At 39.8% G+C, this 60,948-nt stretch overlaps 1 protein-coding gene across 6 annotated transcripts; it reads left to right on the plus strand.

Annotated features, from left to right (window-relative positions):
• The first annotated feature begins 18,245 nt into the window (after positions 1-18,245).
• LOC18433791 (Mitochondrial import inner membrane translocase subunit Tim17/Tim22/Tim23 family protein) lies at positions 18,246-60,563 on the plus strand. 6 transcript variants are annotated; one of them, XM_011624888.3, is made up of 5 exons: positions 18,246-18,451; positions 18,553-18,718; positions 19,118-19,308; positions 19,498-19,570; positions 60,136-60,563. In XM_011624888.3, the coding sequence occupies exons 2-5, from the start codon at positions 18,565-18,567 to the stop codon at positions 60,219-60,221; spliced, it is 504 nt and encodes a 167-aa protein (XP_011623190.1). In that variant the 5' UTR covers positions 18,246-18,451; positions 18,553-18,564; the 3' UTR covers positions 60,222-60,563. The 6 variants fall into 6 exon arrangements, 4 of the variants coding, with proteins under 4 accessions (XP_011623190.1, XP_088711595.1, XP_020522623.1 ...); XM_088855469.1 differs by having other exon boundaries at positions 18,258-18,451; positions 59,604-60,563; XR_016047307.1 differs by having other exon boundaries at positions 18,268-18,451; positions 19,444-19,570.
• Positions 60,564-60,948: the final 385 nt, after the last annotated feature.

A 60,948-nucleotide genomic window follows, 5' to 3' on the forward strand; every position in this document is an offset into this window, starting at 1 on the left:
GGCAATTCATATTTGCTGGCGATCATCACCTCCAAGAGGCTTCTTAGAGGAAACTCTTCATCCCCGAACTCTGAAGACCCTCCTAAGTGGGACCAGTATGACGAAGATGATACCCTAGAAATTGACATGATCAGAGCTAATGAGAGGAGGGTCATCTTCCAAACGAGGAGCCAACACCCCGAAGTCTCCCACTACGCGTCCAAATAATGGCCAACACCTCAAATGTTAAAAGAAGTCGAACCGTTGAAAATTCTAAGGGGCCCACCTGAGCCACCTTCACAAGATTTCTCGAGTGATCCACCAATCTGGGTTCAAGAATTGAATATTGAAAATCTGACCATGTTACCTCCTAAAGAGATAGGCTCTCTAAAATTCATTAACAACACGAGCACAACTTCGATAACCGGAGCACCACCATGTCAAGAGAATGCATCCTGTGAAGAGCAAGTTCCCAACGGAATGGAAAACCTTGCAGTGGCAACCCCATCAAAATATTCAATAAGGGCAAACTCCCCTCATGAAGAGGATACAATGGGGACAACTAACAAGAATGAACCCTTGTTTGTTGACTCTCAACACATCATAAGGCCGTTTAATACAACGGGGGCAACTAATGAGAATGAACCCTTCTTTGTTGAGTCCCAACATGTCGTAAGGCCATTTAGTACCAACTCAACCACTCCTCTTGTGCGATAGTCTCATCTAAGCATGAGCACTAAAAAGGAGTCTACTACGGAGTTAACCCCCGAGAAACAATTCGAAATTTACAATGAAAAAGAGGAATTGTTGATCACTCACCCCTTGCAAATAACCAAATGAGGCATTCATGCCTCACTCCAGAAGGCATTAACGCCTTATGTGTAACATAAAGTACTCCATTAACGGGAAGACCTTGATGAGCCTATCCGTCCATACTGAAGACTAGCAAACTCAGAGTGATTTTTAATCCAAAATCAAGGTTCAAGTGGAACAGTTTAATAGAAAAGTTCAACGAAGATTCAGAAACCATAGTTAAAACGTTTTTGGATGCCAACCCGGGTCAAGGAAAATCAGAGGAAGACCGTATTAGAACCTCCCTACCAATTGGAGGAGGGAAAGATGATCGACTATACGCGATCTTAAGGTAAATTGCTAAAAAGAAAAAAAGAGGCACCTTTGACTCTTCTTTCCCCTCCTCTTCCTTTGTCATTCTTTTCTTCTTCCTCTTGGAAAAAAGAAAAAAAGAGAAAAATAAAATAAAGAATAGAAAATCTCATCCACGGGGCTAAAATCCGAAAGGATTCCCAACCGTTCGAAAAAATTTCACCGGGCTGAAAATTTGAAAGGGACCCCGGGGTGATGAGAAAATAAATAAAAAATCTCATCCACAGGGCTAAAAATCCGAAAGGACTCCCTAGCGTTGGAAAAAATATCACCGGGCTGAAAATCTGAAAGGAACCCCTGGGCGATGAGCTAAAATAAAGAAGTTCTCTCCTTCTACTCTCCAAAGTCTCTTCTCTCTAAGCATCTTCTCTTCCTCCCCTGAGTCAAAGTGGTAAGCATTAGCCTGACGAAACATTGTTAAGGACTTAGATCGTCTGAAACTTCGAAAGGTAGGTGGTGGAGGAACGAAATCAGAAATCCAAAGCGATTATGAACACCTAAGGGCAGTATCCTTATTTTCAAGACTATGTTTTGCTCAAAACTCCAGAGAACTCTCCTTGAATTGCAACAAAAGAGCTGAGGTTGGAAGATAAAGAAATACTTGATAATTCCTCGTCCTGAAGATTCAAGCAAGGACCCGATGCACTCACATAGGGTCCACCAAAGGGGTCACAAGTGGTAAAACTGTAAGACCCACATTAAAAGAAAACTACCCCCCAACAGGGGCAGCAAAAAAAAAAAAAGAAAAACTCCAGGGTCAGTCATATGAGCATAACTGCCTACTACATCGTCCATCGTTGCATGACGCTAAACTGCTTAGAGGGCTTTATGGTTGCAGGACTTGAAATTGCTAACCAACATTGCTTTTCAAAATATCTTTCTCGTTTCAAAATTTTCACCATATGTCTTGTGTTTCCAAAAACTTTATGTTCTTTGTTAAAATCGTAGCCTGTCCCTGCTCTGGGTTCTGTTTCAAATCCCTTCCTACATTCAAATTTTTTTAAAAAGACTTGTAAAAATGAAAGAGCTTGGACAGCCATATATGATGAACACCACGTTGCCACAATTACCGTGTTGTTGCCTCGCCTCGCTATTCATAATTGGTCAGACAAGTCTCATCCTATAAAAATCCCTTTCCTATAGACAGCCTTAGAAAACTCCTAAGGAAATCAAAAAAATTGCCAGGGTTAAAAATTTCAAACCCTGAGGTCAAGTGGCATGGCTGTAAAATCCACCTCGAGTTTCAAGCATGTGTAACTTGCTGACACCTCGCCGAAAACCCTAGGATGAAAATGCCTTAGGTGGGTGAGCATGGGAGTGCAATGGCTTAGAAGAATAGTTGGTGTGCCATATGCCCACGTGACGTCGGATGGCATTCATCTTTGACATTCTCCTGTCCCTCGAAGGACAGGGAGCGTCAGAGAGTCTACTAGTGCTACTCACTTGACCCTCGAAGGATAGGGAGTGTATGGTCGCCTGCCCCTCGAAGGATAGGGAACGTCAGTGTGTCTACTTCTTTTTTACTCTCCTGTCCCTCGAAGGACATGGAGTGCCAAAGAGCGGCAACTGTAGACACCCCGCTTTAAATCTGGTAAGTTCGGTGGTTTTCTTGGACCCTTGGGATCACATTGACTTAGTGAACCCAAACTCTAAAGGTCACACAACTTACCTTTGGACCCAAAACCATTCTGCCAGCCCATAAACCCTATTACACCCTGTTTTGACCCAAAACCCTGAAAACATGCTGTTTTACAGAAAAAATCATTAAAAATAGTAAAAAAATGTATTTGGGCCCATATTTTTTCTGGGAGCTTCACAACAGGCTCAAGAACATGTGTGAAAAAGAATTTTTTATATCGAAGGTGTTTTGACTTAGGCGACAATAGGTGTGTCGCCCGTGCGACACAGGTTGTGTTGTTAGGGTCTGCGTGACACTACCCGTGTCGCACAAACGCATTTTAACTAAAACACATTTTTACGTGTTCTCACGCATTTCCCCTACTTTTTAGGTCATTTATCTTGGGCATGGGTCCTGGGGAAAGCTGTTCGTACCTCCCAAAATTCATTTTTAAAATTCGAATGGTGTTGACCGAGGATTTGTTTGTTGTGGGGATAACACTGCCCCAACAAATCCCTCATTCATAAATATCAGTGGTCATTTGAGGAGTGGAAACAAAAACTCTGGGAGACTTGCTAATCATCAACACCTGAATCACAAGGGCAAAGAGGAACTAGTTCTGATACAAGAGAGCCCTCTAGGGCTCGGAAGTCTCAGGCCATCCAGCCCGGTCAGGTACTCATTCTCCCTTCATTTCTTCTATATTTTATTTAATTTATTTTGTTTTGATCTGATTTTGATTTGTTTTGATTGAAAATCTTGATTTGAAATACTTCAGATCACGCTGGCTCCACCACAAATTTGAGAGCAGGTTTGCTCGTTTTCGGGCAGATATAATCTTAGATTTGAATTCGATTGTTCCCACTTTCTCTATCATATCTTTTCCTTTTCATTTTTATCAGTTTGAAGTGTCAAATCAGGGTGATCTACATCGTTAGATCGCTCAATTCTGTGCTGTAAATAGCACCGTGATAGCTTCTCATAAGTCCCACGATGATTACCTCTCGTGGAGTGCGCCGCGATAGGCGTGGGACACAAGGGAAGCTGGCACACGGCGATAGGCACAAAGAGGCACAAAAGGAGCCTGCACACGGCGATGGGTATTGCAGCGACCCTTCGTGGACGGCGATGGACATCGTCGTCTGCAATAGTCACGCGACAGGGTAAAGTCCCCCCCTCCCCCCTCTCGGACGGCAATAAGGTTCGCTGCTCACGTTCCTCACTGAGACTGCGAGGATACGTCTGCGGACGGCGATGAGCAGTGCCATCAGCAAGCCTCGCTGGGATATAGAGGTGAACAAGCAAAAAGAGAAAGAAGCTCACGCATGGCACTGTCATCACCATGCTACAGGAGAGGCATGCACGACACTTCCACTGTCGTGCATGGCCTCTGAGAGGAACTCAGGCGAAGAAGAGAAAGAAGAAAGAGAGGAAGAGATAGAAGAAAAGGAAAAGAAGAGAGAGAAGATTTACCATGAGTTTAAGGGTATCGGTCCAAAAGTTTCTCTCACATTACTCTCTCTCTCTCCCAACATGACCCAACAATGACAAGAAAGAGAAACTTTATTCCGTAAAAACTTTCTCTTTATAAAGGGTTGAGTCCTCTTTTGCCTACAATGATGGTACGAGGTATATATAGAATTTGTCCCAAACATTGGTGGATTGATCAAAATTAAACTTAATTGCTGGAAATTAAGATTTAATTGAATTCAAAGAAATTAGAAAATAGGGTGCAAAATGATAGATTGGCCCCTTCCTAACAATTTATGGAATTCCAAAACAGTCCATGTGTTGCCCTAGAACGTGCGTGCGTTTTCATGGATGATCAGGGGTCATTCTGATGCCCGGTTGATCGAAAGATGATTGTTTTCTTGTAAGGCTCGGCATGGCGATCAATTTGATACCAACTTCGAGCCATAGATCGTGTTTTTACGGTACGATCATGTGACTTGAAATTTGAATGAATCTTGAAACTTTGGATCGATAGTGTGCTAGTTCCTTGATGTTTTTTGTGATTTCTTTGCTGGATAACACTAAGCATGCAGTTATGATCGCGGGGCAACAAACGTAGCTCGATTCCGTGCTCATACGAAGATTTTGCAACTTTGGAGTATTAGCCGGAATTTGGAATTCTGGCAATGGAATTTGCAGTCACTTCATCGGCTTCATGTGCAGAATTTGACTGTTCATCTTGTACGGGGTTCGGGTTAGAGGTAGCTTGAGACTTTACGCAAGCAATGGAATTGGTCTCGTGTTGATCGGCCTCGCAAGTGATGTGATTTGGCCGCTCGAGCGAGGTACGATCCTACTGAATTTCCTGTACTTTCTTCACAGATTAGCAACTTCTCTCTAGCTTTTCTTCGCGCTCGGGCGTCGTTGCAGGGCGTGCCATATATCGAAACGTTCGTCTTGATAAGATGAAAGTGCTCACCAAATGTGAGCGCTATCCGACTTGGGATGGGCAAGATATGAGCATCAAAAGTCATTGTTTGTGACTGCCCCTTTAATAGTGTAGAGTTGCAGGGTGGCCGCACGGGAGTAACATGCAGCTCCTCCTGTTTCACTCTTTTGCCTATAACCTTTTCCTTGAGTGTCCGTTCAAGCTGAAATTTGACCCCTAGGGATTTTCAACCATGTCGGCTCCAATGGCTATGGTTCCACAGCAAAGTGAGACACAGAAAATATAACTCTAGTTATAGGATCCATTTTCGGGTGCTAGAGGCTGATTTATTGGAACTGTTTCTCATTCTGCACTACCTTAGACATGTCAAAATGCGACAAAACTTGATAGGAAACTTTTGAGAGTCTTAATTAAGATCTTGACCAGTTCTAGAGCCATTCTGAGACTGTTGAAATTTTCACTGTTTGTTAGGCTTTTAATTAAACGGGGGCCCCATGATGATGAAAAATGTCTTCCAACAAACATGTCAACAAGTGAAGGCTGAACATCATAAACCTGTCGGACTGTTATAGCCCTTACCTATGCTAGAGTGGAAATGGAAACACATTACTATGGACTTTGTGTCTGGCCTGCCTATATCAGGTACTTGGCATAATAGTGTTTGCATCATTATGGACCAATTAACTAAAACTGCTCATTTCTTACCAGTCCGCACAACCTATACCCTAGATAGACTGGCTCAGCTATACATCAAAGAGATAGTAAGAGCATTGAATCCAACAGGGACATTAGGTTTACCTATAGATTTTGGTATAGTCGACAATCAGCCTTGGGGACAAAACTCACCTTTAGTACTGCTTTTCACCCCCAAGCTGATGGGCAGTCAGAAAGGACTATTCATACCCTGGAGGATATGTTAAGGGCTTGTGTTACTGATTTTAAAGGAAGCTCGGATGATCATTTGCCTCTGGTAGAGTTTGCATATAACAACAGTTTCCAAGCTAACATTCAGATGGAAACTTTTGAAGCCTTGTATGGGAGGAAGTGCAAATCACCTATCTGTTGGGATGAGGTAGGTGAAAGGAGGCTATTAGGGCCAGAAATTATTCAAGCGACCTCAGAAAAGATTGCCTTGATTCGGGGGAGGCTCAAGATTGCTCAGAGTCGGCAGAAACATTATGCTGATAATCGAAGGAAAAACCTCGAATTCGAAGTGGGTGGTCGGGTCTTCTTGAAAGTATCACCCACTAAGGGCATTATAAGATTTGGTAAGAAGGGAAAGCTGAGCCTGCAATTTATTGGACCCTTTGAAATTTTAGAAAGAATTGGAGTTGTGGCATATCGATTGGCCCAACCATGCAATTTGGTTAACATTCATGATGTTTTTCATGTATCACTGTTGAGAAAATATCTGCCTGACATGTCCTATGTCTTGAAGTATGAACCAATCCTGATCAGAGAAGATTTGACTTATGTCGAGCAACCTATTGAAATACTAAACAAAAGGGTGCAGTATCATTCAAGAGAAGAATCAACTTGAGAACGGGAAGATGAGATCCGAGATAGATACGCCCATCTATTTGATTAACTAAAGATTTTGAGGACAAAATCCTTTTTAAAGGGGGGATGATGTAAGGACCAAATTTTTCCTACCTAATAGAGTGCACGGCGGGATAAGGGGGTAGGCACACAGCAGTGGAAAGCACATGGCAATGGAAGGCGCACGGCAGTGGAAAGCGCGTGGCAATGGAAGGCACGTGACAGTAGACGATGCCTGACAATGGAAGGCGTACAACAGTGGAAGGTGCGCGACAGTGGAAGGTGCGCAGCAGTGCAAGGGGCAAGACAGTAAGAAGTAGCAGTTATGGACTGCCATCGTGCATGATCATTACTACCATTTGTCAAATGCATGTTGCCACACACACACACCACTTGTTCGATTGCATGTGTGGGGCTTGCCACTTGTCAATCTTTGGGCTGCCACCTCTAGCCAGCATGGTACTTAAGTCTCTCTCTATCTCACATGCCTTTCACTCTCTCTCTCTCTCTCTCTCTCTCTCTCTCTCTCTCTCTCTCTCTCTCTCTCTCTCTCTCTCTCTCTCTCTCTCTCTCTCTCTCTCGAGCTTAACACTTAGAGCCCATTGTTACTCCATTGAAGAACCACTGTAAGAAGCTTGAAGTGAACTAAGAAAGGGAGATTTGGAGGCACCATTGCACACTAAGTAAGTGGATCAACCCACCATTGCATCTAAACTATTGAGGCATGAAACTAAAATAGTTCAAGCATGAAATGAGTAAAAGAAAGTGACTATGTAATAGTGGTTAGTGCATTGTTTTACATAACCGATATATGTGTTGCATGATTAATCTTGATATTGAGAATGACCCAATTGCTCACAAAAATATGTAGGAGAGTGTCCATGTATGTCTAAATCAAGATGGAAAAGACTTCATGATTGTAGACACCCAATTTTAAATCTCATAAATTCTATGGTTTTCTAAACCCTTAAGACCACATTATCCTAATAGATCCAATTTAATTACCCCAAAACTACCAAATCCTATCCCAATTTGAATTACAGCCCAAGATCTTTCCAACGGTCTAAGAATCGCCTGAATCGGACCAACGGAGAAAAAGATATAATAAATAACAATTTAGTCCCTGTGAGACCCAACTATTGGGCCGCGGGCCGAGCTGTAACATGCTTGACTAGCCCAGACGGAGGCTGATTATGCAGTCAACGCATTCGATGATGTAGTAAATGCGTTTTCTTTAATTAGATAAGGCTACAACTTCAAAATAACTTCAAAAAATTCCAAAACAACTCCAAAAAATTTAAGAAAAATCACCAATTGAATCTTATAAATACCACATCTTCCTAACCTAAAAAGAGAGAGAAAAAGAGACCAAAAAAGCCTTAGAAATTCCCAAAATTAGGAAATTTACCCAAAAATAGGAAAAACCCTTAAAAAATTCCTAAAAATTCAAGAAAAATCCCAAAAAATTAGAGAATATCTCATAATTCATATTCACCATCTGGAGATCACAAAACCCTTAGAAAACTAAGGAAATTCTCCTCTAAACCCCGAAAAAGACCGACAGTTTTAGAAAAATCTCCAGATTGAAAACGTTAGAGACGATAGAAACCCTAGCCTCCTGAAATCCTGACCCCAAATATTGAGAAAATCTAGACCTAGGGCACAAAAACCCTAGATCAAAACTACAATTAGAGCATAACAACCCTAGATCTAACCCTTTACACTAGAAATCTGCTAGTCAACATCTGAATCAGAGAGGCAAAGAGGACCGGTTCTGATACGAGCAAGCCCTCGAAGGCTCGGGAATCTCGGGCTATCCCTCCCGGTTTGGTATTATTTCTTCCTCTCTCTTTCTTTTTATTTTTACTGTTTCACTTATTTTATTTATTTTTGATCTATTAACTTGTCTTAAAAATCATATTTTAATGCGCTGGGTCATGTTGGCTCTGCCACAGATCTGAGAGTAGATCTGCTCGTTACCGGGTAAATCTACCATCAAATATAAATTCGATATGTCCCACTTTCTCTACCACTTCTTTTTAACTAGTTTAAGGTATTAACATTCGAGAGATCTTCATCGAAAGATCTGTCAGATTTTCATCGTAAACAATTTGGCACCCACCATGGGGGTATTTCGAGTTGATCCAAGCTTCAAAAAAAGCTTTTTATTTACTGTTTTTCACTTTTTTCAGTCACAAAAGGCCTGAAAAGTTGGTTGTGACCAGAATTCAGGGTTTCGGCTTGAAACCCTTCCTTTTCTAACTGACACTCCCAGTGTCGCCCAAATTTAAAGGTCTCAGAAACCTCTAGAACTTTGTAGATATGTTCTACGGACTCTTTTGTGATTACAAAAAAAAATTCGAATCAAAATAAAATTTTAAAAAATACCAAAAAAATATTTTTTAGTTCAATCTAGGCTTTTCTATTTTACTATTTTTATTTATTTAATCATAACTATTTTTATTTCCTGCTTCTTCCAAGTTTAAAGTAGTCTTATTTTATCAATATTAACAAGATAAAAATATAAAAAACAATAATTTTTTAGGCGACACCGACCATGTCGCGGCAAGGACGACACCACTAATGCTGCCTCAATGACCCCACCCGTGTCGCCCAACTACAAGTGTCCCAGAAAAATTTTGGGACGCCCACAGGACAATTTAAGGGACTTTTGGCTCCCTATTGACCAATTTTTTACCTAAAATAAAAATTTAAAAAATATAAAAAAATATTTTACTTTAGATAGATCTGTTATGTTTCTGCTCTTTTGATTTTATTTTAGTTTGTTAATTTTGACTGAAATCATATTTTCCCTGCTTTCACCATACTTAGTTTAACTGTGTTTCATCAAAATTAAAAATATAAAAAAAATTAGAAACAATACATTAGGGTTGCTTACCCCTCCAAACCTAGACCCACTCTTGGTCCGAGCCAAGACTCGTGCACCATCTAATCTAGATCTTAGTCTAGGTTATAACATAGGTATAAGCTTAAGAGTTGCCTCTAGAGCTAGACTAGGCTTACCTTAGTTCAGGGTCTTAACCAAAATTCATTGAGTCTAATAAGTCTAGGTTCCAGTCTAGTCATAGCCTAGGTCTTAGCTAAGGTTTTTGTAACTAGTGTCAGGCTAGGTTTGTCCTAAGTCGTCGAGTTTATATCTTACCTAAGTCTAGATTTTAGAACCTAGCCAAAACCAATCACCATGTCAGTCACTCAAGACGACCATGATGACTACTCCACGGCTGACTCTAAGCTTAACCTGCCCAAACCTAAGGACTAGGCTGCAATCCCTTGGGGTTATCGACAGACCTCATGACAATCCATTATCCAATGCCCAAGTCTTCAATTAGAGGCAGAGTCTCAAGCATCCACTCCTAATCATGAGATCTGTGTAGCTCAAAAAGCTGGCTCTGCCCAAAAAACCTTGAATAGTCAGGGAGTCCAACCAGGTGTCATCCTACAGGGGATTTTAGGCAACCAAAGTAGAAGTCGAGTGAGGGAAGAAATTCTTGCAACATCTAAAGACAATTCCCGTAACTTGAACCACGATATCTCTAAGGTGAAGCGATCTCAATACCAAGACCCACCTCGGTCTAGGGGAGCCAATCCAACCTCGAGCCACCATAGTACAGCTCATGATGTCTTGAACACTGTACGAAGCATAGGTGTCAACTCAAACAGACCCTTAGGCGAGATAAGCGTCCAAACTGCCCTCAAAAGTCTAATTGACCTAGGTTACATTGTTCATGCCCTAGCTTACAGGCCGATCCCAAACCAACTTAGTGGTATAGGTCAACCCTTAGCACAGCCAAGTTAGTCGATTCTTCAATCGGTCCCTTTAGCTCATCCGGTCCAACAAACCATGCAATTTCCGCAACCGGTGGCGATACCTATGGATCAGTACGCCCCTCAGGCACCAATGTATCAAACCGCTTCAGTGACTGCGGTTCATCAATCTCAGGCCCATGCAGATCAATATATACCCCAAGTTTCAACTTGTCAGTCTACGCTTGGGAACCCACCAACCAGTGGGCCTACTGCCATGCCAAATACTCAACAAGAAAACACCTTAAAAGCAATGCAGGATATGCTTGTAAGATTGAGCATGCATGAAATTCTACCCCCAAAGGCCTATGTTCATGAGACCCTTAAAGGCATAGAAGGCCTTCCCCTGGGATTTATCGTCACATAATTTAGAACGAGTTCAATGGGAAGAGCGATCCAGATACTCACGTCAACGCGTACCTCCTCTCCATTCAAGCTTTGCGAGACAAGCCTAACCAACTGAAGGCCATCTTTTCACAAACATTGATCGGTGAGCCCTTGAACTGGCATTGGATAACAATGTATGCTCAACCACACATCACTCTAGATGAATCGAGAGGGCATATCAAAGCAAAGTTGTTCCTCGACAGTTCAGGGAAGGGGACATGGTACTCAAGAAAATCTCTCACACTCCTGCAAACCCACACCCTTTAAGCAAGTTCAAACCTAATTGGGAGGAGTCATTTATGGTCACCGGAGTGCATGTAGGCAATTCTTACAAGATCAAGAATCAAGAGTGCGAGTTCAACGACCCCATCAATGCGATGTATCTCAAAAAATACTACCCGTAACGGGCTCAAAAGAGTGGTGAAAACTTGAAATGGCAATACAAAAAAGAAAAAATATGAACGTGGTGAAAACCTGAAAGAGCATCAGGGGTTAAAAAACAAAAAATCTCCAAGAAGGAGCTTTTGATTAAAAAACACTCAAGTACTTGCAAGTTCCAACAATACGGCACAAGCAAACCTTATGGATGAAGACTCCTCCTAAACCCTGCAGGTTCCCAACAGAACCAACTCAAAAAGATGCAGGAAAGTGATATGAATGGAAAATCGAAGTGACTTCGATGAATCCTGGAAGAACATTGGGACCTCTCCAAAATGGAAGCTCAATAAGAATCCAAAGAACTCCTCATGGACCAGAGAAGCACAGGATGAAAGCTCCAAAGGTAAAAAGACAATTTCGAGACTTTTGAATTCTCACAACCCACAAGGAAATCCTTTCATCATCTTTGAGTAAAATATAATAAAGAAAATGACCACCAAAGGGGCCACATGGGGAAAAACTGTAAGGCCCATCCCTTTTAAAAGCACTTTTTCAATCTGATGGTTTCCAAAACCATTTTAGAAAACATTTTCTTCATCACTACAAGAAGTTAAACTGTTAGTCAATCTGGCCTCGTTCTCAAAGCCAACTTCATACGTCTGTTATGAAGGCTTGAAACTAGCCAGGCACTCCATGGTTTTATGAGTATAACTACCAACTACCACATATCGGAGATGGGTGAACCTCGTTAATAACGATATTGGCTAGTTTAGGAGCATTTTTCTTTCGACTGGATCCCCTGAGGCAAAATGAGGCAAGCTCATCCCCGTGTGTGCGTACGACGTCCCAAAGTCCAATTTAGAAAACGTCAAACTCATGAGACAAAAAAGAGCCGAGACAGGATAAATGTCAAACTCATGCGATGTAAAGAGTCGAGACAGGATAAGTGTCAAACTCATCCGACGTTAAAGAGCAGAGACAGGATAAACGTCAAACTCGTGCGATGTAACAGAGCCAAGACAGGATAAGTGTCAAGAGACATGATAAACGTTAAACTCGTTTGACATAAGAGCCGAGACAAAAAAAAAAAAAACGTCAAACTCGTACGACTTTAAAAAGCTGAGACAGGAAAAACGTCAAACTCATGCGACCTTAAAAAGTCGATATAGGAAAAACGTCAAACTCATGCGACGTTAGAGAGTCGAGACTGAAAAAACGTCAAACTCGTGCAACGTAAAAGAGCCGAGATAGGGACCATCCAACCCCGTATGACTTGAAAGTTTGGGTGTATCCAGGACACAACCACCCTATTCAATAGAAAAACATCAAACTCGTATGACGTAAAAGAGCCTAGACAAGGGTCGTCCAGCCCCGTATGACGTGAAAGGTTGGGTGTATCTAGGGCACAACTACCCTGTTCAATAGAAAAAAGTCAAACTCGTGCGACGTAAGAGCCGAGACAGGTATCGTCTAGCCCCATATGACGTGAAAGGTCGGGTGTATCCAGGGCACAACCACCATGTTCGATGGAAAAATATCAAACTCTTGCAACATAAAAGAGCCGAGGCAGGTACCGTCTAGCCCTGTATAACGAAAAAGGTCGGGTGTATTTAGGGCACAACCACTCTGTTCGATGGATTCCGTCTATCCCTGTATTGACGTAAAAGGGTTGGGTGTATGGTCCATCGTTGCATGACACTAAACTGCTTAGAGGGCTCTATAGTTGCAGGAGTTAAAACTGCTAACCAACCTTGTTTATCGAAATATCTTTCTCTTTTCAAAATTTTAACTATATGTCTTGTGTTTTCCAAAGACTTTAATTTCTATGTTAAAAGCGTATCCTGTCCTTGATCTGGGTTCTATTTCAAATCTCCCCCTACTTTAAAAAATTCTAAAAGAAATCTTTAAAAAATGAAGGAGCTTGGACACTCGTATATGATGATTACTGCATTGTCGCGATTGCCGCGTTGCTGCCTTGTCTCTCACTTCAGATTCGGCTAAACAAGTCTCTTCCTATAGAAAGCCTTTTCCTATAGACAGCCTTAGGAAACCCTAAGGAGATCAAAGAAAATGCCAGAGTTAAAACTCAAACTACAAAAACCCTTGACGTTAAGTGCATGGCTAGAAAATCCAACTCGAGTTTCAAGCTTGTGCAACTCACCGACATCTTATGCCGAAAACCCTAGGAGGAAAAATGCCCTAGATGGGTGAGCTCGGTGAGCGTAATGACTTGGAGGGATAGTTGGTGTGCCCCTCGAAGGATAGAGAATGTCAAAGTATCTACTTCTTTGCTACTCACCTGTCCCTTGAAGGATAATGAGTGCCAAATAGGGGCAACTGTACACACCCCATTTTAAATCTGACTAATTCTATAGTTTTCTGAACCCTTAAAACACATTATCCCAGTAGACCCAATTTAATTACCCCAAAACTATCCAAATCCTATTCCAATTTTAAGTAGAGCTTAAGAGCTTTCCAATAGTCCAAGAATCGCTTGAATCGGACCTACGGATAAAATGATATAATAAATGACAATTTAGTCCTTGTGAGACCTAATTGTCGGGGCATGGGCCGAGCTATAACAAGCCCGACAGGCCCAAACGTGAGTTGATGATGCAGTCAACGCATCTGATGATGTAGTAAACACGTTTCTTTTAATTAGATAAGGCTAAAACTTCAAGATAAAAAAAAAAAATTCAAAAAAACTCCAAACAATTTAGGAAAAATCACTAACTGAATCTTATAAATACCCCCCCTCCCTATCCAAAAAGAGAGAGAAAAAGAGACCAAAAAAACCTTAAAAATTCTCGATATTAGGAAAATTACCTAAAAATACAAAAAATAGGAAAAACCTTAAAAAAATTTTAAAAATTTAGAAAAAATCCCCAAAAATCCCAAAAAAATTAAAGAAAATCAAAATTCATATTCAACCTTTGGAGATCATAAAACCCTTAGAAAACCAAGGAAATTATCCTCCAGACCCTGAAAAAGATCAACAACTTTAGAAAAATCTCTAGATTGAAAACCCTAGAAGAGAGAAACCCTAACCTCCTAAAGTCCTAACCCCCTAGGGCAGAAAAACCCTAGATCAAAACTAGAATTATGACACAACCCTAGATCTAACCCGTTACACTAGAGATCTATTGGTCAACATCCAAATCAGAGAGGCAAAGAGGACCAGTTTTGATACGAAAAAGCCCTTGAAGGCTTAGGAATCTCGAGCCATCTGCCCCGGTTTGGTATTATTTCTTTCTCTCTCTTTCTTCTTCTTTTTACTGTTTTACTTCTTTTATTTATTTTTTATCTATTAACTCGTCTTAAAAATCATATTTTAATGCTCTGGATCATGCTAGCTCTGCCACAAATCTGAGAGTAGATATGCTCGTTTCCCGGCAAATCTGGCCTCAGATATAAATTCGATCTGTCCCACTTTTTCTACCACTTTATTTACATCTTTTAAATTAGTTTAAGGAGTTAAAATTCGAGAGATCTTCATTGGAAGATCTGTCAGATTTTTGTCGTAAACAATATGTTATCTACTGTGAATTGAAAGTTATTTAGCATTCTTTGAGGCATGTCATGTGCACAATATGAATTTTCAAAAATATTCATGTTTTTGTAACAAGCTTTCGAATAGCCAAATAAGGTTCAAATGACTTCATATAACTTCCATTAGAAAGATATATGTGTCTATTATGATGTTCATGTTTAAACTTGTACAAGTTCTTTATAAATGAGGAGTTACGTTTCCAATTCTGCAAGCATGTCACTGCTAACAGTTTTCTCTAAAATTATAATTGTCGCCTATGTTGCCATGAGTTTTGACTAACCAAATTGAGTCCAATTTCTCTCAAATCACTGTCATTTGAAAGATCTCTATGTATGATTAAAGTTACATGTTGAAATTATTTCAAAATTCCTTTTAGATTGAAAGCTATGCATTAATTTGTGAGAGCATGTCACTGTTGATAGATTTCACTAAATTTCAAGAACTGTCATTTCTGTTATCATGAACTTTTGAATGACCAAATGGAGTTCAAATGCTTTCAAACTTACTTTGTTGGAAATATTTTCACTTGAACTTTTGTTTTGAAACCATCTTAAAATGCCTAATAGATTGACATTTTAACTCTGCTAAATAGGACATGTCACTGTCACAAATGTACAACAGATTTCAGATAGTATACATCCATTATACAGAGCTTTTGATTGGTCAAACGGGATCCAGACGCTTTCAAACCACCCCAATTTGAAAGATATGTACGTCTAATGTGAAATTGATTTTGGAACCATCTCTAAATTTTAAATAGATCAAAAATTACGTTCCTGTTTATTATTGTACATCCCTATGAGAAATTGTAGAAAATTTTGAACTAAACCCCTTTTTCGCACTACGCTTTCAATTGATCAAGTGACTGAAAATTTTTGTTGAATAAATGATTGACAGGTCTGTTTTAAGTTAATATTGGGATTCAATTGGGATTTTTTATGAATCGGATACCATGCCTCGGTGTGTATATATGTATACCACTAATGAAATGAATAGTATATCCCCAAATTGTGCATGAATTATACAAGTGATGTAATGATTAATCTAAACAAAGGAGATGAAATCAACTGCCTTGAAATGTCGTATATGCACGTTTATGATACTATGATTGCTTCTGAATAGCCTGGAAAGGAATAGTAAAATATATGTGAACTTAAAGCTTGATGTTTTATGTACATTGTTATACTGCTTTATATTGTGATACTGCTATACTGTGATATACTATGACACTGACCCTTATGCAATGGGACACCCGTTGGTAGTAGGTACTGTTATATTGTTTTATACTGTGATACAGTTATACTGTGATATATTGTGATACTGACTATTATGCAATGGGACACCTATTGATAGTGAATATTGTTATACTGTGAAACGTTGTGATACTGATCACTACACAATGGGACACCCATTGGTAGTGGATATTGTTATACTCTTTTATATTTGTGATACCGTTATACTGTGACACTGACCGCTATGCAATGGGACACCCATTAATAGTTGGACACTATTATGTCAGCAATTACTGATTGTGCCCCGACCCCAATGATAAGAATGGGGTTGGGAGGTGAAACTGAGTAACAGAGAGGGTCACCCCCCCCCCCCCAAATGTTATAGGCACTACGCATAGGGACATCCAATGGTAGTGTAACGCCCTCTCACCCGAAGGGCATAAGGAGAAAGTCGTGTCTTGCAAGGCCACCGCCTATCGAAAGCCCCAAAACACACTGGGGATGTGTGTGTGTGAGGACAGTACAAAGTGAGTTACCCATGTGTCATTGTCTTTCGTCTTGAATGAAGGTAGAAGTTTCAAGCTACAGGATTGGCTTGGCCTAAGCAATGGGGATTCTATTTCAGGAGTAGGCCTCTCTAGCTTCTATTGTGTGCATTATGTGCTTTGTAGGTGTTTATGTTCTGCTAAAGATAAAATGACTATTAGCTCATTCTGTTCATTTTTCATCCTTGTAGAGTGATAGTTTCTAACCCTAGAGGGAGAGGGCAGTTGATCGGTGCGTTGAGACGCATAAAGTTTGGAGTTGGTGAAGGGACTTTGGAAGCTTTCAATGGTAGGTGTTTGGTGGCAGTGCCACTTAGCTGTTGGTTGTTGTTTACCTTGTATTTTGTGGGCCATTAGTGCCTTGAACTATTTGTAAAGAAATTTTGGAGAATGGTTGTATATGAAAATGAGTTTGCATTTTGGTCTAATCTTTGTTAATGATGAATGGATTTTATTTTTCTTTCATAGTTTGCTCTTGATTCCACCTTTTATAAGCACTGAGCCACTCCCACCTGAGTAGCGTTTGCCACCTCACATCGCGGTCCTGCACTCTATTGCCCTCCGGCTTGTACGTTATCAGGTCAGGGGGCGGGGTCGTCACAATTCTGTATGATGCTTCTAGTAGGGTCTTTTTACGATTATATGTGCAACACACGTAAGTCTACTATTATTGTTATTTGGTGGTCCCAATTCCCAATCACGCACTAGGGACCAATGAGGTTTGCAATGGCAGCACCTGCTTGGGTGCTTCCCACCATTGTGGACTTATTAAAGTCTGTAAAGCTCCATGCTGAGACCACCAAGGACCTAAACCCCAAGTACCCCATTGGGTGCTTCTTGAAACACAAGTGGGTCTTAGGAAGCATCACAAACCTATTTTAGGGCATTGAATGAAGGGCGAGGTTTGTATAAGGTGCCCATCTGATACTATACAAATAAGGTGCATCTCTAAATTTGTTGGAAGATGTAGTTCTGGTATTAGAAACCTTACAATAGCTTGAAATCTATGTTCAACTCTAATTATGAAATTTAAAATTCGAAAATGGAGCAGATTGAGCAGATTTGTAAACAATTGAAAACCTTGAAAATAGATAGTCTAAATAACTTGTTTTAAAATACACTATTTTAAAACTTAAATTTTTTATTTTTTATATCCATACATCTTGAAGTCAAGATGATCAATTCGAAGCTTTTCCAACTTTGGAACTTATTTTTGAGGTGCACTTTACTTCTAAAGTATAAGGTTGCAGCCTTATATAAATTGTTTTCATAGGGCATGTTTGGTTCTCATGAAAATATTTCTCCTTTAACGTGGAAAATTTCTCTTTTATAATTAGGTATGAGAATATTTTCACACAAGTTAGCTGTTAATTGGTATGAAAATATTTACTGGGATCAATTGATGTTAAAATATTATCACATCTAACCACACGAACGAATTTTTTCACGTTACGTGAGACAAATGTGTGAACTAATTGTAGAAAATAGATGCATAAGTAAATTTGAAAAAAAGAAAAGTATATTAGAACCTTTTTTTTTTTAAATAAAAAGATATTTTAGATAATTTTCATTTTTTTTTAATACCGCATAAATAAAGAGCACTTATCACAAATTTCCTTAAAACTCTAACATGCTTTTTACCTCGACCCTGCGAACCGGTGTGAGCTCGCGACAGCTTTATTCGCGCTCAACGGGCTTCGGGCCCTGACCGTCGTGGCCACCGCCATTTACTGACCTGAAAACACAAACCCCAAGAGAGAAGCAGCCGCGCTTGGCTCTCTCTCTCGATACGTTCTTGCTGTCAGCAAATTGGCTTCATTTCATGTTGCATTGGTGTTTAACCATTGCCTAAACCTAGCGGTTTTCCTGTTTTTTTATTTTTTTGGATACCTTCTTTTAGACATTCACGAGCCACTAATTTTGTGTACTTTTAGGGAGAAATTTTCATGGCGGCCTCCGATTCAGAAGTGGGGGCCGCTCCAAGACCCAAAGAAGCAGAGAAACCTATAGAGCCGTTGCGTTTGCCCACTGTTGAAGAAATCAGAGGCCAAGACATATGGAACAACTGCGCTGTTCGAAGTGTAGTCAGTGGAGTAATGGGTAATTCCTCTGTAAATTTGTGTTCTTTTTATTGGTTTTTTTACTACTTTTTCCTTCCGAAATTTCGATTTGTTTTAATGTTTTTTTGCCTTCTTTTTTTTTTTCTCCGGTTTGTTCCTGAATCTTACTCTCTGAGAATGTCATTTGAGTTTTTTCCCTCTTGGATTTTTACGGGGGGCAATGGGTTTCCTGAATTTTTAGGATTTTTGGCTTTTACGTCTTATTGCTATGATTTTTGGGCTTTTATTGTATATCTCTTAACTTTATACTTCTCAGACTGGCTTCTCTTAGTTTTCTTTCTCGGTTTTTTGTTATTGTTATTGGGGCAATGGGATTTTTCTGGGTTTTCACCTTTTGGCTTCTATGGTTCATAAAAATGTACTTTATTTTCTCTAACAGGAGGTGGACTTGGGCTGTTTATGGGTCTGTTTCTTGGAGCTTTAGACAATCCTCTACAGCAAGAGGAAATGACAGCAAGGCAACAATTTGTTTACACAACGAAACAGATGGGTAGGAGGAGTCTTAGTTCAGCCAAGACTTTTGCTGTGATGGGTTTGATATTCTCTGCTGCCGAGTGTGTCATTGAGAAGGTAAAGTAAAGCCAAGTTCTTGGTTGGTTTGTTATTAATTTTCTCCATCGGATTATACATTCTTGATTGGTTTGTAGTTTTTCTCTTTTTGATTATAAAGTCTTAGTTGGCTTGTAATATTTTTGTTTACTGCAGCATTAATACTTCTTTGATGAAGAACCAGGTTGAGTTTATGTGATGCGTTTTCAGGCAAGGGCGAAACATGACACCACAAATACAGCTGTTGCTGGTTGTGTTACAGGAGGAGCGCTTTCCGCAAAAGGTAGATTCTTTGAACCTGGTGTTCTGTTGTTTATTGATGTCTGTTTTATTGAATCTATCATTAGATTACTGCTTGTTTGGTTCCCACTCATGGTCTGCAAATCATGTGGTTTGATGTTTACATATATGTGTCGCTTTTGTGGTTTGGCTAAAAAGGTAATTTTCTTTTTTTTCTGCACACACAGTGTCGTAGTTTGAGAAGGGCCTTATGACAGAGATGTTAAAGAGTGGCATCTGTAGATGCTGCCAATCCCTGCCCAGACTGTGACAAGCCATGGTTTGGTGCGTCAACTGGACACACCTGTGACTGTTCCTGTACTCCTGTGAAAATTGCCTAAGGGGCAGATTTGAGAGTTACAATTATTATCATTAGTCTCTTTAAAATTAGTTCTTCATTACTTGCTAGAAGTTATGGGAGGATCTTGTCTGTGGGGGCCATTACTTTACGGAGCCCAAGGAGCGACTGTATTTCAACTCAGTTTGAGAAAAAAGTATCAAAATCAATATGTATGTTACGATACACTTTGGAGTATTTAGAAACAGGAAGAAAGTATGATTGGCATCAATCATGTTGCATCAGTGGTGCTACCAAGGGAACCAATACAGTTACCAGTTTCACAGAGTAGAAAATAGTCCCTATTGAGTTGAGACTCTCTTGCAGTCCCCACTCATGCCAAGAAGCAATTTGTCTCTCTGGTCATTTGGGAGAAAGAAATAAACAATCTATTTACATACTTTTTTCATGCATTCTTTTACCTTTTGAATTGTTTCTCATGTATCCCTTCTATCTTGTACAATCAAATTTAGAATGTGGGCACAACAATGAACATAAGTAAGGTGTATGGGGACCATCAAAAGAAAACTAAGGTGTATGGGGAATTGCAAGAATGTATTTTGTTTCCAAGTTGGAGATGGAGCCCAAATTAGCCTTTGGCATTAAGCGTGGGGACAGACCGTCTGATGGGGCCTTTCCAACCCTATTTACAGTGGTGGTGGAACCTTGGGTTTAGGTGCCTGGGTGTTTGCCATGAGAGGGAAGGATACAGTGATTTTGTGTCCTTACTTTTGGAGGAATCTTATTTTTGTCGAGTTTTGGATGAGCTTATAGTTCTTATAGCTTTGTTGGGGGGGACAAGCATTTATATTCCACAGAGGGAACTGAATAAGTGGATCCACACTCTGTTGGCTTGCTTGCATGGATGTCTTGCAATGGCCCATCTACAGAAGAATGGAATGTCTCCTATGCTTCCAGCTAGGGGTTATAGGTTTTGGAGGATGCTCTGTGTATTGCGGGAGCTTTGAAGAGAGAGGAATGCTTGGATCTTACGAGGGAAGAGCCAAGGAGAAATCCTTTACCAGTAATTCAGGACGAGGTTCTGACTTGGGCCTTGGCTTGCCCCGAGTTCAGTACTTTCCATGGCTGTCATCAGGGACTGATAGATTAGAGTATGTTTTTGTCTGCTTCACTGATTGGAATTTTTAATCTGAAATTACAAGCTTACTATCATTAAATTAACTAAATATTCAAACCGTTTACACAAATTGCAAATTTTTGCCTTTCACTTAGCCTCAAGTTATAAGTACAAAGTAAAACCACCATGTTGAGCCTCTTATGCTCTGCCATGTTCCTCTTAACTCTGTGGATGGTCTTTACAATGTCTCATTGATATAGTGTGCTGCATAAGAAGTCTAGAAAATCTTTGGATGTGTGGTGTTCAATGACCGTGTAGCAGGTATATAGTTGGTTGCGTTATCTATATTGAATTGGGCCACATTTTGTGACCCTATCTTATCCGCCACTTCCTTTATCAAACCAAATAATGTTTTGGTTGCCTTGCAATGTCTGAGACATCATTCATCTTTGGAAATATCCTTGCTCTATGACAATAAACCAAAAAACCTATCAAGGTGAGGTTCGCCCATCTGACCACTCATACGCCATCAGTGAGCAATTGATTGTCTCCTCACTCTCTTTCTCTCTCACACACACACGCACATGCATGCATGCACTCACACACACACACACACAGTAGGCACCTGCCTAGGCCTAGATGAAGTGTCAAGGCAGCTTGCTGCGTCAAGTTACTGCCTTGGCGTCCAAGGTAGACACCTTTGAGTATACCCTTCTTCTGCCGCCCTTCAACATCCAACTCCTTGTGTCATGGAAACTTGAAATTTTGTAACCTAGTCAATAAATGTGATGGTATCCTAAATGGGCTGAAAGTAGAACAAATTTCAGTGCATTAAATGGTATGGACGTATCAGACAACTGTCAGCCCAAGCACATATGTGCATTTTCTATAGCTTGATCCCTGATCAAAATACATTTGAGATTATCGGTTGGACACTTGGTGTTGACATTGTGGGAATGGTGGTTCCCATTCCACCTGTTGCCTACCAAATCCCCCCACTTTAATACCTCCAGTTGCTTCCCTTTTCTCTGGGGGTGGTAAGTTGGAGTAGATTTGGGTTCGCCTTCTTCATCCAAAAGCCAAAGTGCCCCATCTGGGATGAGTAGGGACTCTGATGTAGGACAAGATCTTGGGTTTAGGATTTTATGGAATTATGTTGAACTTGAAGACAGCAAGGTATAGGAGTTAAGAATTAGCTGGAGTTAGACTAACGAGGGATCACAAATGAAGGTTTGGATGGAACGAGTGTATGTTCATACTGTAGGCGTTGATTGGGGCCCTGAGAGGAAGGAAGAAAGTTGCTAGTTTGGAGTAGGGCCTATTAAGGGGTGGGTTTTATATAGTTCCTGCTATGTTTAGGGGTTAATCTCAGGATTTTGATGGTCCATAGTGAAAAACAAAGTTTTAATTGTGATGAACCTTGCTAGAAATTATCATTTCAGCATTACATGAGGGTGGAAAGATGGATTTTAAGGTTGAGATAAGGAAAATCTAGAGTTAGTTGGGTAGGGGTATGGATTAGAAGATTGGGGGTGAGGTTTAAGGTTTGGAGGCCAGAAGATTGGAGAGGCATGGTAGGATATTTAGGGTGCCAGGACTGTGAAGAAGGGATGAGGAAATTTGAAAGTTGGGAGAAGGAAAAGAAGGGATAGTGTGTCCAGTACGGGAGAGAAGAAGAGATCTACCTTGTTGAAGGAATCAGAACCTTAGGAGAAATAGGAGAATCTACTATTGGATGGCTTCAATACCAAACAACCTAGGGTTATCCAATCAACACCATGATTAGTGAGAAATTCGCAACTCAAGGTGGGACAAAACCAACGCGAATAATATAATTTTATTGCTCTATTTTAGCTTTCCAGGCCATTCTACATCTATTTTTGTAGAATCATTGTAATCTTGGTTTGCTTGGAAGCAAATAATCCCTATGCTTCCTAAAATCAAGCTATTTAAAACTAGGAGACGGGGTTCTTTTGTAGTTTAGATCAATAGAAAAAGGTTTATTTGTAATTTAGGAACTAGTTATGTTTATAGTGTTTGAAGATGCCAGCTACTGTCTTCTAATCTAATAACGAAATAGGAAACTTACTTAAATAGCAATGTTCAAGAAGACAGGGACAACCATCCACTGACCTAGGTGGCCACTGCTTTTTTTTTTTTTGGTTGGGGAAGGGGTAGGGGTTGTGCTTTTCCAAATTTCAAACCAATTTACCTATTAACTAAAATTTACATGTCTAAAAAATGAAACATTGAAAGTGCCAAAATTTTAGTCCATTAGCCATGTATGCCAAAATAAAAATTCACATAACATAAAGTTACATCCATTAGCATTTCAAATAACATAACATAAAGTTCGAAAGTTAAAGTTTAACACATTCGAAAGTTCCAAAACCTAAAGTTCCAGACATTCAAAACATTAAAATTTAATGCAAAGAGGGCCCATTTGGGTTTCCTTATCACGTCCAACATTGTCAACTTTTGTGTCTACTACCAACAATATATTGGATGATGATGATGATGATGCTCTACCACCATCATCAGAATCAGTTCTTTCTGATACATATCGTTCTTCTTTATCGGTATCTTTTGAGTCTTCTAGCTCTGCCCCGACTTCCTCCTCCCTTACTCTTTTTAGTCTTTTGTTCCCGTTGAACTTGGACACCTTCCTTTGAGATTTGAGACCCCTTCCTTTCAGATTGAGAATGTGTGGTCCTCACGGGTTCCAGTTGGGTTTCCTTAGCCTGCCTCACTTGACTTCATGTCAAGTCCTGCCCAGCATGTACTATTTTATCATCATCAGTCACAAAGTAGGCTTGAATTGGTCACTTTTGATTGCTAAAACTCTCTTTTGCAACCTCCTTAATCCCAAAAAGTTTCGAGTTGAATGCCTTTTGATTTTGCTTGCGAAATCGAAAAATTTGAATTGGAATGATCTTTTAAAAAAACATTTGATTTTGAGCCTTTTTTTTTTTGAGGCAAGGGAGTTGTCTAGGGTTTTGGGGGCAAAAATGACCCCCCAAATACTAATTCCCCACTTTTCAAGGGGGAAAATGATATTCTTGGCACTTTTTGCGAGCCAAAAGGGCCCTGGGCGACTAATCAGCCGCTCAGGTCATTGCCCGACCTAGTGCAGTGCTGTGAGGCCTCCAGTTGCCTGGGCGGTCGAATTTTCGAACATTGGAAAATAGCATAAAATTCAACTTTCCTATTTTTAATGAGACTATTTTTAATGAGACCATGTCTGGTTCAACTTATTAGAATTCTGCATAACATTTATACTCAACCTTGATATCCTAGGGTTCATATGGGATCGACCTTTGGTTTCTGGCCCATTGTTTTTGGCGTACTGCAGCTCCTAAGAATCTTGGTTATCATTTTCTCATCGGATCCCTATCTCATTAGCAATTATTTACCTTTTATATGGTTGTAGAAGTGAAAGTGTTGCTTATGGTTTATGCCTTTTCTCTTTCAATGTGGTAACTCTATTATGGGGTGATTATCTAATGATATTAAGTTGGGAAAGTAGGAGATTGTTTCACCTTGGAAGGCAAAGATAATTTTTTATTAATTTTGACATTTGTGAGGCTATAGCGGCATATCAATGTTGTGAGCAGCGTTACCTCGATACTTCTGTTTTCTTTTGGTGTTGCATGTCGACACGTATCAAGCCTTGTCGACATGGCCTTAACACCTTAACCATTATGTGATAGGTGATTTTGTGGTTTATTAGTATGTGTTCACACTTGTATAAGAAGTGTCTTGTGTAATCTTATTATAAATAAGTTTTATGGCTCATGTGGTAGACTAGCTACTTAATTTAGGTCGGTCTTGGGGGACCCGGGCCCTGTGAACAATTTGTTTTTTTTTGGACTAAATTGTTCAATATAAAAATTAAAGGGAAAAATCATACAGACCCCCTAAAATTCTATTAATTTCATATTAATAACCCCCCTCCCACTTTTTTCTCTTTTTTGTTTTCCTTCTTTTTTTTTTGAGAGAAGGTTAACTTGAATTGTTTTCCTTCTTGAGTGGTATTAAAAGATTAAAAAGTGTTTTATCCCACCCCATCTTCACGTCCTTCCTCTCCTTCCATTCTTTGCCTCAATATGTGCCCCTAACAGACACAAAAACTTCTTTCCTATCATCTCTCCTCCCCTTTTACATGCTCGATAACCCTGTCTCAAATATTCTCTGTCTTTCCTATCTTTGCCTTCTCTCGCCCCCTTTGAGGTCTCTCTTCTCTCTCCCTCTCCATTTTCTTTTTCTTGCTCTCTTCTCACTCTCACTTACTCCCCATTTTCCTTGTCAATCATGCTCACTCCCCATGCTCCCTAGGAACCATTCAAGTATTCATAGAGTACTCATCAAAATATTTGTTGAAAATAAACGGTTTTTTCCCTAAAAATCCTTTCTCTAAAGTTTTAGATCCATGATCATAAAAAGTAAAATCACCAAAAAATGCGTGAAAGGAGGAAGTATTGGCATCTACAATATATCCAACCCCCTTTGCACCCTCGACGCTCCTCTCCATCCATGGAACTTTGGGGTTTTTGGTCTTTAAATCCTGTAAGAGCATGTAAATAAAAATTATAATGGATTTCACATTTTAGTGGGAGTGTGTATGTTGGTTGACTAACCTAGGGTTAGGCAATATATGGCTTGGTTATGTCCAACACCCTTACCCCTAGGCATATGGCACTGCTGTTAAGTGTTTTTAAAGGGTCATCCCTTGTTCAAGTCGAAGAGATGCCCAGGGATACTTTATAGTCCAGGAGAGCTTTGTGGTCTTCTGTATGTGGTTGGAGGCTTGTGAGAGCGAGGGGTAATCCTCTAGTTGGGGGCCCCACATGGGTGTGGGACGTGGGGTCTATATGGCCGACACATCTTAGCCTAGTGAGGATTCCTATGTCTTTTCTTTAATTGTTAAAGATGAAGTTATGATGATATTTTAAAAAGGATTTTGTTAGAAAAAATCTTGAGAAAATCTTTTGAGAAAGATTTTTTTTTTTGAAACTGTTTGACATGCATAAATAAAGGTAGTTACATAGCCACTGAAGTGGTAAAAATTTGCAGCCCACAAAATGGATGCTCAAATTACAAGAAAGTGGGTAGGGAAGAAGCAAAACTAAAATAGAAAGAAATAAAAGACCAAATCTCGAACATATGAGTAATGAAAAATATCTTCAAAAAATTGGAGCATCATCGATTTTGAAAGTCCGCAATGGATGTCCACTTAGTTGGATAGTATACAGTCGCCAAAAAATGAGTGTTGGCTGCTCCTTGGACCCAAGTTGTGAGAGACCAGTAGGAGAACCTTGCTACCAAGTCTGGACGTGACGAAGATGGATTCTGTCACCAAAAAATTGTACGTGACTTGAACCTACAAACCAAACTGCCAGGGGCCAAAAGGAAAAGTGTTATTCTGTGAGTGCAAACTGCCCCTTCGCCCCATCTGCCAAGGGATAGTAGGAACACCCCTGCTACCGAGACTAGGGACTGTCCCAATGGCCTCTGCAAAGTAACTGTGAGAGAGGCTAGGAGGAAACCCATGATACCAAGACAGTTAGTGGGAGATAGAGGGGAGAACCGAGATGGAGAGATAAAAAGAGATTGAGAAGAGAAGAGTGGACGGACTTCAAGAATATAGGGTAGAGGGTAGTTGGGGGAGAAAGATAGTTAAGAAGAAATATAGGAATAGAGGATTCAAGAGAGAGAGAGAAAGCAGGTATCAAGGGCGAGAATAGAAAGTAAGAGAGAGAGTGAGGTTAAAAGAGCAAGTAGTGTAGATAGAGAGAGAAAGAGAGGTTAAAGAGCAGGGGATTGACAAAAAAAGGAGAAAGTGTGGAGGGAGAGATGAGAAATCAAAGGAGGGAGATGATGGGGGTAGAGAGAAAAATTGTTGTCATCAGGAGTAAAAGCAGAAGCAAACTTCTATGTCCCTTTTATTTTTTCTTCTTTTTTTTTTCTTTTCCCCTTTTTTTTGCTCTTTTTTTTTTTCCCCTACAAAGGCGAGAAAGAGGGAGGAGAGAGAGGATAGACGAAAAAGGGTTAAAAGAGAGAGGAAGGGGAGAGAGAAGAAATTAGTGTACCTATTTTAAGAAATGGATGGCAAGAGAGGAATTATGAGCTCCTTCCTTAGCAAGGCTATTTGCGACTGAGTTTGCAGTTCTTATGATACGGGTACCTTGTGGAGGCTTACTCCAAGTGACTCTAATACTAGGATCACAAATTTGCAAATTGAAGTAACTCTACCAACTTCTACAAAGAAATGAAACTAGAATGCAGGAGCAGAGAGGGGTAATAGAGACCCACAGTGAGATTAGAGAGGTTAAAGATTTTGAGCTAGAAGGGAGAGGATTTAGCAACACATCCAAAAGTTCTTGCGTCTCTCCAACTAGACCGTCCAGAGTAGAGCAGAAAAAGCGATACGCCAAAGTTTAATGGTGTTGGGGGGAAAGGGTGGCGAAAAGAAAACCCAGAGGTTAGGGATGTTTTGAGGAGTAGCCCAAATTAGATCAAAGCGTTGAAGAATATTGGGCCAAAGGGCAACAAAAAAGGGGCAATGGATGAAAAGATGAGGTATATATTTCTCGTTTTGATGATACAAGATCATAGGTACCGGGAACGGAAACGTGCTAAGATCCCGAAACAGGAGTGTGGAGTGAGTATTTGTTGAAGTTCCCTTATATGCAAAGCGAGCTCCCCATATGGTGTGAGGAGAGGTGCGAGTTCCATGACATATGCGGAGCGTGTAGTTATCTTTAAGGGAACGGGCTCCCTATTAAAAGGGATTGCGTTATCCCTATCTTAGGTTCGCGGTTCCCGGGGTCCACTATTTATGTATATTGTAAGCTGGGAGCGTGTTCCTTTAGATATCATCTTTAATTGAACCTTTTTGTAAATCCATAGGTTCCAAGGTATCAATGTATTGTAAATTCATGGCATTGAGAACCTGAGATTGCCTTTGAATGATTTTTTATTTTTATAATTGGTGAATGATTTCTTACAGAAATCAAGAACAACAATATTGGGTTGCATTTTATCTTCTCAATTCTCACTTCTCTATTCATAGGTTGCCTTAAATATGTTCGGTGGTAGCTATGACTACAGTTGTTGGGAGCGGGAGCGGGAGCGGGAGCGGGTGCGGGAGCACGAGATTGACACTTGGCTAAAGCTCCCTACCTTTGGAGCGTTTGGGAGCGTTACTCAGGGAGCGACCTTGGAGCAATCTCGTATATATGAACAATATGTATATGGGAGCGCAGGGGAAGCACCCCAAATGTGTGTGTGTGTCTATATACACACACAACTTTGATTGTTTAGAGCCTCAACCTTATAGAAACCACACCCTTTAAAAATAAAAGTATGAACACAAGATAGGCATAAGTGAGGCACGAAGTCTAAAGAGTACATTTTCTATTACTAATAACATGACGAAATTAGAGAGTGATTTGTGTTAAAATATATATTACAGTAAAAAGTTAACAATTAAAAAAAAATAAAGGAATATATTCAAGAAATATTTGAAGTGAGATGTATTAAACGCTAGAAATGATACAAAATAAATTTTTAAAGAATTGAAATACATAAAGCCAAGTACAAAATCCAATAAAAGATTTTGTATTATCATCCAAAATTTTGACATGAAAATTAAGAGAATAACATAAATTAAATGAAAAAAGTAATACTTTCAAACACATTTAAATACTATAAAAAATTCTTCAATTAAAGAAAATATTAATAGATAGATAAGACATCTTGTTTAGTTATAAATGCCAAAAATGATACAAAATAATTTTTTTTTGGAATTGAAAGACTTAAAGCTAAGTACGAAATCCAATAAAAGATTTTGTACTGTCACCCAAAATTTTGACATGAAAATTAAGAGAATAAAATAAATTAAATGAAAAAAACATTACTTTCAAACACATTTAAATAATATAAAAAATTCGTCAATTGTAAAAAATATGAATTGATAGATAAGACATCTTGTTTAAAAAAATAGAATCTATGAAATCTTAATAATTTAAATGTCAAGAAATTGATTTAAGGAAGAATTGAAGTGAGATGCATTAAATGCTTGACATGATATTTAATTAATTATTTTAGAAATGAAAGACATAAAGGTAAGCACGAAATCCAATAAAAGACTTTGTACTATCTTAAATACCAAGAAATTGATTTAAGGAAGAATTGAAGTGAGATGCATTAAATGCTTGACATGATATTTAATTAACTTTTGAGGAAATGAAAGACATTGTGAAGCACGAAATCCAATAAAAGATTTTGAACTTAATCCAAGAATAAAAAATTAAATGAAAAATATCACTTTTTTAAAATATTGAATAATATAAAAAAATTGTCAATTGTAGAAAATATACATTTTGTTTTAAAAAATATTTCTATGAAATCCTAATAATTAAAAAAAATCAAGCAATAGATTTAAGAAAGCTTTGAAGTGAGATGCATTAAATGTTTGAAATGATATTAAATTAATTTTTTAGAGATGAAAGGCATAAATGTAATTATGAAATTCATAAAAAAAGTTTGCTATAAACCAAATTTTAATTATAATAATTACGAGAATATATAAATAAATGAAAAATGTCGTTCCTTTGAAACACTTTTAAATAATATAAAATAAAAGAAACCGCAATTGTGTAGGAACCATAAAAAGATATATACGACATTTTGTTTAAAAAAAGTAGTTCATGAAACCTTAATAATTAAAATGCCATATGCTTGGTATTCTTTATATTAAGGTACATTGGTTTAGTGGAATTAAATTAATGTTGATGTTATTACTATAAGATTTCTCATAGACTATGCTACATATTTGAAATGAGTTCTTGAACTGTCTACTCATTAGCATATACTTAGTATTTGATGTAATAAAGTACATTGATATAGTTGATTTAAATTAATGTTGATAGTTAGTATTATTAGAAGATTTTTCTTGGGCAATGCTACATAATTGAAATGGGTACATGGACTATAAACTCATCAACATCAGTATCACTAAAAGATTTCTCATGGACTATGAACTCGTTACCATTAGGGGTAACAAGCACATGCATACAAGCCCTTAAATTTGACCCATCGTATTCGGAACGCGACCCATCTTTTGAGGAGTCGTGATCCCCCATCGATAGGGATCAAGGTCCTTTGAAGTCAAGGACCGAGATCCCTTTAGATTCGGAACCGAGATCCCAATAGGTAGGGATTGAGATCCCCTTATGCGAGGAAGTGAGTACTGCTCAGGCTCTATCTCCTGGATTGCCGGATTGAGATTCCAAGAGGGGAACACCACCCCTTCACCAAGATCCCCGCAACTGTGGCTATGACTTGTTGGATTCTTTTCTTTTTTGACCACGATGTGCAAAGGTTGCTGCTGTTGTAGCCCTTTTTTTTTTCCCTTTTTTATTGCGCTGGCACACAGTTCACACTTCACACTTCACAATTTGCATCGCTATCATTTGGAGTTTTAGATTAAATTGGTAAATAACGGTCAATAGACTCAACACCCACATTTGGTCCTGGAATCGGATGATTTTCAAGAGACCCTTGAGAGATCTTTGGTAATAGTGGTTGGGCTTGGGAACTCGGGAAAAAGGGCATGGAGTCTTTCCTATTAACCAAAGGTTTGCAAGGTGGAGGAAGGTCGTTGTGTTTTTTTATTGTGCCTTCGCTTGATGATGTGAGGAAGGCAATGCAAAGACCTGTGCGGCAGGTGAGAGGTAATGGGTGAAATTAGGAGAGAAAAAGAGAGATAGAGTCGGAGGCTCCGACAGAGAGAATGAAAGAAGAACAAAAGGAGTACCAACTTAAAAAAGAAAAATAGTATTTAAAAAGTAAAAATAATTGGGGCTTTAGGTGCCCGGTTGCCCTTGTTGACTTTAGTCATAATATTGTGCCTACTCAAATCGAACGGTGTAGAGGCTTAATCAGTCATTGGGGATTTTTAACAGTTTTATTTGATGACATCAAATTATCGATCTACCTATCATTGGAGTACATTCTATATGGTCCAATAATGGCAGTGATAATCTTATCCAAAGAAAGATTGTTTGGTTTTTGGTTTCTAATGAGTGGGAGCAGAAATTTCCATTAGTGCGTGTGGTAGCCCTTACAAAGTTATGCCCATTCATATCCCCTTGTGCTTACATGCGGATAAGTGTCAAGTGTCATAATGGACCTAAACCTTTTTGTCTTGAATCTCTTGATCTGGTTTGGTTGGAAGGAGATGTGGTTGAGATTATTACACATAAATTATGGAACATTATAAAAACAAAAAAAAAAATTCATATATGATAATATTGTAATACACATCCTTTTAACTACACTACCCATAAGCCCTTCCACACATTGTTCCATGAGCCATGGCTATGAGAGAGAGAGAGAGAGAGAGAGAGAGAGAGAGAGTGAGAGAGAGAGAGAGATTGAATGATGGGAGGTTATCTGATCCGTTTGGTGGCCCTTCAAACGGCTTGAAGCCTTTGCTTCATCGTTGACATTGTAGACGTGCCTTGATTGGGTGGACGTACTTCTCGGGGTTGATGGCTCGTTGGGGGTGTGTCAGTTGCCAAATCTTCAGGCTCATGAAGAGCAGTTGGGGGAGGCATAGGACAAGATGGCAGTAGAATAACAGGGACATTGTTAGTTCTACATCAAAACATGAGTCCTCTTCTTATAAAGCATCAAATATCATCCTCTAGATGGTCATTTTCAGGATGAGCATCCCAATTCTTATACTTCATCTCATAATCCAACTGTAATCTACTCAACAACCTATCATTGTAATGGACATACACTAATGACGCTAATCGATCGGCATTGAGGCGGTTGCGTTTTACACTATGAATGTAGCTATAGGTACTCCAACATCTCTCCGTGCATGAGGAATTGATACTTTGGGACAAAACCTTTACCGCAAGTGAATATAGCTCAGGAGCCACCTCCATACAAGTCCCAACGTGAAATAGCTGTCATAGTACCTCTATCAGTTATGGAGGCTGGCAAAGAAAAAAACGCCTCTATTGCCCGCAAAATTACTTATTTGTTGTCATACTCTTCCCCTGTCTCCATGGTCAGGGACCAACATGTCAAGGGCAGCATGGTAACAAGACGAGACGTCTTTATCGTGGTGGGGTTTCACCCTTTTCTCGCCCCCAGGGGTAGGGGAAGATAACCAGTCTCGAGAGTAGTACTTGGGAGAAAGAAGAAATGCAAGGCAATGCAAGGGAAGATTGGAGCGGTCCTAACGATTAATTACCAAGTCTCTAACTCGCTGGAACAACAGAGGGTCATCATGTAGGACCACTATTATTTCACGCAACATAGTGTCCATGTGTTCTTAAGCTTTGTCCACACACACCAATCGTAAACCGAGCCACGGAGCTCTTCGAGAGCATCCTCAAAGACCTCGACCTCACGGTTTAGAGCCTGAACGCCCAACTTATGCTTCCCAACACTCAGGGAAACAACATCAAGGCCTCGCTTCATGTGTTCATACTCTTCCCATACGCGCAAGAAATCACTCATATATTGATCAAACTTCATCAAGAAAAGATTGGTCTTCTTAATGAGGTCCTCAGCCTTCCTGACCCAGGAGGGATTATCTCCTTTTGGGGTGTTATCCATGGTCTACGGAAACACTAAGGCACCTGGTCATGCAATCAACAATGAAACATAAAAACTTAAACCTATGTACATTGTAAAATAAACCCCAAAGGAATCCGCACTCGTGGTCCACAGAGGGTATGACCCTTTTTATGAAATTCACTATATTCATCAGAGCCTTTTACCAACAACTTCACTAGGAGTGTTGTAGTGACAGCTTTGCCTTTGCATGTTAATGAAGAAAAGGTGTGTTCTATGTATGCACTCTGGATAGAGAAAAGGGTATGCATGTGTGTGGTATACGAACTCGTGAGGGGTTTGAGCAGGTCCCCACCCTAAAAACCACTCTTCATAACTCACTGGGTTAATACTCAAACTATAGAAAGATCAATTGAAATATGAAAATACTCATTGGGAAATGCTGTTATGCTGAACAATCGAAATATGAAAATACTCATTAGGAAATGCTGATATGCTTTGCTTGCACTTTTAGGAATACAAATTTGTATGTAAAAAATAGTAGAATGATTCTTTCTATGACTGGTTTACAAATAAGTCAGAGCGATCGACCTTGAGATAGATCACCAATATACAACTTAAAATCATCAGAAAATATACCAAGAATAGCAAGAATCATACCTGTTTGCTGAGTGCGGGAGTGAAGGGGCAGTGAAGCTCGTACGAAGGTTGCGGCTGCAGTGAGGGGGCTCCTGATATTGCGGAACAGGAGATTCGAGAGAGAGAGAGATATTGGAAGAAAAGGCGAGAGGTTTTAGGACTTTGGGTAACAGGAGATTGCAGAGAGATAGAGAGAGGGAGAGAGGGATATTGTAGGAGAACTTGGGAAGGCGAGAGGTTTCGGCTTTCAGGTGTGAGAGACTTTCCTATAACAGGGGGAGAATGAAGGGAAAGACTTGAAGACCTGCAACGGCAGGGGGAGAATGAAGGAAAATCTTAAACTCCTATAATGGCAGGGGGAAATGAAGGGACATCAATGGCTTTAGCAAGTACTAGACGTCGGCGGGTGAGACAATCGAGAGGGTGATTGAAAGGAAGCGTGCAACCGCTGATTGCTGACTGTTGACTTCTATGAGAGATATAGAGAGGGTGGGGTGGGGGGGGGGGGGGGGGGGTATGGGCTTTAGTGTGACTATAGAGAGAGAGAGAGAGAGAGAGAGAGAGAGAGAGAGAGAGAGAGAACGGTATTTAATAAGGGGTCAGAGAGATTTAGAGTAGACGACGTTATTTAATGATGAGTAGGATTTGTGGGCTATTTGTAGATTCACATCTCATGAGACTTGCAATGTGGGCCACTTGGTTCCATAAATTTCTATTATACCCTTCTTTTCCAATTTCACTAAGGAGACTCTTTCATGAGGGCTGGACCGCATTTCTACAGTATGCAGTCCAGAGGTATAAAGCATCCATCTTAAAGATGGATGCAAATAGGTGGTCCATCAAAATATATTGTTTTATCTTGAAATTTTTGGTTTATCTTAAAATTTTGGAATATTTTTTCAAAGTGAGTGTATAGTTTTTAATACCAAGATTATAAATTCCAATTTATTTTGGCTCTTAAGTAAACTTTTGAATTTTAGAAGAATAATAGCTATAACGATGTGTCTGAATTTTATTGCATAAAATTTGAAATTGCATGTTATATTCACGATTTTAATTGATTGGAATTAAATAGTGGGAAATATGAATGTAAAATTTATAACATGAGTACATAATTTATTTTAAATCAAAGATGGAAGATATAAAAGTATAGTTTGTAAAGTGAGTGCACCCATAAGGACACATTGTATGCTTGATCCATCAAGAAAAATATTTATTAATAATATTTTATGTATGCTAAATATGGGGATCTACCCTTGGGCACATAAGATCAACTTCTATGTTATTTTGTTAGCATTATTTCCATTTATATGCAATAATGAACTGACCTAGGGTAATGAGTGATGGACACGTGGATACACCACCCTTCCTCATGCTAATTCTTCTCATCCTAACCTAACTTAGGAAGGGAGAGGCCCCTCTTTTGGAGTTGGTCCAAAGTAAGGATCTTTCCTTGACAAAGGGTCCAAAGGAAGTCCATAGTTAGCCTAGAAAATGGATGTCCAAAGGAAAGAGTGGGGGGAAGTTAATCGCCACCACAATTTACCAAGAAGAACAAGATTCATCAGTTTGAGTTTTTTGAATCCCAGGCCACCAAATTTTTTAGGACAACTGATCTTATCCCAAGAAACTAAGTGGAATTTACACTAGAGGAAATCTCTCATGAGTTTCTCTAGGCAATTAACCACTGAAACTGGAATTTGGAAAATGGACATCTGATAAATGGGCATATTGGCGCAGGTGGCATTGACGAGGGTGATTTTACCTCCCAAAGATAGGAACCTTCCTGTTAGCAAACTTCCAGGTGAATTTGTCAATAAGGTAGTCCCAAAGTTGTTTCTTGGGTTTCCCTAAACAGAGAGGAAGGCCCAAGTAGGTAAAGGGAAGTGGATTGACTTTACACCCGCGTTGGGCAATGACGAAAATATCATAGTTGCAGACCCTGATGCTTAACATTTTAGTCTTGGAGAGATTAACCTTCATGCCAGTGGCCGCTTCAAAGCATCTTAGAAAGAGCCAAAGCCTATCAACCTGGGGGTTCTCAGAAGACTAGAGTGTCATCGGCATAGAGAAGGTGAGTGAGAATGGGTCCAGTACAGGAGATTTGGAAACCCTTGAGGATTCCATAATCAAAAAGTCTAGAGATGGATTTGGTGAAGAGTTCCCCAATAAGGGTGAACAAAAAGGGGGAGAGAGAGTCTCCCTGTCTAAGGCCTCTAGAGGCAAAGAGGAAGCCCACCGAGGAACCATTGATATGGACAGAGAAATGGGGCTTGGAGATGCACCTTATGATCCAGGATCTCTATTTACTATCGAATCCTTGACGAGATTGAATCTCGTCAAGGAGGGTACAATCAACTCGGTCATAATCTTTTTCCTAATCCAGCTTAATGACTAGGCCGTTCTCTCCAGAAAGGAATCTAGAGTGGATGGCTTCGTAAGCAGACAAAGCCCCATCCGGAATTTGCCTATTAGTGATGAAGGTGGATTGAGTATGGTCAATAATGGAATGAAGGACAACTTGCAGACGAGGGGCAAGAACTTTCGCTAGAATTTTGTAAGAAGAATTTAACAGGCTCATAAGCCAGAAGTCTTTAAGTTTTTCTACCCCTTTGATTTTAGGAATGAGAGCAACGAACGTATAGTTGATGTCCGAGTTAATCCTACCTCTATGGAAGAACTCAGAGAGGCCATGAGGTCAGGAGCCATAGTATCCCAAAAGTCCTGTTATATGGCAACCGGAAAGCCATGTAGACCTGGGGCTTTCTCTCGCCCTAAGTCAAAAACAGTCATCTTGATCTCTTTTATGGAAAAAGGTCTTTCAAGCCAAGCCACTTCCTTAGCAAATAGAGTCTCTAAGCATACTTTTTCCAATAGAGAATATTTTATATTTGGAAAATATTCTTTCAATGTTTGAATTTTACCAAATCTTTTTTAGTTTGAATTCTTATAATCTCTTTGTGAGAGAAGAGGAAATTCTAGTCAAATAGAAGATGATATTTGAATGGTCTTATCCTAGGTTGACTAGAAATGGATATGGGTTAAAGATTCAGGGGATAAGATTCCTAGATTCCTCCCTAAATCATGATTAGTGGTTTTTAGGATGGATGGCTCATATTTGTATGTCTCTCACCTCTCGGATTACTTAGGAGTCCTATGGCCAATAGGAAATCTAATTCAGATAGGCATATCTGAATCCTTTGAAAGCTATAAATAGAGGGTAGCGCCCTTCATTTTAATCAGCTGACTTCTAGGCCTCTCTCTTTGTATCTCTCTCCTCTCTCTTCCATGCCTCTCTTTCTCATCTCTTTATATAAGGGGTGGCATGCACCACCCCAGAAGCCCAAAGGGGGTGTCACACACCACCCAAGGCTCATAGAGGGGCACATCAAACCCACTTTAAAAAAAGGAGGTGCCACCGAAGAGTCTCAAAGGGTTATAGCAAACTCTATATCTAGTCTATGCTCTCTGAGCCCCATATCTGAAAAAGGAATTGCATAAGGAGATTCCTGACTCGGAGAATTCAACTGGGCCAATAGCATCAAAGTGTGCTATTGGTCAGGTAATCGGGTGTGGGGTGCATCAAGTCCTAAAGGGATGACCTTAGGCAAAGCCGAGTAAGTCTTCCTGGCTGTGTTTGTTTATTTTTCAATCAATATTGCTTTGTTTATTACAATTTTCAGGTACATTATTGTATTAGAATTCATAGTTTAATTTTGTACTCAATCCTTGGATTGATTCGTATTTATTTGACAATAAAAGAAAAGATCCTAGGTTGTAAATGTTGCTGATTTTCTTACCTAGAACATATTTTGTGGCACTTGTAAGTGGAATTCAGTTATATTAACAAAAGGAAAGAGAAATGTTTTTTTTTTGTTCCCTAGAATCCACATGGCCACTTCTTTAAGTGAATACTAGTTTGCAGTGTGAACCATAACTTGAAGCAATCTAGAGCCCCCATCGTTTACACCTTCTCCCTCTTTCCTGTGGAGAGAGGGTGGATAGACCACCATAATCCAAAAAGCTTAAATTTTATACCCAAACCTTCAACTCTCCAAAGAAGAGATTTGAGAGGGATCCACGAATGGGCCAAATCTATCTTGAAATCAACGGAGGCAGGGTGCCGAGCAATCTCCAGCAGAGAGTATCTCTTCTTGTTCCCTTACAAAGCCTTAATCAACCTAGCTCTATCCTGTGAAAACCTAATTCTTAAAGGAGCGCACTTGCACTTGAAGCCATGGGCTCGAAATCTATGAGCCATATCCAGACAACAAATATGGCTCTTCATCCAAGGGATACTCCCCATGCTTGGGATTAAGAGACCTTCAAACATATCAAAGATAATTATGGGGAATTTATCAAGATCGTCTGGAAGCTGTATCTCATATGGTCCCTTGGATTCTCATCCAAATCGTTAACCCTCCAACATTCCAAACAACTTCCGCCTCCGTATCCATAACCTCTCATACTTAATCACTATCAATCCTTATTAAGGTAATCGAGGCTTGAGACACTTGAGCCGAGAGTCTGCCTGCCATGGTTGAAGACACAGAAAAGATGACCACAAAAGTTAGGACTAGGATCGATATGTTCCAAGCCAGCACACGTGAACGGTAGATAGCACTTTGTGGAAAACTGGCAGAGGTGCCAGCTCATACACCGGATGGTGAACAATTCGATTAAAGCTCCTAAGCATACCAGAGATTCCTCATTAGCCGCTTGTGGGTCCAGACTATTGACCCACCACGAGCCTTGGCTTCCATCTCATCCATACTCCCAACCATAGTTGTTAGAAGCGAGAGCGGGTTTAGGAGCATGATGATTTAGGGAATACCAAATTGCATAGGGTGGAAGCTCATTGGGGTAAGGATCGACGTCTGTATATTCAACAAGTTAAGAGGCTAGATCCTAGAATATCTAAGAGTGAGATCCCTCGCTCGATCGATTATCATAAACCTTAGCTTATATCAGTGCCATAATTAAAGTACTTCTATTTACTATAATAGTACAATTTAATCATCATCATCAGAGCCTTACCCCCAACTATTTAGGGTTGGCTACATGAATCCTTTTTGGTCATTCTGCTTTATCAAGGGCTATGTCCTTAGTAAGAACATAAGTACCTATATCTTTTCTCACTACTTCCATCCATGACTTGTTAGGCCTTCCCCTTGCCTTTTTAAAGCCTTTCACTTGAACCAAATCGTACCTCCTAACGGTGTTGTCTTGGGTCTATGCTGCATATGGCTCGCCCACTTAAGTCTATTTTTCCTCATCTTATCTCCTATATCCTTTCTTGTCTTGCCAATAATCCATCTCAACATCCTCATATCAGCTACACAACCTATGGATATATTTCTTGACCACCCAAGATTCTTTTCCATAGAGCAAAGCTGGTCTCACTAGTATCGTATAGAACTTTCCCTTCAACTTCATTGTTATGCCATGATCGCATAAAACTCTAGATGTACATCTCCACTTCCCCCACCCAGCTTTAATTCTGTGTGACATCTTCCTCAATCTCTTTATTTTCCTAGATTACCGACCCAAGGTATAGAAAATACCCTCTTTTGGGTATTCTTGGCCATCAATCTTAACTACTTCCTCGTTTTTGCTCCTATTATTACTAAACTTGCATCCCACATATTCTTAGTCTAGCTAATTTTAAAACTTTTATATTCTAGAGCATCCCTCCAAAGTTCTAACTTTGCATTGAAACGCAGCTTTCAGTCGCATCGATCAAAAATATTTCATTCGCGAACAACATACACCATGGTACCTCATCTTATAAGTTCCTATTTATGTCCTCTATAACTAAAACAAAGAGGTATGTGCTCAACGCTGACCCTTAATGTGGGCCTATTGTTGTTGAATACTCCTTATCTCTCCACTAGTTGTCTGCACACTAATTAGTGCTCCATTGTACATATAATATCATAATTCAAAATACTATAAATTGGTTTATTATGATATTAAACTGTAGTTTTCGAATACAATAGTTCTAGTATACCACGATGTGATATGCACCAAAGTTTAACATACGCTTAAAGAAATAAATTTATAATACCAAGGAGAGGACCAATAGTTAAATTAATAATATATCTCCTCTCTTTGGAGGGATCTTACAAGCATATAGATCAAGATCCCATTTTATAGGGCACGAGATTCCTAGTTCTTTAAACCCATCTCCCCTTAAGATCCTTTAGAGGAACCGCGGGATCGAGTTCCAAAGGTGGGATTGAGGCCTTACCCCCCATGGTTCCTGTAACTATGCTCCCACCACATTCTAGCCCAGAGCCCTTATTTTGAACTCAGAGCCCAACCATTTTGGTGGTGTTACTCACACTGACCTCCACTTGCTTGGTAGTCTTGGGAAGCTCGTCTCATATTGAGGCCCCAAATCAAATCCACCAACCTCCTAGAGCACCTGAGCCAACCTCAATGCTACCTCGCCTCTTTCAAATTCCTACTTCCCCCCTCAAGGGAGAGTTCAGCAAGGGGTGCCACCTTGGTGGGAAGTGAACCTACCCTTTATTGTTGTCACCAAATCGCATGTTAGAGTGCCCTAACTTGTTGACGACACTCCACTCTTGTGATGACATCGCCAGGCGGCCTTGCAATGATGAATGATATGCCCCTTGCTCCATCCTTAGATCACAACATACTGACAACTTTGATGGCAGAACTAATGAGTTTGGGGCTGAAGAGATATCCTTAGATCCCACTTTTATAACTGTCAATTGTACTCATGAATAGTGTCCTGAACAGTGCTGTGAAAAGTATTGTGAATAATAAAAAGTGACAAAACTAGAGAAAAAAAGGAGAAAGAAGAGGAAAAGAACCAGAAGAAAGAAAAGATGAAAGAGAGGAGAGGACAATGACATGAGATTTAGTCACCCCATACCCCACTAATATCTTGGTTATAATGTTCTTTTAGGGTTTACAAAGGACAAGAATACCCTTTATGAAAATAAGTATCCTAAAGTATATAAAAATGAGAAATGCCCCAATACACAAAACAAGTTATTGTTTAGCACTCCCTCTCAAGGTGGAGCAAATATGTCACCCATGCCCAGCTTGGAAAAAATTTGTTGAGTCTAGTTATGACTAAGCGCCTTGGTGAATTTATTAGCCAATTGATTTGATGACTTCACATATGGGGTTGTCATTTGCTTACTGGTCACTTTCTCAAGAATGAAGTGACAATCCACTTTAATATGTTTTGTTCTTTCATGAAAAACTGGATTGCCCACGATATGAATGGCTGCCTGATTGTCACAGAACATCTTCATTGGTTCAACAATTGAAAACCCATTTTCTGCATCAAGGTTTTGAGCCACATAACTCGCATGTAGTATGAGCCATAGTTCTATATCAGCCTCTACACTAGATCGGGCCACCACATTCTATTTCTTGCTTTCCCCGGTCGCCAAGTTCCGTCCAACAAAGGTGCAATAGCCCATGGTAGATCTTCTCTGTGAAGGTGATCCTACCCAAGCGGCATCAAAGTAACTCTCAATGTCGAAGTGGCCATTCTTCTTGTAGATGAGTCCTCGGCTTAGGGCTCCCTTCAGGTATCTCAAAATTCTTCTTACCATAGTTACCAAGATCTTCTAAGATGGGGGTCACTTCTGCTCCAGAAGCTCGAACCCAAGCTCTGAGATATGAGATCTCGATTCTGGGCGATTCCTTCATAAATGGGATCGGGAAACTGGGAACTCAATCGCCATGTTAGTGGGGTTTAGATCCCCATGTCAAAACTCATGGTTCCATGAATTAGCGGAACCGCGATTCCACGATCTTGAAATCGAGTATCCTCTGCATGGGAGCAAGTTTTACGGGCTCATTTTTCGATTCATATATAGTGGAGTGTGGGTCTCCAATATTTTATGGCCTAAGAAAAATGGATGCCATGTTTTTCTACATTTCTTATAGGTCACAACTCTACACAGCTTGTGGATTGTGACTTGTGTCTACTTTCAAAGAAAGGCAAAAGCGAGGGCAAGGAGAGAGAAAGAAAAAGTTTGAAGGAATAGTAAAGTTAGTTGCATTTCAGTTCTATTGAGGAATTAGGTCGCGATCAATACACTTCACTTCCTTGGGGCTAGTTCATTGGGTCCTGTCCGCCCTTGAAGGCCTTCTATCGCTTTGCGTTGGTCAACCAAATTGAGCCACTCATGAGGTTGTCTTATGGGTGATGGAATAACATGTATGGCTGTAAATGTGTGGTCTCTCTCATGCATGTGTCATTGAGCCCCTATCAATATTTGATAGATGAGAAGTATTAGAAACCATACATGGCAATGCTTTTTTTTTTCCTTGTTTTTGCAAAGGAAAGCTTGGCTATCGTGGCATTTCTTTTTCGGAAGCAATTTATCGCAAAATTCTTAAATGTAATCATCAATGTGGGAGTCCTCTAATCCAACTGATTGGTGCAAAAAATGAGGACGTGCGTGTACGTGGGCAGACTAATGTAGGTAGGTGTGCAATGTTTGTAATGGACCACGAGTAATTTTCTAGAGTGATTCTTGCATAAGTAGTTGTTTTTGGGAAACAGTTTATATAGAGCCGAGGTTCTAAACAATCAAATTAGAGCCTACCTCAAAAATTTCACTAGAAGAGGTTGTTTTAATGCCCAAATATCCTCAAATTGATCATCTTTACACTAAGTTGCATGAACATGAGAAAAAAATGGATTTCAAGTTTTGGAAATAGTACATCTTGTAATGCATTTTTGGGCCGTCAATTTTCAAGATTTTCAAGTTTTCATAGATCTACTCGATCTCACTATTTTTGAAGTTTTAAATTTTATAATTAAAGTTGAAAATATATTTTAAGGCTATCACAAAGATTTTCAGTATTAAAACCACATTTCTCGACACTATTTGAAGGTGGGCTTTACTTTTGTTGTTTAGAGCCTCAGCTCTATACAAACTGCACCCTTGTTTTTATCACCCTCCATTTCCACTACTAAAATATTAAAAAAAGAATCATTTTTATTAGGGTGTGTGGTGAATTTTTGTTAACAGCTCAAAGAACAAATCAGGATGAAAAAGATCTGTCATACAACTTGTCAATGGCGCATTATCATCTAAATACAAAAATCTTACATAACAGTCTCTCTTTGCGTGAAGTCAGAAGGGGTCACACAATGTCCTAAAATTTGATCTCAGATGGTCTCAAGACCCTCACGAATGAATTCAGAAGGATGGAAAACCCCTAAACCCCTAGTTTTGTGCCAAACGGACCTTTCTAGGCCCTACTTTCCAAAAATAGGGTTTTCATACTATTCAGGATTTTGAAGCTCATAGGCCTTACTAAAAACAGACTAATCCTGCAACTCTCCCTCAATCTCACGCTCCGCAAAACGGATCAAGTTGAAATTCGGATATGTCGTGCTTTTCGGCGAGCATGTTCTTTGGTATAAGCCTAGCACATGATCGTCGGCTGGATCCTAAGAAATCCTTGAGAAAAGTTTGGTAGTTTTCATGCTCATGCAAAAACCATTTTGCACTACCTCTCCTCGCTTCTCCAGCCATAACTTGATGTTCGATCATCATCTTGGGCCCAAAATAAGTGTGTTCCGATCATGACTGGAAGACATTCAATAGTCACAATCGGGGCCCAGATCGAGGGCCATTTTGCGGCTGATTCACATCCAGTATTTTGAATTTCAGATTTTTAAAGAATCAAAGATGGGATTCCCTCTTGTTATGGGGTATTTTGGAAATATTTATAACCCTTAATATTCAAGGGAATGTGCTCTACCATTTTCCGGCCATGCATCACCAAAGATCCAGTCAAAATCCACTGAAAAATGAAGAGTATGTAAATGGAAAAGGGCACATGATCCAAGAAAGCATAAACACTGAAATCTTTGAGTTTTTTAGTCAAATTTGTTGCAAATCAATCGTAGAAGCCCTGTCTACATTTCTACGACAAAGTATCTCTCATTTCGGTGTTGGAACATCAAGATTGAAGGCCCCATACCATAGGTATGGAATGAGGACCCTTGGAATGGGCTAGATGGGGAATTTGGAACTTTCTCAACCCCAAATTTGGTCAATTTTTCATTTGACCGAAAATCGCTTTTTATTTTCACCCCTTTTTTCCCCCATCTTTTAATTATCCAACTATGTTTGTATAATGTCTATAAAAGGGGTTGAACCCCTCATTTGCAAGGGGTTGGAAGTTTGGAGTTCATTTTAATGCAATTTGGGAGTTGATTATTTTTGCATGCTTGAGAGGAGAAAGAAAACGTTTTTGCAAAAGATCTTTCCCCTATCCAAACCCTGATCAACCATTAACCTCACCCTAGTAACCTTAACCCAAGCTTAACCAATCTCTACACTTAACCATGGTTACCAAAATTGTAATCCTAACCCAACCATTCCCTTAACCTTTACCCTAACCAAACCAACCTTGTCACGTGAACCCCCAAACCCGCCTAGTTCCACTCGATTCTAGCCTACCCAAATCCATTCGAGCCCACTTGATCTAACCCACTTAAGCCCCTACCTAGCTTATGTTAGGAAGGAGGCTCTTCCAGGGCGGCACTCAGTGGGCTTGCTCTCGTCAGGCCTCGACCGACAGATTCCTTCTGGTGTCCGGCTAGCTTCGAGCACCTTATTTTCCATCGTTATCCCACCCTATAGTGGAGGTGTTATTGGATTTTTGCCGATTCCGAGCTAGCGCCCTCCTCTTAATCCAATTTTATCCAAGCTTACTTGACCCCCTCACTAGCCCTCTATTAGCCAACTTAGCCCACTAAGGGGGCTCTTCCAAGGCAGCACTTGGGCAGGCTTGGATCCCTCAGACCCTGACTAGCAGATTCCTCCAAGGTGCCTCGGTTAAATCCACCGAGCACCGTTCTTTGCCGTCAATACCCTTTGTATAGGGGAGGTGCTAATGAAATTCCACTGGGTTCAGTTGGCCCTTCCTCCCCTCTTGCCCTCATTTAATCTAGCATACTCAACTCATCCAACCCTCCCCAAGCCCTTCTTGCTCACACCTAATTCTACCCTCTCAACTCATTCGGACCTACCCAAACACTCCCATCACTTGCACCTTCTTGAGCCTCCTCAAACGACCTAACCCAACTCATCCAACCCCATAGCGCTTTGCCAACTCGAACCCACTTGAGCCCATTCTAGTTCGCACAACACAATTAATTTCAAATCAAACCTATTCCTAGCCAACCTATTTAGACCTATACCTCACGCCTAGGTCCATTGCAACCTGTGAGTGTGCAACCCCTATTGAGTGCAACAAAAAGTGTAGAGGTTCAAGATTCAAACCACGCTCCAAGCTTGCGGGTAGCAAAGGCGTAGGGCCGGCTCCCCATCTTTGGGACATATCTCTGAGACTAGGCACCCTCGAACCCTTTCGGCTGATGAGCGTCGGAAGGCTTTTCACAGCGTCAAAAGTCGGGATCTAAGAGGGCTACGGCCAGGGCATGTTCGAACCCTTCTTCAATTTCAAGATAAGCCATCTTTGTTGTGCTCGCGTAAATTAATTTGTTGGTTTGCCATTTGCACCGCAATGAACTCCTTATCCGCACACACCTTGGGGTCACAGGCAAGCACACATGCGTGCGTAGCACGGAGTGACATGGGGGGAGGGGTGGCCGACCGATCGTTTTGAGGAAGGAAATGAGATAGGTGATGCTATTTTGGATTTTGCTATGGCTTATGACCTAGCAATAGCAAACATCTGCTCATAGTTAAGGGAACCTTGTGGGTAGGGTGACGATCCCGCTCCAGAGCCTTGATCCCTCAGTTCCTATAAGGGATCTTGTTGAGACCTCTATTTTTCGTTTTTTGGATCTCGCTCCAAAGAAAAGGGGACCACGTTCCATACATTAGTGGAATCTGGTTCCATGTCGAAATAGATCCCATGCTTCCATCAACCTCAATCCCTCAGTTCCTGTAAGGGATCTTGTAGGGACCCCGGTTTTTCGATTTTTGGATCTCGCTCCCAAAAAACAGGAACCACGTTCCATCCATCAGTGGAATCCAGTTCCATTTCGAAATGGATCCCCGCTTCCATCAACCATGGTCCAAGGTTTTGATACATTAAAATCTTGGGTTCCATGTTTGTGGGATCTACTTTCATTAACGGATGATATTAGGTTAGAGGTTGCCATCATCCCAAGTTCCCATTATTTGGGAATCATAAGTTCAATGATGATAAAATCTAATCCCTTTTACGCATAGCAAGAAGTTCAATTATTTTAGATTCTTAGTTTGAACTGGGCATAGTCTAGAGTGACCCATTGTTTTATTATGTCCTATTTTGTAAGCCATCCCTCTTAATAGTGAGAATATATATTTCATTAAAATTTTATATTTATGATGTCTTAGTGTTTTAGATTCTTAATCGCAATGATGAATCCTCGTAGTTGTGAGATGATAATATATGCTTTAAAAAGCTTCTTTTACATTTGTGTGAGAGTGAGAGAGAGAGAAGCATCTTGTCCTCTTGCCCATTCGGAGAGCTAGCCTTTGAGAAACAATGGAAGCAAAGGAGAATACATTCGAAGAAAATGACCCTTGAGTGGTAGGATTCTAGGTTGTTGGGTGCTCTGAGGGAATGGTGCATGCCAAACTTGTGTCATGGCCTGAAGATGTAGTGGGAGGACCAAGCCTTGGTAATGGAGCACTCTGACGAGTCTTATCATCACCATCAAGGCAGTCGCCTAATGCTTCTAATGCCCGGACATCATCCTTGCGGTGGTCATCATCCGGATAAAAATCCCATTTTTTGTGTTTCTTCGCATAGTCAGATTTTTATCGCACCCTACTTAACAACTTGTCCTTGTAGGGAACATAAACCAATGACTCGGAGCGTTGGGCAGTTAACTTGTTCCGCTTAAAACTGTGAATATAACTATACGTACTCCAGTACCTCTCAGCACATGACGAGTTGTCACTCTGAGACAACACCTTAACAGCTCGTGCATATAATTCACTAGCTGATTTTTTATCGCGATCTACTTAACAACTTGTCCTTGTAGTGAACATAAACCAATGGCTCGGAGCTTAGAGCATTTAACATGCTCTGCTTAACACTGTGAATGTAACTATACGTACTCCAACACCTCTCGACACATGACAAGTTGACATTCTGAGACAACACGTTGACAACTATTGAATTTAATTCAGGAACCCCATCACCATATGGATCCCACCACGAAATAGCTGACATTGTTCCTCTGTTGGAAATGGATGCCGAGAGTAAGAAGAGTCCTTTATTACTTACAAAATCACTGATGTGATGTCGTATTTTGTCCCTCTCATTCTCTTCTGGATACAACCTCGCAAGAGCAGCAAGAGAGGACGATGATACTTCTTTATCATGGTATGGCTTTAACCTCTCCTCCCCACCTGGAGTTGGTATAGTTTACCATTCCTGAGGGTATAGTTTACCATTCCTGAGAGTTATACTTAGGACTTAAAACATATGCCAAACATAGTTAGGAATATCGATATTAGAACAAGAGGAACCACGTTATATAACATACTTAAACCTCGATTTCTTTACCAAGGGAACTCGTACTAGCTCTACTTGACAACCTCATTTTTATGTATAGTGGAGCTTAGATTCCGACTAATCAAAACATGAAACCCATTGACATGGGTTCTTACTTACATAAACCTAAGGATCTCGTTCCTTATCTTATTCATTGTGATGGATGTCTGCATAAAGAGATGAAAGAGAACGAGGGAAATTAATAAGTGTCCAAGAGCTAGGTGGTGAAATTTAAAAAGGGTGAAAATAAACATATTTAGGACTAAATTGGTAAAAGAAGGAAATGGAATTATGACCGCCAAGTTAGTGTTATGTGGAATGAGATGACTAATTGCATTAAAAAACTAGCGAAGGAAGTTTTAGGAGAATTTTAAGGGAAAAGAAAGGCCAATAAGGAAACTTAGTGGAGCGATGAGATTCAAAAGTCTATTAGCGAAAAGCGATCATACTATAAAGCTTGGCAATGTAATAGAAATGATCAAAACTTAAAAGGATATAAAAATGTTAAGAAAAACAGTAAGCTAATAGAAAGTGAGCCTAAAGACATGATGATTTATAAAATAAACTAGGGACAAGAGAATGTGAAAAGATGTCTCCAAACTAGAAAAAATGAGAGAGGGACTGAGGAAGTGTAAAGATCTATATCATATGAAATGCATTAAGAGTGGGGATTGGAGGGTGTTCGTGAAGGATAACGAGGCCAACGAAAAGTGGCAATTTATTTTCAAAAACTGTAAATTAACGAACAATTAGGGAGCACAATGTTAGGAGAAACCTTCGACATAAATGATGTAGGAGGTTCACATGATGAGGATACTGAAGTGAAAGAAACTTTGAGAAAGATAAAGGTAGGAAAGGCTTTAGGACCAGATGGTATTGGATAGAGGTTTGGAAGTACATGGCAGAGAAAGGGCATATTCTGGTTGACCAAGTTGTTCAACAAGTTGTTAATAAGAAAGAAAATGTCAAACGAATGGAGAAAACGTGTTGTGGTACCTATTGACAAGAACAACAAAGACATACAACACTGTGCGACCTATTGAGGAATCAAACTTATAAGTCATACTATGAAGCTATGGGAGAGTGTGATTGAGCAACGACTAAGACATAAAATAAGTGTATTAGAAAATCAGTTCAGTTTATTCCAGGGAGGTCAACAATTGAGCTTGTTTTCCTACTTAAGAAACTGATTGAGAAGTTTAGAGAGCAGGAAAGAGACCTCGACAAGGCCATTATTGATTTAGATAAAGCATATGATAGGGTACCTAGAGAGTTAATTTGATGGGTGTTGGAAAAGAAAGGAGTCTCTAGAGGATATAGTGACGTGGTGTGAGATATGTACGAAGGAGTGCTAACTAGTGTGAGGACAACTAACAGAGAGGCAAGTGAGTTTTCCGTGACAACAGCCCTATATCAGGGGTCATGATAAGCTTATATGTATATTTGGGTTATGGACGAGCTAACTACGCATCCACAAGATGAGGTACCATAGTGCATGGTAGTTCGCGGATGATATAGTTTTGATTGATCAAACTAGAGGCGGCATCAATGCAAAGCTAAAACTTTGAAGGGATGCTCTAGAATCTGAAGGTTTTAAAATTAGCCAGACTAAGATAAAATATATAGAATGCTAGTAATATAGGAGTAGAAAAGAGGAAGTACGTAATATTGATGACGAAGAAATACCTAAAAGAGATTATTTTCGGTATCTTGGGTCGATAATCCAAGAGAATGAATAGATTGAAGAAGATGTCCCACATAGAATTAGAGCTGGGTGGGTGAAGTGGAGATGTATATCTAGAATCTTATGTGATTGTTGTATACCGATAAAACTAAAGGAGAAGTTTCATAGGATGGTTGTAAGACTAGCCATGCTTTATGGGACAGAACAGTTAGCGGTCAAGAAACAACTTATCCATAAGATGAATATATTTGAGGTGAGGATGTTGAGGTGGATGAGTGGCAAGACAATAAAGGATAAAATTTAAAATGAATATATATGACGGAACTTTGGGGTGGCTTCAATAGACAATAATATGAAGGAAAGTAGACCTAGGTGCGCTAGCCATGTGCAGCATAGGTCTAATACAACACCAGTTAGGAGGGGCGATTTGGTTAACGTGAAAGACTCTAAAAGGGCAAGGGGAAAGCCCAAAAGGACATGGATGGGAGTAGTGGTGAGAGATATGGTGACTTATGGTTTGACTGAGGGTATTGCCCTTGATAAAGTATAATAGCGGAACAGGATTCGTGTACCGACCCCAAATAGTTGGGATAAGGCTTGGACGATGATGATGATACAAATTGCCTAGTCATTAGGAAGTTGGTTTTATGTGATTCTTGGGTCAACAATCTATGTATATTTAATACTATAATCAACTAATGACGATAGTGTGGAGGTTAAACTTTAGAAGAATTTTCAGCAGTATTTAATAGCCTTTATTAATATCCTATCATGCACCTGCATTATAGGTTGTTACTTTTGAAATAATGTACAATGAAACTCTAGGCAAAAACGAAAAGAAAGAACTAAAATACCCCGAGATATTAAATACCCCTAGATATTATATGTTGTTCGCATTCACAAATAGATGGCTCAAAAACATAACTAAAAAAAAACCATGAAAATAACCTAAACTCTCCTTCTATAATTTTGTACACCCCTTATTGTTTCCCTGGATCAATGGTGCGTCGATGTACCTTTACCATTTCTCGGTTTTGGGAAGAATTTGCATGCTAGAGTCTCTGGTTTCAACCCTACCTTATTCTATGCTTCTCTTAAACACAAGGTGGAAGGACATTCTCTCTATGTTGTTCTCTATGCCCCATGCACTTGCCCTTTTTCTCTCTCCTTAAAACCCTTATTCTCTCACATGCCTCTCTTTTTTCTCTCTGAAATATACCAGGTGGAAGTCTCAGCTCAAAAATCTCCACGTGATGGGATGGATAGTAAGAACGTAAAGTGATCTTTATATAGAGATATGCATATATGTGTTTGTTATTTGGTAATTCGTCATCCAGTGGAACTTCATAATCTACGGAGTGAGTGGTTGAATCATAGTTACCAGGAGTGCCCATGTAGGGGTCCGCTTTCACCCTAGAATCTCGATCCCGCACTCCAAGTGACCGGATCGGCTCCGGAGTTATGGGAACTCGATTCCCATTATTTGGGAACGAGGTCCATAGCAAGCTAGATCCCGATGCGCATGCCCAAGATCATGGCCCCAATATCATTTGGAACCATGAGTCTATCATAACAAGAACCGAGTATCCTATACATTGGCAGTGAGATGCACCTATAAAGTTTATTTTATTCGTGTATAGCACTTAGTTTTCCACAAATTTTCTATGATGCATGCATTTTGCAATGACATTTGTGTCCAATTTTAAAGAAAGGCAACTAGAGTAGGGGCAAGATTAAAAGGATGTTCAAAAGTTAGCCATGTCGCAATTTTATTGTGAAGTGAGGTTGATGTGGTACAATTAGTTGATGTTGCAAGTTAATGGTGCATTTCTAATGAAATAAAGTAACATATGTACAAGTCATAATTGTATTGTAATATTGAATTGATCATGTTGTGTCTGTGTACCATCATTATGTGGACGATTATTAGCTTGGGTGAGATATGAAACGGTGACAGTGGGTGGATGGTCGTTGGTTGTGGCATGCATTTTGTTCGTGTAAAGAAAATGAATCCAAATAATGTTAAAGGACTTGCAGCCTCGAACACCAAGGAATCACACCATCTTAAATACGCAATGACTTTTCTTGTCGATCTTCTAAATTTAATCACTTTAATCCTATAAGCAAAGGAAGGGAAAAAGAAAAAAAAATGCAACCATATCTTCATATTCATGTTTTGGGATCACATTCTTGGGCATTAGGGTTGATTAGAGCACAACCTTGGTAGAAAAGATGCATAACCCATAGTACTTCACTCCTCTATCCATTCCCCCTGTCTCTCGTACACTCCCTCTATCCACCCAAGAGCCCATTATTAACATACCAAAAAATGGAATTCGCTTCCAGTTTACGATATACTTGAAATAGTGAACTCCGGAAACCCCGATCTTAAGAACGGCACAACGCGATCCCTTATGATAGGGAACCCACTCCCGTCCATATAAAAATGCGCTCCCTAGAAGTCATGGAACTCGTTCCCTTCCCCATACCATGTACAGATGTCACAGCCCCGCGCCTTGCCCCCATACTGTACTTGCTAGAGGGTAACAGGGTGTGGGATCGCGATCAGAGGTAGCGAATACCACCTTGTTACCCTCCGACAAGTACGGTATGTGGGTAGGGTGTGGGGTTGTGACAATTTATGGTATCAGAGCAAGCAGGATAGGATTTTTGGCCTAGAGAGTCTTGGTTGTGTCCTTAGAGTGGTTTTTGGATAGGCTAGTAACTGGGTGTTCCTGTTTTAGGTCAAGATGACGAGGACTCGTGCCAACAATGCGAGTTCTAGTAACGAGAACACCGAGCCTTGGGGGACTTCTTCAAGACACTCGGGCCATGACTCAAATGATGAAGGACTACATGCTCGCCACAGCTGCCTCCGCTCCAAGCCAAGATGACAGTGGATTGATTGAGAGGTTTAGGAGACTTGCCCCTCTTGCATTCTCAAGACACAGGGGAGCGGAAAAGGCTGAAAAATGGAAGAGGCAAGTAGAGAAGATATTTGAAGTGTTGCATTGTTCCGACGAGCAGAAGGTTGGACTGGGGCCCTTTATGTTAGAAGGGGATGCCGAGCACTGGTGGAATTCGGTGAGGTAATCCTCGGAAGAGACAAAGGGGATGCCGAGCACTGGTGGAATTCGGTGAGGTAATCCTCGGAAGAGACAGAGACTAAGGCAACCTGGGAAAGTTTTCTAGTAGCATTTAATGAAAAGTACTTCCCCGATTCAGTTCGACAATGAAAAGAGGTGGAATTCATTGAGCTGCAGTAAGGGAGACTGTTAGTAGAGCAGTATGCAACTAAATTTGCAGAGGTCTTTCGCTACGCGCCACATATCATCAATACAGAGGCGCATAAGGCGAGCAAGTTTGAGAGGGGCCTCAAGCCAGATATCCGGGGGAGAATAATGTTAGCCAATCTTAAGACATTATCCCTATTAGTGGACCTAGCTATGAAGATTGAGAAAGATTGTGGAGAGTTTCGATTAAGGAAGGAAGGAAAAGTAAGGTCCGCACCATCTGGGAGTTTTGAGAGGAAGACTCGGGCCGCCTCCTAGAAGAGACTTTAAGGGAAGACTAATCAAAGCAACCAAAAAATCCAAAAGACCTTCCCGGGCGATGTGAGGGATAACCGATGCCCGGCCTGCTCGTAATGTGGAATGAATAACCACTCTGTGGCTGAGTGCCACAAGAAGTCGAGAACGTGTTTTGGTTGTGGCAAGCTTGGCCACCTAATCAAAGACCGCCGTGTGAAGAGGCCAGAAAACCGATCAAAGGCTCAAGATCACAGAGTAGGAAGCTAAGGCGTCTACCTCAGTGATCCGAGGTACACTCTCTGTTTGTGATAGAGAAGCTAGAACTTTGATAGACCCTGGTTCTTATCATTCTTTTGTTGCACCTCACTTTGCATGCCATATAAATGTTGAGCCTTCACTTCTTGACTGGACTTTAGAAGTATGTACACCTATGGGGCATTCTATGGAAACTGATATGGTATATAAACAATGTGGAGTTTTACTTGAGGGGTTTGGCCTGCCCATAGACTTGATACTTCTAGATATCCGGGACTTTGATGTTATTTTGGGCATGGACTAGTTGTCCACACACTATGCCATCGTTGACTGTCTCGATAAGATTGTTACTCTTAGACACCCTAACCGATCTGAGTGGCATTCGCCACCTCGGGTCGCAATCCCTCACCCTGTTACCCTCCGGCAAGTACGGTATGGGGGCAGGGGGTGGGGCTGTGACAACAGAGCTCGCTCCACCATCTAGGGAACTTCAAGATAGACTCGCTCCGCGCACCCGTTCCCGTTCCCATTCCCGGAACTGTTCACATTCTTGTTCCCGGTAACTATGGGTTGAATCCCATTATCCACAATTTGACTATATCTAATCACTTTCTCAAAATCCTAGTAGATCTCCAACCTTAATTTAATATCCACTACATCTTCTAATCTACCTTGAACTCAAAATCTTTCCAAAACTTATGGAGGTTTTCCAAGAAGAATATTGGCCAACTTTGTTCTATAATCTAGTCACCTTTCAAGAAATCATGGAAGTATTAGAAATCTCATGGAATCTTGATACTAAATCTTCCTAGAGAGCCATTTGTGGAGCACCCATCCACCATAGGCAAATTTGTCCCAAAATATAATATCAAATATTGTGTCATGTGGACCCCATGATTAGGGGGTCCCCTTGACTCCTCTTGTCATGTTGCCCTCTTATGTGGCCTACAACTAGGCCCTACTTTGAAGTACAAAGGATCTCCTAAGTCCCCCCATAGATACCTCTTATTTTCATAAACACCTTTCTTTTTAAGAACTTTACAACCCCAAAATAAGATGACTAACTTGAGAAAATAAAAGTATTTAATTTCTCTTAGAAAGCCTTTGGAAAAAACCATTAAGAGAGTGTGCTACCAATGAGATAAAACTCTGATTAGTCACACCATGTCTGCCCTATAATTGCACCCAACTAAAACGAACCCAACAGAACCATGACCCACATGTCTCCCATGCAAGGGGCTCATAATTGGCATATCAAAGCTAACCAAAACCAAGGAACCATAGTGTCGCTACAAGTTACAAGTTCCCCCTCCCAAATACAAGTGTGGTCCAACCTGGACACTATGTCTAGACACACTCTTCGAGGTATTGGACATGCATGGTACCGATCTATCACTTGACCAAAGAAACCGTAGTTTGTAGTACGAATTTGTGTAGGATGCCTTGTCCAGGCTTCCCAGCCTTTAACCTCACAATGCACTATCCTATCGCCCAAGTGTTTTGGTTTCCTCCCAAGTGTTTTGGTTTCCTCCTAGACAACAATCCACCATTTGGCTGACCCCAACCTCTACTAGGGCGTCCCACAAGCCGACCTTTGCGATGCATCCAAAGGCTATTGCTAGCTTTTATCCATTTATGGTGTAATTCCATCTCTAATGCAAGTTTAGTAATAATAGGAGTAGAAACGAGGAAATAGTTAAAATTGATGGTCAAAAAATACCTAAAAGAGATTGTGTCCAATATCTAAGGTCGATAATCCAAGAGAATGTTGCACTTAGAAATAGAGTTGGATGGGCGAACTGGACATGTGCATTTGGAGTTTTATATGATCGCCGCATACCATTGGGATTAAAGGGGAAGTTTTATAGGATTGTTGTAAGACTAGCCATGCTTTATGGGATGGAATGTTGGGCGATCAAGAAACAACATATCCATAGGATGAGGGTAGTTGAGATAAGGATGTTGAGATGGATGAGTGGTAAGACAAGAAAATATAGAATTTGGAATGAATATATACGAGGGAACTTAGGTGTGGCCTCAATAGATGCTAAGACGAGGGAAAGTAGATCATTGTTCAAAAAACCGGACTGCTCAGTGCCTAGGCGGCCAAACTGAGCGGTGGTCCCTGGGCAGCCGCCTAGGCGGTACGGAACCCGTCTAGGCGGCCGCCCAGGGCCTGCGCCTTGCCCAGAAGTGGAAAAGTATATTTTTTTTTGCGTTTTTTCAAGATATAAGAGTTTAGAATGATGGGTTTTAGGTTCATTTGCAACCTAAACCCACAAGAACCCCTTTTAGAAAGAAAGAAACCTCCAAAAAACTACATTTCATTGGATCGAATCATCGAAGTGTTTCTCAAAGTTTGGAGTTCGAGCAACCAAAGTAAGTGCATTTTTTAGATAGCTTGTTTTATTAAGAGATGTCTTTCTTCAGGAGTTAGTCGGAGTGGAGATCCGGGTTGGAAATATGGATACAAGCGGAATCCAAATGACAAAAATTGCGTTAGATGCAATTTTTGTGAAAAAGATACAAAATGAGGCATAAACCGGTTTAAGAAACATCTTACCAGTATTAAGGGGGATGTTGCCCCTTGTAAAAATGTTTCGAAAGCTCTTAGAGAAGAGATTAAGCAATTTATAAGTTATGTAAAACAAAAACAATAACAAAATCTTTGTCATAGATCTATTTCTATTTCTACTACTTTTAGAAGAAGTGATCCGGGTTGAAAGTATGGGTACAACCCAAAACCAAATGACAAAAATTGTATAAGATGTAATTTTTGTGAAAAAGATACTAATAGGGGTATTAGCCAATTCAAAAAACACCTTGCTGGTGTTAGAGGTAATGTTGCTTCTTGTACAAAGGTTCTTGAAGCAGTTCGGGATGAGATTAGACATTTTCTGAATTTTGAAGAACCAGAAAAGGATGAAAATAAGCCTTGTTCTATGGAAGTATCTTCTCCAGGTTCTAGTCGGAGTGGTGATCCGGGTTGGAAGTATGGTTATAACCGGAATCCAAGTGATAAAAATCGTATTAAATGTAATTATTATGGAAATGATACTAATGGGGGCATTTACCGGTTTAAAAAACACCTTGCCAGTATTAAGGGGGATGTTGCCCCGTGTAAAAATGTTCCTCATGCTCCCAAGGAGGAAATTATACAATATTTGAGTTCAGAGAAGCACAAAGAAAAGAGTAGAGCAGCCAAGACTCCTAGGACCTCATCTGCACAGACTACACATACTAGTAAGAGGAAGGTAGAAGAAGAGGAGGAGGAAGAGGCAGATTCAAAAGAAGCAGAGGAGGACGAGCGTTATATTGAAGAGGGAGATGACTATGATGAAGATGGCCTCAACTCTAATGCATATGATGAGGCTTGCCCTATTGATATTCCCTCTGATGATGATGATGACGACGACTGAAGATTCTTGCCTCTTGGTACTGAGTGTTGAGCGTTGAGTCTGTTAACTGTTGTGTTGAGTCATGAGTGTTGATTTTTGTTAGAGTATATATTTTCTAAATTTCTGTATATTTTTGTTGTGTTGAGTATTGACTTTTATATCCTACACTTGTATGGTTTTACAATTTACTGTTTTAACAATATGGATTATCAAAATTCTCTTCTCGACGTCTATCCTTTTTTTTCAACTTGGAATATGGTATATTGGTTATTTGGTATGATTTTTACTTTTTATCAATTGGGCAGCCACCCAAGTTCTGGGAGCCCGCTTAGGTGGCTGCTTAGGCGCTGGGTGGCCTGGACCCCCCAGGCCGCCTAGGACCCGCCTAACGCTTTTTGATACACTGAAGTAGATTTAAGTAGGCTGGCCATGTGCTACACCAGTTTGGAGATGTGATTTGGTTCAAGTAGAAGGCTTTAAAAGGGCAAGGGGAAGGCCCAAAAGGACATGGATAGAATTAGTGAGAAAAAATATGATGACTTTTGGTCTTATTGAGAGAATGACCGTTGATAGAGAAGAATGGATGAACATGATTCGTGTAGCTAACCCCAGTGTTTCAGAAAGGGCTAGGCGACCTAGGGGGTCCAGGCCGCCGGGTGCCCAGGCAAGCGCCCAGAATCTGAGCGACCCAGTTGAATCCAAAAAGGATTCTGTAGTTATGTCAGTATCAGTTATATCTATTGCAATACATAATTCAAATTATACTATATATTAGCATTTAGCACACACTCCATAACTATAACCATAATCCATAAGTCGGTTCATACTCCATATCCAATTAAAACTTAAAATTTTCCAACCAACCAAATTATCAAACCAAGTTACCAAATAGTATCAAACCAATACTGAAGTACACCACCATGAGGAAGAAAGCAAAATTGAATTATAAAACTATGAAAGTAATACTTGAAGACTCAAAAGAATCTTCAATAGTTGAATACTTCATTCAAAGTTTAAACTTCAAAGTTTAATAATTATTCAACATTCATCATTCATTCATCATCAGAAAATCTTGGGTCAGCTACATTGGCATCATATTCATCGGAGTCGACGGAGTCATCACCCTCCTCGACATATTGGTCATCCTTGTCCTCCTCCGTCTCTTTTGAATCAGCCTCTTCTTCCTCCACCCTTGTTCTCTGTGCAAAAGATCTAGTGGCCCTAAGAGGGTCAGCTGATGTCCCTGAAGCATCCATGACCATGTCCCATGTTAATCCTTCATGCCCCTTGACCTCATCATCATCATCAACTAACCACTCCATAGCATGTCCCATGTCAATACTTCCCCCCAAGCCTTTCCTCATCACTATCATTATCATCATAATTGACCCGAATCCCAGACCTAATCTCTACTATAGCGGCAAATCTCTTATCTTTTTTCATTTTTACCATATTCAAAAAATTGTTTTTTTCCTCTTTAACAACATCAGGAGTCTTTTTATATGGGACAACATCCCCCCTAATACCAGTAAGATGTTTCTTGAACCGGTTTATGCCCCCTTTTGTATCCTTATCACAAAACTTGCATCTTATGCAATTTTAATCATTAGGATCTGGGTTATAGCCATATTTTCAACCGAGATCACTACTCCTATTAGATCTCGAAGAAGACATTTAAAAAATAATGCAATTTACTAAAACAATAAAAAAAATCATTTTGAGTTTGATTGCTCAATCTTCAAACTTCCACCTCAAAGATGATTCTAAATACTCAAAATTTTCAAAAAAACCCCCTAAATAACTTTGCAAAACATCTAAAAGTAAATCTAAGATCAATGTGTGATGTTTTGATCAATTTTTGTTAACTTTGAGAAACCCTTCGATCCTAAAAATTCACCAAAAACTAGTTTTTTGGGGGCTTTCTCTCTCTAAAATTGACTCCAATAAGTTTTAGATTTCGAATGAACATAAAACATTAATTGTTGGCTCTTTAATACAAAAAAAATGACCAAAATTACCCCCACCAAAACTTATTTCTGCCCCTAGGAGGGGCACAAGCCCTAGGTGGCCACCCAAAGTCGACCGCCTAGATTGGCCGCCTAGGCCTGGGCGATGCGCCCAGGCCTTTCAGACCGCTTAGGTGCTGGGCGGTCCACTTTTTTAATCACTGGCTGACCCCAAATAATTGGGATACGTCTTGGATGATGATGATGATGATTCCACTCTACCTAACCAAGACATAACCACAAGTCGAGGTGAGGATGACGCAACGCTCTTAAGTCCCAACCATAGATTCCGCTCAAAACTGGCACTAATGTTAAATCACAATAACGACTGCTCTAAATCCCATAGAACCTCCTTATGTCATGTTTCATCTATGGAGCCAAACACTTTCATGTAAATTGGGAGTCTTATTTTATGAATATGAAAAATGCATGAGTATACAAAATATATGGGGAATACATGAACTACAAATCAGGAACCAAGTGTTGAGGCCATATAATGCACACAAATCCTAATAAACAATGACGTTATGCGATTGCAACAATTGTAAGAAGATGTCGGGCATGTGTAACTATTACTGTTTGAATGAAGGTCACTTTGCATTCAATTTTATTCCGAATTGCTGATGTTTGTAGTGATATGGTGAATATTCCTCAACTATTTTGGAACATGCTGAACAAAACTTCACCTTACCATCAGTCGCATTTCAACCAAGTTATAATGGTTTGAAATTGCTGTTGCGACTTCTACCATTTTGTATATCAAGCTAATATGCTAGTATCCTGATATGTATGTGATTGATTGGACACATTTCTTTTAGACAGGATATAGACATGACATTCTTGGTGTCCAGGCTTAGGCTAAGCTATTGATATAGCCAAAGTTGCTCAAATGAACTATTGTCTAGGAGCTATGAAATGAAGCTTGGTTTTAGGTCTATAAAATGAAATAGATAGAATGGGCAATTCATTTTATGGTCTTCCAAATCAGTGCTCTGGTTACCATTTCCCCAGCAAAACACCCTTCATCAATGAATGAAATTCTGATTAAGAAGATGCACAGGTTTGGATTAAAGTCATTTGAGGATATGCACAAGTTTGTATGGCATGGGTGTCAGGGTTAGTGACCCTATCAAAAATTGGAAGGGTAGTTTAAGGGTTTAATGTATTCTTGCAGACATTTGGCAGTAAGAAAATTTTGTAAGAAAGAGAGTGGCAATACTTGGGTTCGCATTGACAAAAGCCTGGGTACTAGGCTAATCTGGAATTGTTTGTATTGGAAGGAACTGGAAGTGGAACCCATCAGGGTATACCTGCTTTCTGTAGCCTTAAATACAATTTGCATACCATGCACCCTGACTGTGAAGTAATTGAGACTTTTAGCTTGAGTTCTTGAGCCATAGAATCTGTGGTTATTTTTCTTTTTCTTGGCATGACCCTTAGATACGCAAGGAGTAGAAACTATCAAGCATAGAAAAATAAATTAGAAAGGAAAAAAACAGATGCTAATGATTCTGAATGTGTAATACACAGGAAAAGACGGGCAAAGGACTGAAATATTTATCAATACCAACCTGAAAATGTTTTTTGTAATCCACTTGTACAAAGGATCTACACATTTTGAAATGGGCATTTAGATTTGATCCTCTGATATTCAGACATTCTTTTAACTTTGTTGGATGTCTTAATGTCAAGGAATGCATATGTTTACACATATCTTGTTATTTGGCACACTTTCATGTATTAAGACATTGAATTCCTTTAAGGATAAGTGTTCTATGACATTAATGAATTATGGAAATACCGCCGTCCTTTGTTTATCTACCTTGTAGAAATGATGGATGATAAAGAAAGAGAGTTGAACTGACCTAGGATCAAGTTTTATTCTGGTGGATTGCGATCTATTTCCTTTACTGTACATTTTAATGGATGGTGGTAACCCAGTAGATAATGACCGAGAATTATAATTTCCCTTGATATTTCAGCAATTTAGCCCCTCATTTGAAATCTCCATGATGGCACTTCTTCCTATATCAAGGGGATTGAGCTCCCTTAGTCAAATAGATGAATCGATTCAAATAATAGCAGCATGAAGTTTCGTTCACAGAGTACCACCAGTTTGAGTTACGTGTTCATCTGCCTCTCTTTTTTTTTATATACAAGCAGAGTCTCTGTGTTGTCAATTTTGTTGTTTGATTTGTCTAGTTGTGGCATGGCTCTTACTGAAGTTTAGTCCATGCCCTGCCAATAGGCAATCTGCCACACTAGAAAAAAAATTAATAAAAAAAAGGGAGATCTTTTTATGTTTTTGTCAGTGGACTATATGAAAAGATGTCAAAGAGCGTCCATGACAAGTCTAGAACCACCATTGCAAGCCAATTTTTCGGATCTCTTCATTGTTGCTTCTTGTTTGTAATAAATATCACACAGTGAACTAAGTTATTGTGAATTGATCTTTAGATACTATTTGGTGCATATTTTTGCTGCCCTTGATGACCTAGTTTTACATGCTTGCAGGTGGTCCAAAGGCAGCATGTGTTGGTTGTGCGGGTTTTGCTGGATTCTCGGTTATGATTGAGAAGTTCTTGGACAGGCATGATTAATGAAGAAAGATATTAAAAAGCAAAGAGCATTGAAAGTCCTGGTCTTTGCATATCCAATTTTGTAATATTTTCATTAATTTTCTGTGTGAGAGAAGATGGAACATAGAACAAGCGGGAATCTCTGTTCTCTTGGTGTTCTTTGTAACAAAGTAATATGTCTTTCAGTGACTTCCACAGAGAAAGATGGGGTCCATGTTTTTGAAAAATAATTTTGTTTCCTGGAGTCCTTGTAGGCTTTCAGTTTCTCTATCATGTAGCAGCTTACAGCTTGGGTTTTGAAGAATTGGATTATTTTTGAAATGTTATTCAAATGTTAGCGATAATGTTAAGACATTTGAATCAGAGCAGAGAGAAAATGAAAGTAGAGAAAGAGAACTTGAAATGCAGTTCTATGTTTGTTTGCATGGAGGCTTCACATCCATCAATGAACCTTATCCTTAGGCTTGGTCAACATAGTCCCAATCACTGTCATCATTCGAGACTTATCCCAATTATTTGGGATCGGCTACCGAATTATGCACTTTCATTTTGCTTTATCAAGGGTCATACACTCAGTGAGACCATAAGTCACTATAAGTCCTCTTTATTATTTCCATCCATGTTCTTTTGAGTCTTCCTTTAATACATGATAAATTGAAAAAAATTTCGAACACCTGAAATCTTCAAATGTACCACCTAAGTTTGTAGTAAACTTTAGATGCATACATTTGAAAATCAAATTGAAAAT

The sequence above is a fragment of the Amborella trichopoda genome, chromosome 13 (assembly GCF_054954075.1).
Source record: "Amborella trichopoda isolate Santa Cruz 75 chromosome 13, AtrichopodaSantaCruz75HAP2 v2.0, whole genome shotgun sequence".
Taxonomy (NCBI): Eukaryota; Viridiplantae; Streptophyta; class Magnoliopsida; order Amborellales; family Amborellaceae; genus Amborella; species Amborella trichopoda.

Excerpts from the sequence above, each read along its gene's own strand:
- LOC18433791 (XM_011624888.3), top strand. The coding sequence starts at position 18,565 with ATGGCGGCCTCCGATTCAGAAGTGGGGGCCGCTCCAAGACCCAAAGAA. Across the intron at positions 18,719-19,117 it reads TGTAGTCAGTGGAGTAATGG|GAGGTGGACTTGGGCTGTTT; the intron begins GTAATTCCTCTG and ends TTTCTCTAACAG. Across the intron at positions 19,309-19,497 it reads CCGAGTGTGTCATTGAGAAG|GCAAGGGCGAAACATGACAC; the intron begins GTAAAGTAAAGC and ends ATGCGTTTTCAG.